The 71681-nt window shown below is 32.6% G+C and overlaps 6 protein-coding genes and 1 long non-coding RNA gene across 12 annotated transcripts in view; 5 read left to right on the top strand and 2 right to left on the bottom strand.

Annotated features, from left to right (window-relative positions):
* The window catches only part of LOC107026384, a 15246-nt gene extending 5158 nt beyond the window's left edge, over positions 1 to 10088 (bottom strand). For 2 of the 4 annotated variants that reach the window (XM_015227334.2, XM_015227335.2), the window contains exons 1-6: positions 8239 to 10088; positions 6486 to 6632; positions 5835 to 5999; positions 5398 to 5424; positions 2859 to 2976; positions 1545 to 1641 (exon numbers count right to left, since the gene is read on the bottom strand). In XM_015227334.2, coding sequence (XP_015082820.1) covers positions 1545 to 1641; positions 2859 to 2976; positions 5398 to 5424; positions 5835 to 5999; positions 6486 to 6632; positions 8239 to 9933 — 2249 coding nt within the window. In that variant the 5' untranslated portion in view covers positions 9934 to 10088. The remainder of the gene's footprint in view (positions 1 to 1544; positions 1642 to 2858; positions 2977 to 5397; positions 5425 to 5834; positions 6000 to 6485; positions 6633 to 8238) is intronic. The other 2 variants (XM_015227337.2, XM_027918595.1) reach the window with 2 other exon arrangements.
* Positions 10089 to 14986: 4898 nt separating this feature from the next.
* LOC107025442 lies at positions 14987 to 15899 on the top strand. The gene is made up of 2 exons (XR_001457406.2): positions 14987 to 15255; positions 15751 to 15899. It is a non-coding gene; the product is annotated as an uncharacterized LOC107025442 (long non-coding RNA).
* A 6107-nt stretch (positions 15900 to 22006) lies between these two features.
* On the top strand, positions 22007 to 36663 carry LOC107025359 (protein TSS). Of its 2 annotated transcripts, none has more exons than XM_015226150.2 (23): positions 22007 to 22076; positions 23023 to 23084; positions 23593 to 23685; positions 25124 to 25196; positions 26241 to 26594; positions 27571 to 27635; positions 28066 to 28197; positions 28321 to 28362; positions 28454 to 28960; positions 29064 to 29221; positions 29334 to 29826; positions 29966 to 30028; positions 30115 to 30216; positions 30472 to 30780; positions 30867 to 30959; positions 31051 to 31152; positions 31229 to 31333; positions 31667 to 31800; positions 33033 to 33216; positions 33313 to 33444; positions 33515 to 33639; positions 33734 to 33815; positions 33909 to 36663. In XM_015226150.2, the coding sequence occupies exons 1-23, from the start codon at positions 22007 to 22009 to the stop codon at positions 36024 to 36026; spliced, it is 5598 nt and encodes a 1865-aa protein (XP_015081636.1). In that variant the 3' UTR covers positions 36027 to 36663. The 2 variants fall into 2 exon arrangements, with proteins under 2 accessions (XP_015081636.1, XP_015081637.1); XM_015226151.2 differs by having other exon boundaries at positions 33527 to 33639; positions 33909 to 36026.
* A 471-nt stretch (positions 36664 to 37134) lies between these two features.
* On the bottom strand, positions 37135 to 40237 carry LOC107024173 (heptahelical transmembrane protein 2-like). Of its 2 annotated transcripts, none has more exons than XM_015225085.2 (4): positions 39828 to 40237; positions 39643 to 39738; positions 39504 to 39561; positions 37135 to 37964 (listed from the first exon to the last, which is right to left on the bottom strand). In XM_015225085.2, exons 1-4 carry the CDS (start codon positions 40079 to 40081, stop codon positions 37299 to 37301), a joined length of 1074 nt encoding a protein of 357 aa, XP_015080571.1. In that variant the 5' UTR covers positions 40082 to 40237; the 3' UTR covers positions 37135 to 37298. The 2 variants fall into 2 exon arrangements, with proteins under 2 accessions (XP_015080571.1, XP_015080570.1); XM_015225084.2 differs by having other exon boundaries at positions 39504 to 39576; positions 39828 to 40236.
* A 6134-nt stretch (positions 40238 to 46371) lies between these two features.
* On the top strand, positions 46372 to 50403 carry LOC107024389 (nuclear pore complex protein NUP43). The gene is made up of 5 exons (XM_015225365.2): positions 46372 to 47094; positions 47734 to 47803; positions 48842 to 49079; positions 49172 to 49245; positions 50133 to 50403. Exons 1-5 carry the CDS (start codon positions 46454 to 46456, stop codon positions 50184 to 50186), a joined length of 1077 nt encoding a protein of 358 aa, XP_015080851.1. The 5' UTR covers positions 46372 to 46453; the 3' UTR covers positions 50187 to 50403.
* An 826-nt stretch (positions 50404 to 51229) lies between these two features.
* On the top strand, positions 51230 to 55284 carry LOC107026300 (50S ribosomal protein L35, chloroplastic). The gene is made up of 3 exons (XM_015227207.2): positions 51230 to 51573; positions 52411 to 52527; positions 54926 to 55284. The coding sequence occupies exons 1-3, from the start codon at positions 51298 to 51300 to the stop codon at positions 54998 to 55000; spliced, it is 468 nt and encodes a 155-aa protein (XP_015082693.1). The 5' UTR covers positions 51230 to 51297; the 3' UTR covers positions 55001 to 55284.
* A 1835-nt stretch (positions 55285 to 57119) lies between these two features.
* LOC107026242 lies at positions 57120 to 63644 on the top strand. The gene is made up of 6 exons (XM_015227146.2): positions 57120 to 57461; positions 59122 to 59394; positions 59477 to 59650; positions 60190 to 60296; positions 61715 to 62049; positions 62738 to 63644. Exons 1-6 carry the CDS (start codon positions 57327 to 57329, stop codon positions 63313 to 63315), a joined length of 1602 nt encoding a protein of 533 aa, XP_015082632.1. The 5' UTR covers positions 57120 to 57326; the 3' UTR covers positions 63316 to 63644.
* The last annotated feature ends 8037 nt before the right edge of the window (positions 63645 to 71681 follow it).

The following is a 71681-nucleotide window of genomic DNA, read 5'->3' as shown; positions in this document are numbered from 1 at the left end:
AGCTTCAAATGGGAACACTAATATACTTCATTCAGATTGGCAAACGTGTTTAGATAAACCTTCATTGCTGCTACTGGAACCCCATTCCAGTAAAAAATATCTAACATGCTGGACAAGGAGAAGAAATTATATAAAGAACAAATTTCTAGAAGATCAATGAGACAATGGACCACACAGTAGAAAAAACAGCAGTAAACTGAGAATTACTCCCTAGTCCCTCCAAGGCTTCAACTATTCTCTAACAAAAATAATTGAGCGCAAGATCAACAAATTAGTTTGACACTTTGACTTGCCTATTATATTTATGGAGATGACAGAAGATGGTGGTGTTGTTATTGGAGTTGGTGCAATATTGCTAGTCAAAGACAACAATGACATATCCTGTACAGTGACACTTAAAAATGGGGCCTAGGGAGGGTGGTGTGTACGCATACGGCATACCTTATCCCTACCTTTGTGGGGTAGAGAGATTGTTTCTGAGACCCTAGGCTCAAGAAAATATTGCTAGACAAGTATGCCGAAGAATCATGATTTCAATTTAAATCATTTAATGAAATAGGGTTTTTTTCTTGAAACTGAAATGTATAACATATAAAAGTTCATAGTGCTCTCCAATAAAGATCTACCGTTGACAGAAGTAAGTCCAATATTTTGGTGAATATCACTATAAGAAGCATTTATAGGTGCATTAGCTGTCTGCATGTCCATAGTGATTGATACAAGTAAAGTATGAATATTCGAGGCTGGGAAACCTGAGAATTCAGAAGACTCTAATACGAAAAGCAAGAAAGGTGGGAATTTTCATCAGATCATCTATGAAGTTCTGCTGAAGGATTGAAGCATAATAGTTGTTGTGTCATCCCAATGAAGTTCTTGAACAAGAATCAAATGCAGCAAGGAAATGTCCTTGGGAAGCAAAAGTGACAGGTTTTGTATGGCTTCAACTCATGAAGCTTGCACTAAGATAATTTAGAGAAGATAGGGTTTCAGTGGCAAACAATAGTTACTTAAGTTCACCTTATTTCATCAAAAAACAGTAGTTACTTAAGTTCACCTTATTTCATCAAAAAACAGTAGTTACTTAAGTAATTCTAGTAGAGAGACAACTGTACACCTACTTCTGCACTGCACTTTTAGCTGGAAAGTATGGAATTTATATATTTGTATATTTTTGGTGTACAATGGGATACTCTTGGAACAGTTAAAGGAATGTTGAAGACATGGAAACTGAAAAATATTCCAATTTGTCAACCAAATGTCACTAGAAAAAGAGAGTACTCCAGAAAGCTTGTCTATACAGGACCTTATCCTAAAACTGAGACACTAATGCACAAATAATATCATAACATAGGCTTAACATTTTTGTCTAAAAAAACGTAGGCTTAACTTTCTCAAAGTTGCATTATAATATAAATCTCCAAAGACTTCCCTAGGATTCACATCAGGAATGATAACACCAAATCATTGCATATTTTGACAATTAGCAAGAGCAGATTCCAGACTGAAAAGAACAGAATACAAAACCACGCAACCATTGGCATTACCTGCAAACACAATTGTCCGAGCATTCTGTGGATTTGCAGTGTGTGCACCCAATATCAGCAATAACGCCATCACGCTTTTTCTTAATGAGGTAAGCATCTAATTCAGTTAAGGGTTTTCCGCATCGTACTACTTTTCATGTTGACAAACTAACATAGTGAATTATGATTTATGTGCTTCTGTGCTGCAATTTGAGCTTTTTGTTTTTCTACACATTCTGAACTTTCAAACACCAAAAGAAAGATATCTTATTGCTAGCAAGACCAAGTGTATGTAGCAAAGGTTTGATGGGCAAGTTTTCTGCTTACTTTAACCGGGGAAAATGAACAACGCCAGGGAATCCAAGAGATACTTATGTCCATTGGACTATGGCCCAAACCAAATTTGGAAATCGAAGCATATTTTTTCAAGTAATTGATTAGGCCTTTTGCTTCTTCATTTCATATACAAAATAAATCTAAACATTGAAATTCTTTTTTATAAAGGTTATAAATGAACTAAATTCATATTATGAAGATCAGTGAGTGTTTTCAAGTGGTATAGACTTAGAATAAGCAAACTCAGACCCAAGTTGCACAAGCTTATGATGAAATTTGTTTGGTTCTTTTAAAGATTGAGAAGATTATCAGTTTGTTATACTGCAACACCTTTTTCTATATAATAAACTCACTCCAAGAACCCCTTATCCAGGAGTCGACAGTGGTTCATTCCCTCATCTTTCTTAATGACTTGAACCACCAACCTACAGGATCGTTTCCACTAGGCTATTCCTCACTTCTCTACAATAAACCCATCTATTTATTTATATTTATAATAGAAAAAGATTTTTAGTCTACTACATATTGTTCCCTTATTATGCTTTCTTAGCTACTACTAACTATTCTCGCAAGTTGTATCATTGAGTTAGAAGTTTATCAAACATATAAATAGAAAAGCCATGGAGCTTATGCCTAGCTTGTTAAAACTTATGTGTTGCCTTATTCTTATCTTTTAGATCACTAGAACTTAGTATAAGTCAACATCTCCCTTATGTGTCTTTCTGACTACAGCAGCATATAGAACTGGTTTAGCAAGAGTTAAGTATGTAATCACAAAGAAAAATGATAGGTTCAGTTCTCATGAAAAGGATTAAACAAGAGAAAAGAAAAAAGAAAAACGATACACATTGAGGACTCAACACCATTAACTTACGAAGATAAATATAGGCAACCTCGAAAAAATTAGATTGATATCAGTTGTTCATTTATTGATGTGCTTACAACTACAATACAAATTCTAAATTTAAGTACACTTGGCAATGAATTTTCAAAGGATACTTCTCTTGATATGCACGTATGGAGGTGGTTCAGATCTGTTGTCAATCATGTCTTTCCAATTTATGTCAATCTTGAACTCCTCCTCCACATATGGTACAGGCAAATTAGCTAGTATCTCCTGTAATAATATAAGTAAACCAGATATTGATTCCAAGCTAAAGAAAAGGAAACGCTACTCAGAATCTTCTCGAAATTATTAACCCCAAAGTTTTTAAAACCGCGAAATCTTTAACGTTTATGAGGAATAAGTGACAATCTATCCGTCAATAATTAGAGAATCCAAGATTCTGAGTATCTAAAGAACCAAATGCCCACACAAGTTCGTACTATTTGCTTCAAAGTTCAAACATTGAATGATATAGATATTTCGAGAAAGTCAAGATAGATGGTAATGTAACTTAATGGGGGAATAGAAAATACTATAGTATGATCCTATTACCAACTATATAATAACGAAAAGAACGGTGGATTGGTGTTAGTTGGAAATGACGTAAAACAGTGCAGTGAAGGTGACCAAACAGATTCACTTTTTGACACTCTTTGATTCATGTGATGGATTACCTTAATTGTTTCCTAAGTTGCTCGGACTCTTCACTTTTGGTGCCCCACCTGTGTCGACATGACATGGGTGCGAGTGGGGTGTGGGGGGGTGTGGGGGAACTGTCCGATCCAGTCAACTAAAATCGATGGAAAAATTGCAGACAGATTCAATGATTTTTGTGATTAAAACAACAGTTAAGGTCAAATTGAAGAAAGTGGAGTACCTTGTATGTCAAAATTTATCTGTCACTGGATTTCCTTTGTCTCATTCTAGAATTCTCTTTTTGACCATTATTCTCTTTAAGTTCTCCAGATAATCTCATAAGTTAGGTTTTATTAACTCTATTATAGATATTTGAATTATTTTTAGCCGAACTTCTACACCATAAACATACATGCATCCATGTTAGCACCGTACCGGACACCCACACCCGAGTCTGAGCAACATAGATTATTCTACCATGTGGGCTCCTTCGAAGAGAGTTATAACGCTTCTTTTGTAGTGCTTATGCCAATGAAGAGTTGTGCTAAGGTACACAGGATTTAGACCGACTGATCTGACAGGTAATTTAATAATGCACGTGCTCATAAGCATTATAATAGGTGTGATGGATGCACTTAATTTCACAATCATTATTTATACATATGGACAGAAGCAAATTCTTGATGTAGTTCTAATAACAAATGAGTTGTGGATACAAGGTCAAGAAGAAGCATGCATTTTTTCGCAAACTCAATATTAAAAGAGTTTATGATTTATAGAACATGAACTCCTAAGTATGTATGTGTGTGCGCGCACGCGTGTTTGTAGATTTAGGTTTGGACATGGTGCTTAAATTCTTGATTCTGAAAAAAGCACTACTTTTGAATTACTTAGGACTTCAAGGATAAGAACTATGCACCTTTCTGTTATTTGATGAAGGTCCTCAGTGGACTAATATAGAAAACTGAGGTAGGGACAACCTTGAAGGATGCGTACTATTAGTTGTTTAGTTTGACGAAGGATAAAGAGGATTTTGTAGCCGATTATTTAAGAAGGAATGACTATCATGTGAGATATAAGCTTGAGGAAAGCCATCTTAGTGTATGATGCAATCTTAACATGGAATAACTTAATGAACCTAGGGAAAATTGTCGTAAGATGCAGTTTTGTCAAATATGTGCCTTAAGCATGCTTGAGCCTTGAAGCAAGGTATAAAATATGTTGAGTGCTTCGCCTCACTTAGTGGGCGCTTCAATGTCGTCATCAAGACTTTATTTTCCTTGCCAATAAGCACATTCATGAAAAGGTAACTCTAAACAGCTGACATGTTAATAGATTGTAAGCTTGTTTCAATTTCTTTATCAATATATATATATATATATATTTGTATTTTTTACTCCATTTGCATCTTTTTTCATTAAATCCCATGTTTTTTTGCACCTACAGACTAAATAGACCTTACAGCTTTTTTGCTTTTTTCGTCTTTGATAACACTGGTAAGATGGTGTTGTTCGTTTAAAGGGTATGAAAATAAGATTAGTCAGATCACACATAAGAACCCTTGTACTTCTTTTTTGATTGTTATATATGAACCCTTGAATTTTTGTTGCTCAGTTGTTCATTAAACATTACAATAGATGATGGATGAAGTAGTGCCGAGTTGGAGGCTATAGAAGATTGATATCAAGAAGAAAAGTTAACTCGGAGACCAACGTTGTGTGTGTATCTTTACTTTTGACTTATATGGTAGTATACAGATAGAAAGTTGTTAGAATAGCAACAGATATAAGAAGTATAAAACAACTTTTATTGAAATTATAATAAAAGTTTACAGAGAATCCCTTTTTGTATGGAAACTTGGGTTAACTTGGTGAAAACAACTATTGTTGAGCCATATTATGAATGATTACATACACTTGACGACGTCTTACTATAAAGGGTTTTTGTAATTAAAAAAAAAATGAAAGGCTTTCATCAAGAATCACATGCAACAACATGGTTTAATGAATGTCTAACCTCCAAATTACTTGTAGGGGCTTCATGCTGCTTATGAAACAAGATACGTCAGTCCTGTCATGTCAGCCAGCCTAATCAATCAAAAATAAAGATCCAGTGATAGAAACTACTGTATATTGAATTACTTTTGCTTTTATTTCATCACTTCGTTCAAATACCAATAGCATCACAGAGAGATCAAATCATGAATAACATCATGATTTGATTATTGCTCAATGTGCAAACAATGCAAAATCATAGCAAACTCTGTCAAATTTTGCAGGCTCAAAAATAACAAAGTAACATATACAGCAAAATATCTAAGAGTGTGGTTCCTTCAAATGTGTATTCTGCATTATGAATTATGATCATTTTATTATTATTATACAAAAGACGTCTCTTGGAAAACTTATCTAATAGAAATAGAACTGTGTTGATGAACAAATGAAGAGATTGACCTTCTCCATACGCCAATCGGATGGATGCTTCCAACAAATAACTCGCCCTGGCTGATCATTCAAATGAACCACGTGCTCCGGAAATGCTGCACACTTATCATGTGATGCTAGTGGACATCTGATGCACCGCCAGAGATGTATCTTTTTATTACAAACATAACATACCTATTCAGGAAAAAAACATCATATGCACACCAGTTATAATGATCATCCCAAGACAAGGGCATGGTAGTTAACTAATTGATTTTATGCAACATTTTCCTAGACAAAACTGGAGCCATGAAGATGGGAAAACGCACAAAGGGAAGGAAGAGAAATGATATCTATCCTTTCCTCAAACAGATAGTTCATAGTTTAGAGAAAGTACCCCCAATTTAGGATTAGAGTTTTGGTTCTACTGCCAAAATTGAAGCAGCAGATATAAGTGGTATACTACCTTGGTGAAGGTAAGATCCTAGCATGTTGTTAAAAGTGGGACAGGAAATCGACAAGCTTTAAGAAACTAAATATGCACTGCTAAAGCTATTGTACAAATCAAAGTGAGTAGAATTAACTGTGCTGATCAAATTCAAATAAAAAATTAAGTAGGAAATCTGTTTTTTTTTTTTATCATTCAGTCAAGAATCAAGATGTATACTAAATCCAACTTACATGTTGAGGGCACTTAAACATTTTGGGAGAAGATAACCCAAGTCTTTCTTTAGCACATTCTAAGTGGAAAACTCCCATACAATCTCGAACAGAGCATTCTACCTCATCACCTGGAAAAATTAATCCTTGGCAAACAGAGCACTCAACCTGACACAAATTTCAAAACATTGGAAAAGGTTGTTATCAATTGATCAAATAAAACATCTAATACGTGTTTGTCTCCTAAAATAGTAATTAGGAAAGAGTTAGTAAAAATCTAACTCAATGTATGAATTTAACACCCTCTTCCTTTTTGGTGCACCCATGGTTTCCTACATGTATAGATGAGTGGGTATTATTGTAGAAAACATGTCCTCTTGCAAGGTTTTCTACTTTTGGTATACTTCTTGTATATGGGCAAGCTTTTGCCCTTTTCTTAATGGAATATTACTTTATCAAAAAAAAGTCTTAGCACCCTCCTCCCCAGCACACTCATGAGAATGGACAAACATAACACGGAGTCCAACATCAAGTAACTATGTATAAGAATGGCTGTCTCTGATACCATGTTAAAGAGAATGGACATTGAGCCTAATATAAACCCAAAAGCTAGTTCATGAAGTGAATAAGTGAAGATTACTCAAAATTATACAAGGATAAAACCCATTTCATCAACAATGTGGAACACTTGATAACTAAAAACACAAATAACAATTACAAGGACAAACTATAATTAAGTAATAATTAAATATTACTCTTTATCAAAAAAAATAATTAAATATTACTATTGCAACCCTTCAGGATAGAGCCTACAAGGAATGACATGCACATCTTACTCCTTGGTCCTAAATTGAACCCCTCTCTAAGCAACGTGAAATGCTCATCAACCTATCTCAGACCTAACTTCAAGAACTTGGGGACTTGCTAATGAAACACTCTCACTATTTGACAACACTATTGGTTTCGAGCATAACTAAGATATAAGATAAAATTCAAAGATGAGCTCAAGCTAAACCTACACAAAATCTAGTAAAACTCGAGGTCAATATAGAGCTTACTTAATCTGCTATTTGTTAACAGACATAATTGATTGGCTTCCAAGCTCTCTCTACCTATGTCAATCTGCTATTTGTTAGCAGACAGAATTGATTGACTTCGAAGCTCTCTCCACCTATATCTCAGGAAAGAGCAAATAAGCCAAAGCTACACAGTTTCAGCTGCTTAGAGTGTACCTCCAAAATTCAAGAAATGTACTCGAACTTGATTGAGACAATTATAGGTGTACATGAACCGATTTCCCTAGTTAAACACTTCTCTGATGCACGCAAACAGAAACGTCAGTTTTCATTGTGGACACCGAACATTTTTTTCTACATTTCCTTAGAAGGGCAGATACAAGATAATATGAATACCTTATATCTCATGGCAAATCCCAAATGGTAATAGCAGAGACCAAATAGCTACATTTTCTACTGACATACTTCAAATTCATCATCAACAACAACATACCAAGTGTGATCCCCAAGTGAGGTTTGGGAAGAGTAGAGCATGCGTAGACCTTACCCCTACCTTGGGAGGTAGAGAGGTTGTTTCCATATACCATGTTGTCACACCCAAAATAGGATCATGATAGAACCTAACAATAAGTAAGGCTAACAAGTGGGGTTGGGGAGGGTGGAGTGTATGCAGCCCTTACCCCTAACTCAGCTGTCTCGGGCATAATTCAAATTCATCAACGATAGCCACTAAAAAGGAAATAGAAGAATAAGTTTACCAATTTTGGAGCATGAATAAGGAATGGCAATACACAATTGCGTTTATCTACACCAGCATTGACCTTCCTCTCAACCCAATCTTTAACAAACTCATCCAAACTCTTTTTCGCCACCGACCCACCACCACTTGACCTCAAACCCCTGATTCCCAAATCACCAGAACCATTATTTTCCAGTTTCAACTGGTCTTCTTTCTGTTCCAACTCAATACAGCCATTGTTATCCGGTTTCAACTCGTCTTCTATTTGCAAATTAGGGAACCCCAGCTGGGGATTTCGGTCAGAAACTAGTTCCTGCATTTGGGTATCAGATTCACTGGATTTGGTTATCAAAACACTGATTCCCAATACACCACAACCATTATTTTCCAGTTTCAACTTGTCATCTTTCTGTTCCAACTCAACGCAACCATTGTTATCCGGTTTCAACTCTTCTTTCTGCAAAAAGGAGAACCCCAACTGGGAATTTTGGTCGGAAACTAGTTCCTGCATTTGGGTATCAGATTGACTGGATTTGGATATCAAATCCCTTATTCCCAACTCACCATAACCATTATTTTCCAGTTTCAACTCGTCTTCTTTCGGCAAAATAGGGAACCCCCGCTGGGAATTTGGGTCAGAAACTAGTTCCTCAATTTGGGTAATAGATTGACTCGATTTGGGTATTAATACCCTGATTCCCAACTCACCACAACCATTATTTTCCAGTTTCAACTCATCTTTCTGTTCCAACTCAACACACCCATTGTTTTCCGGTTTCAACTCGTCTTCCTTCAGCAAAATAGGTAACGCCAGCTGAGATTCTCGGTCAGAAACTAGTACCTGGATTTGGGTATCAGAATCACTGGATTTGGATATCAATAGTTTCAACTCCTCCCCTTTTTGTTCCAACTCAACACACTCATTGTTTTCCGGGTTCAACTCGTCTTCTTTCAGCAAAATAGGGAACCCCAGCTGGGAATTTCCGTCAGAAACTAGTACCTGCATTTGGGTATCAGCTTCACTGGATTTGGATATCAATAGTTTCGACTCGTCTTCCTTCTGTTCCAACTCAACACACCCATTGTTTTCCAGTTTCAACTCGTCTTCTTTCAGCAAAATAGGGAACCCTAGCTGGGAATTTCGGTCAGAAACCATTTCCTGCATTTGGGTATCAGATTCACTGGATTTGGGTGTCAATAGTTTCAACTCGTCCTCTTTCTGTTCCAACTCAACACACTCATTATTTTCCGGCTTCAACTCGTCTTCTTTCAGCAAAATAGGGAAACCCAGCTGGGAATTTCGGTCAAAGACTAGTTCCTGCATTTGGGTATCAGATTCACTGGATTTGGGTGTCAATAGTTTCAACTCGTCTTCTTTCAGCAAACTAGGGAACCCCAGCTGGGAATTTCGGTCAGAAACTATTTCCTGCATTTGGATATCAGAATCACTCGATTTGGGTGTCAATTGTTTCAGCTCGTCCTCCTTTTGTACCAACTCAACACACCCATTGTTTTCCGGCTTCAACTCATCTTCTTTCATCAAAATAGGGAACCCCAGCTGGGAATTTCGGTCAGAAACTAGTTCCTGCATTTGGGTATCAGATTCACAGGAAACTTCTAGATTTGGGCAAGAAATCAAAGCTAAAGACGAAGACAATGATTCTTCTGGTGCTGATGGCAATGGAGGATCCAAAAGAATGCCAAAATCAGGCATTTTTGGCTCAATGGGTACCCCCTAAACTGCTAGATATTGATACAAAGAGGATTTGGCTGCATCTACACTGTGTGTGAGTGAGAGAGAGAGAAGAAATTTGGGAGGAAAATTCAGTGGGCGGGAAAGCTGAAATTTTTATAAGGAAAAAAAGGGGGTAAAAATGCTAAATTCAAGATTTTGGGGGAATTATTTTGAAATATATACACATGTTGTTTGACTTGGGTCGTTTGCTACGAGGGATAATAAGTTCGAGATAAAATTTTAAAATTATTTCAACTTGTGTTTGGCTTATGAGTAAGGATATAAGTTAGTTTCGACATTATTTATTTGGATCACTTCTATCTCGAACGTTGTTACTGCTTTATGTCGTCCGCGAGAAGGCAGTGGAATCATCAGGTCGAATAAAAGGAAAGAGTGTACTTGTTTCGCTTGACGATCGAATGCGTCATCTTCTAGCTTCGGGGCCTTGATTAGGATTTGAGGATGCTCCTTGGCTCTTTTGCTTCTTTCGATGATCATATCGAAACGTTCTCTCATAGTCCTCATAAATTAGCCCTGGTATCACAGAGGTCACCGCCACAAATGAGGGCGGGTTCCAATTTGCTTCATTATCTTCTTCTTGTATTTTATTATAATAAGCTATCTTACATACTCTATTTTTAATATGTATGCAATAATCATTAGAAACTTGCATATATAGTAACAAATAATACATTCAATTAAGATCACAAACGTCGTGTGATGATATATATATCTTTTCAATTAGTAAATGTTAAACAATTCACATATCAAATATTGCATTGATTTGTATTTAATTTATTTAGCATAATATCTCTCTTTAAATAAGAAAATCTGTAAGTAAATTTATTTAAATAATTTTACTAATACAGATATAAAACATAAAATCAAGAAAATGAATAAATGTTTAAAATGATTTGAGAAATACTTTTATCTTTACATAAAATATTAAATCTTATATATTATTAATATCGCAAAATAAAAAATATTAATAATATCGATAATAAAAATTTTATAAGACCCGATATTTATGTTTCCTTATTAAAATATAGAAATAAAGGATCTTTAGAGATTCATAAAATATTATTAATATTTGATCTACTTAAATCAAGGAATAAGAAATATAACTAGCTACCTCATTTATAGGGGAAATGCCATATCTAAAGTATTTTTTTTATTACTCATTTATAAAAACAAGTATACATTATAATTTAAAATATAATTCAAGATTATGATAAATGATGGAATTTTAAATATATTTGATCGAAATTCATATCAAAATAATTAAACTTCAGACATATAGAAATTTAGATAAAGTATATTTAAAATTGTCTGAAGCAGTATATTCATCAAATCAAAAAAAAAAAAAGATATGCACAAGTCAAACGATGGCATCAAAACCGGGATCCATACATATTGCCTTGTTTTACTTCACAGTCGTACTTTCATATTACAAATTCAAATCAATCATACTCTAAATTAACGGACACTGAATACAAACTTAACCCTTTATTTAAGGGATTACTTTGATCTTTTCTTAATCCAATGTAAATTTTCTCCTTTATTTAAGACATTATTTTGATTATTTAGTTTCCTCATCAAGTTTAATTTTCAACAATATGAAGATATCATCATTAATAGAATCTTGTGACAATAATAATCATATTGTGGCCTTTAATGAAGAACAAATCAAGAAGCCATCCAAAGTTGAAATTTCTAACAAATTATATAGTCAACTACTACCCTTTGTTTTAATATTTCTCTTCACATGTTTTGTTAATTTATTAATTTGTTGCTTAGTTCCAAATCATCCCCAAATTTCAATTGAAGAAATCACAGCTTCAAAAATTGATATTTCCTCATCACCATTGACTCATTATACATCCCTTTCTGCTCATAACTTGACTATCAGTTTCGTCATCGAAAATCTCGATCGTCGTGAAGTTGAATACGAAAGTATACTGGTTTTGATTTCCTATAAAGGAAATATTCTATGGGCGAATACATTAGGTCTTTATCATCAACAGAAAGGAGAACGTACTCCAGTACAGATACATTTCGATAATTCGCCAATCGAGATAAAGGGCAATGATGTGGCTAAGGAGATGAATACAACAAATGGTTATGGAGTTTTTATGGTGGAAATACACAACACTTACAAATGGTATAAATCAAGAGTTCGTTGCTACGATGTAAAGATTCATCAATTTTCATCATCATTTACACAAGAGATAACACCAAGATTTCCAAAGAAATGTAGCAAGATTTGACACCTAGCAATTTCTTATTTTTTTAAAAAAAATTATCATGGATTTCGAGGATGTCCACCTAGCAATTTTTCATTTTTTTTAAAAAAAATCGTGAATTCGAAGATATCCACCTAGAAGTTTTTCATTTTTTTAAAAAAATCTTGTGGATTGTGAAGATATCCATCTAGAAGTTTCTCATTCTTTTAAAAAACAATTGTCGTGGATTTCAAAGATATCAATCTAGCAATTTCTCATTATTTTATTTATCGTGAATGCGAATACAACAGAAATTATGAACTATTTTTGTTTGATATATTTCGATTTATAATATTAATGGTTAGCGTAGTATGAAACAACAATTAATTTGATTCAAAGAGACCTTATATTTTGTTATGATGCATAATATATATTAATGTTATGTGAGATAGCTAAAATCTTTTAACAAAATTGAGGTTGTAGTTTAGATGAGAATGTTTATTATTTTTCACAACAATTGCTCTTGTAAAGTTGTTATTTAGCTAACTTACTTACATATAAATCGGATAACTTATCAGAATCGAATTTAAATTAATTAGATTAGTAGATTTTAAATAAAAACTTACAAGTGCATATCAACTCAAACATATTATCGAACTTTTAAAGACTTATTTATGTTATTTGTTAATATTTGACTTATTAATGTCATTTGTTAAAAGTTTGGTTAATTTATGTTTTTTTCATTTGAGAATATGTTCAATTATGTCATTATTTGTTAACTAAAATGGTATAGATGAGACTAGTTTTTAATTGATAACGTAGATGAGCCTTTTCTCAAAATTAAATGACATATTTAAGCATTTTTTCTTTTTTAAAAAATAAGTTTATTAATTATTTGGCCGAATCATAATTGACTACATGTAAAAAATGATTTTGCAAAATTGAAATTATTTTTTGTTAGTAAATAATGGTATGGATGAGTCTTTTCTCAAAGTTAGATGGCACATTTAAGCATTTTTCCTATTAAAAATAATTTAATTAACTACTTGGCTGAATCATAATTGACCACATGAAAAAATGCTTTTATAAAATTGAAATTGTTTTTTGTTAGTAAATAATGGTATGGATGAGTCTTTTCTCAAACGAAAAGAGCATATATGAGCTAAAATTTTAACAATCGATATAGGTAAGTTTCTTCCAAAGTTATATGAAAATATGAAGAATTTTTCCAATTACCTTCCTAAGAATTTAGTAATTAGTAAAAACAATGTTATCTTTGTCCACTTTTAATTGTTATGTTACGTTTTTGGTAAGTCAATTTGACTAATTTCCAAAGTTAAATTAGATTACATTAATTTGATATTTTAAGCAAAAATTTAGATATTCAAAAATTATAAGAAAAGTACTATAAATTATAATTTTTTGCATATCAATATGATGAAAAAAATATAATCATAAAATAATAGTCAAAGTTCTTATAGTTTGATTCTAAAAAATAAAAAAATTATAACAATTAAAAGTGGATGGATGGAGTACTCATTTAACAGTAAAAAGGATTTACAATTGCATATATATCGTGAATTAAAATAATATACAATAATTTAATGTCCTAGGTAAATATAAATAAAAACAAATTGATTCTATTGGAGGACTATTTTATGGGGAAAAAATTATACTTATTATCATTTTAGATGAAATTACATAGCTATAATAATGAAGTAATTTAAAATATAATTGTAGTCCATAGATTATTATAAATAATTGAATTTTAAATGTGGTTGAAATATACTTAAAAATGATTAAACTTTCGACATGCAAAAATTTAGATAATGTATATTTAAAGTTGTCCAAAATAGTATATATGTATAAAAAAAAAAGGCATACGCAAGTTAAACGATGGCATCAAAATCGGGATCCGTACACATTGCCTTGTTTTACTTCAAAGTCATATTACTTGATATGAATCCAAATTAATCAGGTTTTAAATTAGCATATACTAAATAATCGATGAAATAACCTAGAAATTAAAGGTGACTTAACCCTTTATTTAAGGAATTAATTTGATCTTTTCCTTACTCAAACTAACTTTTTTCCTTTATTTAAGACACTATTTTGATTATTTATTTTCCTAATTAATCATATTAAAGTTTAACATTATGAATCATGATCACAAAACTAATAAAAATCAGTAAAAAGAAAATTATACTAGTGAGATACTAAAATGAAAACAAAATGATGACAAAATAAATATGTGGGGTTTAGTTTAGATATTGTGATAAAAAAATGTACCAAATACTTTGTGGTATTAAATTTTTTTTAAAAAACAATATTTTTATTTACTAGAAGAGACTATTTTAGTAAGACAAAAAATGAAAGTTGGAAAAGTGCATGTTTATAAAGCCATTTTGAGCCTTGAGGCCACAAAAATGTTGTTAAAATGAGTGTATCATAATAAATCTCTAGAAAAATACTACTATACTTGTATATTTTGAAAAATATTTGAAATATTGATTTCAAGATAATTTTTTTAAAAAAAATAATTAAGTGAACCAAAAATTCCATCGAAATTTTATTATAGAAAACATATAATAATGTATCACATGACTTTAAGTAAATTAAAAAAAAAACTAATCGTCATAATAAAATATTGTTATAGAGCGTGACTGTTATAATAAAATTTTAAAAATAATTAAAATTATTTTTATCTAGTGAGAATGATTAAATTTATCTTTTTGTTTTTCCTCTAAATAACAACCACACATATACTAAGATGTAGATAGATAGATAACATAACTTGTTTCAATTTATTTATTTTTTATTTTGCATTGAGATAAGAAATGTTGATCACACTAAATTTTATCAATTACTATTCTTCATCTAACAATTTTTCTTATATTTTTTTGAAATATAGAAAAAGAAGATTGAGTACTAAACATTCAACAATTTCATTAGCAAAAAAGAAAGAATTTTCTGAGAATTCAAAAGTTGAAAAAAACTCAATTTCATCATTGAAAATTCCAAGAAATTTTCTTATTCAAGCTGTTGTTGGAGTTTTTGCTTTGGGGTTCATTGATGCAGGGTAAATTTTCCTAATTTATAATTTTTCTTTATTTATATATATATATATATATTCTCATTTTATTATACGTTTTATCACGCTTACGTAAACTAGAAATTTTGAGTACGAGTTTGGGAATGGAGATCGGAGAAATTCTTACTACAAAGGGGTTTCCCTAAACCCTATTAAGAAAATCAGGAATTAACGACTGGCAAATTCTACGGTTAATCAATAAAATTCGTTATTAACTCTACTTAGATAGATTAGCAACGAAATTTATAGATAATTGCATTTTGTTGTAATTTTTTTATAAGGAAAATTGGCATTGATAATTGTTCACTCGAAAAAATAATTAGATATATAAAATATGCATATAATATATGTAAATACTAAATATTATGTATATTATCTAGAAATTACAAAAATATTTTTTATCAAGCGATTAATTGTGTAACTTTTCCTCTTTTTTATTTTTTTATAATTTATTTTCATATTTTTAACTTAATAATATTTCAGGTATAGTGGAGATTGGTCAAGAATTGGAGTGATCACAAAGGATAATGAAGATTTATTGAAAATTGCAGCATTTTTTATAGTACCATTATGTCTCTTTGTGATATTTTCTTTCAATAAGAAAATTGAAGAATGAAAGTTTTTTATATTTTTATCCCTTTTTTAGAAAAGCACAATTTTTTAAAAAAAAATTCAATAAAATTATTACGATATCCTTTTAAGTTGATATATTATTACTATCAGTTATTATCATCAACTACTTAATAACTCGTTTTCTTAGCAAATCATGATTGAGTAAAAGACCATGTAGAGTTCAATACTATATCTACAGAGCCTCTACGAATTAAGGAGGAGGGAGGAATATGCGAAACAAGAGAATTTTTGTGTTTTCTTTCAGTTTACATATCATGACCACGATTCTTGAATCGTGACATAAATATCATTTATAATCTCAATCCATCATAATAAATAAAGGCACCCTAAAGAGTTTACCTTTTATTCTACCATTCAAACTTTGTCGGATCATATCGGATTGGATCGACCCCTTTTTGACGCTCTTGAATTTTCTTGTAGATCTAACGATTTTTAGAGGATTTTGGTTTTTAGGACTTAGGACTGGCATTAGATATTTATCGTACTTTTTATTTTCGTGCTCTTTAAAAAATATTGATTAAGAGAAATGTTTAACCATTTTATTCTTGTTTATATCTTAAGTTATAATCTCTGTGTTTGTAATTTTCAAGAATAATCACTACTAGTTCTCTGTTCAATTTTTGTAGGATAGTTTGGATTTCGAAAGTTAAACAGTTTTAGTTTGATCGTGAATTTGGATATTAAATTTTTGAATTTTTTGAAATGAAATTTAAATATTTGGAAACTAAATAAGTAATATCATAAGTCACAACAATTGATAACTGAATCTGTCTCTCTCTCTATATATATACACACGCATCAAAGATAGATCTATTTAAATATCAAAATTTAATACCATATAAATTACGATAAAATTCTAAAATAACAATTATTTTGAGACAAATATTTTTAATAAAAAACGATAAATATTTTTAGACTAAAGAAAATATAACCATAGAAGTTCGTTAAGTGTATCACTATATTTGGAGTTTGGATTATAACATATGATTACTAGTCACATCTTGACATTATATTATGCAAAAAATGGGAGAACATTTTTGGTAACATCTTTTTGAATTTTCTACCATATTATAAAATAGAATATTAAACACCAAAAATAACATATGTAATAGTAGTAATGAAATTCATACCACGTTCGAATTTTCAGTAATTGTTCAATTAAATTAAGTTTGAATTTGAACGGGACCAAATAAATTTATCTATAAATAACTTATCAAAAAATTAAATTCGAAAAGGAATAAATTGAATTAAGATGAGTAAAAAATCAGACATAACCATGCACTACCAACTCTAACAAAAGCAAAATTATTGATTTTATGGATTTATTTTTCTTTATTATGATTATTTGTGATATGTTAATTAAATAAATTAATGATTTTAACGAGTTTTCTAATAAATGAATATGAGTTATATATTTAACATAAGTCAACTCAAGTTTAGTCGAACAAATTGTAAAACGAACTGATTTCTCATTCTCTATTACCAATGAGCCTTTTAGTAAAGTTCTTTGGTAATCGATTGACAATCAAATGAAGTGATTTTGATCAGTTTACTAATCGATTTTTCGTTTGTAATTTCTGTTTGACTGAATAAATTTCTTTCATTATTGAATGTTTTTGTTCATCAAGATATGTTACATGACACAAAATTAATTTTCATGGATATTTTTATCTTCACATTTGAAATATTTATTATAATTATCTTTTACACATTTTATAAATAAAAAATTAATTAAGAGAGACGCTTAACTATTACTAATCATAATTGAAATATTTCTAGTTTTTAAAAATATTCCTAATAAAGGTAAATTAATTAATTTTATTTTGAATATTTAAAATATGATAAATAATTAAAACTAAGTATTTTAAAACCACTCAAATAATTTGAGATAAAGTTAGTAAGAAAAATACTAATTGGATAGTTGTAATCGTAAAAATATTTAATTTGTTTAAACTTTAAACTAAATGCTTTATCTCGAGATTCGTACCATTGTAGTTAAATTATTAGTGAATATCTTTCTATTTTAAATTATCGGTCGTATTTTTATTTTATAGTATTTTTTATAAAAATATTAAATACCAAAAAATTTTAATTATTTTATCATTATTTCTTCATTAAATATTCATTCTATTTGGGTGTTTGTAACCTTCAAAAACAATTACTAATATTAAGAATAAAATAGATTTTTTTTTAATATTTAACTTCTAAAATGATAATAATTTGAGACGGAAGAGATAGTTCGAAAGCCCTTTGATTACGAAATCACCTTTATTTTAGACGTTTTATTCTTCAATGTAATTTTTTTTAATCATAATTTTAAATTTATTCAAATTTTAATAAATTTATCAAATGTCGAATGAAAAATATTTTTCGAAAAAAGGTGATGAAGGAAAACAATTATAGTATGATTTTTCATGCCAAGAGCATAAAAACAAAAAATATCAATTTAATTTTGTCTGTTTGTACTTTGGTGCTTGTACTTGGGTCACATATTTTATTTTCTTATTTTAGTAGTCAAATCATAATTATAAGAGTAGTATATATAAAAAGAAAAATTATTTAAAAATATTCCACACAAGTTAGAAATAATAATATTTATCGCTTTTTGACCTTGTCTTTGAAATAATTATTATTATCGTAAAGTTTTAAATTCTTTAATATTATCGAAAAATAACGATCTATGAAATTTACACCACGAAAAAAATGAGAAATTTAGAGAACATCAGGTGAGTTAAACCAAATTTAGAGTTTGTCGATAAAATTTAGTCATTTCATCTTGACTTTTAGAAACTCAATCTATATAAAAGCTAAAATATTTAAATCAAGTGTATAGCTCAAATGTATTCATGAAAAATATTATCTAAATATTTCAATAAACAACTTTTTAAGATTAATATATTATACACAATAATTACAAAAAAAGAAAAAAAACTTTATTAGTTTTGTTTGATTATTAAATAAATTATAATTATAACTAAATCGAGTTGAACAGACCGATTATAATTCATTATTTAGCCATTTTCATTCGACTTATTTCGGTTCAACTAACTTTTAAGTATGGTGCAATGGATAAAACTATTCCTCTTTTAATTATGTAACCTGATTTCGACATCTAATATAAAAACATCCTTAATAAGAAAAGTTACTTTCGAATAGGTCTAATTCAATATAAATATAAATTAATCGATCTCTAGTGAAAATATCAGACACGAAATAAAAAGTCGAAAACTTAAAATGTTTTAAGGAAATAGTACTAGCCCTTTAAAGTCATGACTCTAGAGTGACATTACATGAAGCCCTAAAAAATCACACCATTCAATAGCCAAAATTCTACACCTCCTAGTTTCTAAATAGAGGTTAGAAATTAAAGAGATATTAATTTGAAATTTTATATGATTGAATTAAGTTATATTTACCTAAATTTAAATTAATTTTTTTTTGTTTGAAGTTCATATACACTATGATTGAAATTCATACATATATAATTAAAGTTCAACTACTTTTACTTAATTGGTTAGATTCGAGTCGTATAAATAAAAAGAAATCGATATACAAGTTTTATTATGAGAAAATAAATTTATTCAATATGCATATTTAAATTAATTGAACTCGTATATCAATCGATGAAAATAATAATTTGAAAAAAAAATCTAATAAAAAGACATATTGGTGCTAACTTGTTAATGCATCTTCAAAACTATATAATAATTATTTTTATAGACGTGGCAATAAATTAAACCTTAAAATTAAATCTACTTATCCTCTAAACCAAATCCAAAATGAACTTTTTTGCTTTTTCTTTCTTATTTTGGGAATATAAATTTAAAAAAAAAAAGGTCAAATAGTTTGAACATGATAACAAGCTATTTTAACTTTTTCTTGAATCTAGCTCCTTCTAGACTCCTCTAATGACAAAAAATAAATTCCTAAAAAATATCAAAAAAAAAAAAAACTATTGAATTCTATTAAATTTGTAAATTTTATTGTGGTTCAACAATTATGTAAAATACTTTTACTAAAACCTTTTTATTTTAAAGGTTCAAACTTGATATTTTGATTGAAAATAGATCAATCTAAGCCACTCATCACTCATCTACTTTGCTTAACTTTGGTTTAATCATTTGGTATATGTAGTTTATTTGTTGATTAACTTAAATTTATGTTAGATAAGCTGGTTAAGTGGATAAAGTTTTTGTTTCTTATAATAAAAAATTAAGTTATTTTTGCTACTCGTTTGATTAATTTAGATTCGTAGAAGATCAGTTGTCAAAAGAAAATATACAATCTCCCTGAATTAGTAATTGTTTTTAAAACGAATTCATAAATGACATGTAAAATTCACGTGTAACTTTTATTATAGCTTCGACGTCGTAGAGTAAATTTAAGATTTAGATTCAATACTTTTATTTAAAATGGACTAATGTGATTCATCCACCATTCTCTTAATTAACTTTGTTTATTGATTGTATGATATTCACAATCTATTCATCCAACTAATTCAAATTTGTGTTGAACAGATTCACTAAGATGATATAAATTTAAATTTGAAATATCTGAGACGGAGGCTCAAACCATTTTACATGTCCCTATTAACTGAACCATCCACCACCCTAATTAACTTTATTCGTTAATTGTTTTATATTCACAATTCCTGTTTAACTTAAATTTGTGCTCGATGGACTCGCTAAGGTGAAAAAATATTTCTCAACGTTTAAATCTGAAATATCAAAAGTGAAGGTACCTAAACCATTTTATCCGTCCTTATTAACTCAACCATCCACCACTCCCATAATTAACTCTGTTTATTAACTTATTTATCTAATTAAAATTTGTGCTAGAGAGACTCACTAAGGCGGTAAAACATTTCTCAATGTTTAAATCTGAAATATTAAGAGTGGGAGTACCCAATCTATCCTACTCCTCTCTAATTAATTGAACCATTCATCACTCCCCTAATTAACTTTGTTTAATAATTGTTCGATATTCACTATCTACTTATCCAACTAATTCAAACGTTGAACAAACTTACAAGACGGTAAAACATTTTTCAATATCTAAACATGAAATATTAAGAGTGGAGGTACCTAAACCCTCGTATTCCATTCCTAATTAATTGAACCATTCACCACTCCCCTAATTAACTTTGTTTATTAATTGTTCGATATTCACAATCTACTCATCCAATTAATTCAAATTTACGTTGAACAAACTTACAAGGCGGTAAAACATTTTTCAATATCTAAACATGAAATATTAAGAGTGGAGGTACCCAAACCATCGTATTCCATCCCTAATTAACAACCATCCACCACTCTCGAATTAACTCTGTATATTAATTGTCCAATATTCACAATCCACAACTAATTCGAAATTACGCTGAACAAACTTACAAGACGATAAAATACTTCTCAATATTCAAACCTGATATATTAAGAGCTGAGGTATCCAAACCATCCTATTTTTAACTTTTTTAAAAAAATTTTTTTATTAAAAATAAAACAAAAGACTAGTGAATGGCAAGATGGAAGATAAATGAGAGGTCTAAAATTGCCAGCCTTACATTCTTTCTGATATACAAACAACAAAAGATCTCTTAGGCTACTATGGCTTGGAGATTGTATTACCTTATCCTATCTCCAACAACAACAACAAAAATAAAAAAAATGAAAAAAAATAATAAAAAATAAAATATAAATCCTCTCTTATATTTATATATATTTTTTTCCACTCTATATCTCTTCTCTTTTCATATTTCCTCTTAGATAATAATATACTCACAAGAACTACTACAAAAAAATAAAAAAATTAATTTATAAAAAATTTAAACTCTTATTATATATTGTTTAATTCCCCTTATCTTCCTTTGTCTCATTTCATAACATTTTTACATCTTATCTTTGCTTCATTCAAGTTCTCTCTTATTTCTTCTTCTACTTCAACAAAAAATATTGAAATAAAGTTCACATTTTCTTGATACATATGAATTTTCATTAATCTTTTTATTCATGTGAATTATATGGGAATTTGAAATTCTTTTAAGTTTTTTTTTTTTTTTTGGAAAAAATTAAAATATATATTCATTGAAGTTTGATTGAAGGGAGAAAAAATGGCTCCCAAAACAGGAAAAGCTAAGCCACACAAAGCAAAGGGAGAGAAGAAGAAAAAAGAAGAGAAAGGTATTTGTGCTATATCTACTTTATTATTATTTTTTTAAAAAATATATAATTATATTCAATTTTAAATAAATTATCATGGATTTTTCCTATTGTTTTTTTTTTATGATAATAATTATGAAAATTTTATTTTAAGTAAGTCAAATTGATAATTGTTATGATATGGTCTAAAGTTTCTAAATGTTTTTACTATGCATATTTGTCAATTCCAATGTAATTTCTTTATATATTGTATTTGATAATATTTATCAAAATTTTATTCAAGGGAGTTAAATTGCTAATTGTTATGCTCATAAGTCTAAAAAGGTTCTAAATATTTTTCAATTTCAAAGTAATTTCTATCAGAATTTCTTTATATATATTAATAATAATTATCAAAATTATGTTCAAATAGTCAAATAAGTTTATAATAAGTCATGTTTTTATTAATTTCAACATAATTTTTTTATATGAATGATCGAAATATGATAGAGTTATTTTTATTTGATATAATTTCTTTCTATATCTATGAATTTTTTTTTTAAAATCACAATATTTTTTATTTCGTAATGAATTTCTTGATGTAATTACAATTAAATTAATATTCTACTAAATTAAGGTTATATCATCCAATTATAATAGCAATGTTTATTCAATTAGACTTGAATTGTTAATGTATATAGTAAAATTTATTTGAAATTATTTAAGTTATATTATCATAACAAAGATTATCAACTTCTCAATAGTGTTTTCTTGAAAATATATATTTTCATTTTATAATAATTTTATGAGATGATAAAGTCTACACACTAATAGTTTACACAATTTGATAATAATTATTAAGATAATTTCTGTGTATAACTAAATCTCAAATATAAATAATTGGTTAGCAATAAGATATATCTTTTAATTTTTATTTATTTTATTTAATTTTACATTTTTCTAATCTTAACAATTTTTTGAATTACAGTTCTGCCAAATGTTATAGAGATAACGGTAGAAACACCCAACGACTCACAAGTGATGCTTAAGGTAAAGCTAACAATGACAATTAATTTATTAACAATAGAGGTCGTTTGGTGCGTGGTACGAGGTAAATTGTACAAGATAAGATTTATATCATGTTTGATTAACGATATAAAATTATCTTTACATTGTCAATCAAAAATATATAAATTCTATCTCAATCTTAATCCTGAAATCTCATCTTATCCAATCAAACTTGGAGTTGTACTATTCCTCCTCCAAAGCGGATAAATTCGTCCAAAAGATACAACTTCATACGATCAATGGTTTGATACGTGGAATAAGGTGAGATATTTTTCAGATTAAGATTGAGGTAAATGGACACTCTATTTAGTTGAAGAGAGATTTTCGACCCCACATATTATGAATTTCATCTCAAATTCGAGATTGTTATATCTCAACTACTATGTGGGAAAACAAATAAAAATATTTAATTTTGAAATAATTTAATCCGCAAACTAAACGATTTCGTAAAATAATTCATTTTGGTCAATTGCAATGGTTGACATTTTAGGGGATATCAACGGACAAGATTTTAGATGTGAGAAAGCTCTTAGCCGTCAATGTAGAGACATGTCACGTGACCAATTACTCCTTGTCACATGAGGTAATATTTTGTATTTATTTATTTACCTATTTTATTATTATTATTATTATTATTATTTTGCATATTTTTCTCTTTTAATGTCATAATAATGGCCTTTTCCCTACATTTCAAATATATATATATATATTTGTGAAAGAAGTTCGAAAGAAAAATGCTAAAAAAAAACAATAAGAAAAGTTTAATGTGTGTGGAGCTTAGCTATTTAATTTTGAACCAAAGTTAGTTAGAGTTGTTCGAGTGAGTTTGTATACGCCTCAATTAATATTAAGGATATTATTATATTTTCGTATTTTAGATAAAATTTGTTTACTTGTTTTATATTTTTTTATTTTGTTTCAATACTCGCATTTATTATTGATTAAATCAGAATTGGCGTTGAGAATAAGTTTTGTATTTGGAGAGTGAAGTGCTCCCAAACAAAGACTCAAACTCAAAATATTAAGTTGATTTTTTCCAAAAAAAAATCATCATTTTATTATATTAAATTTATTAGAGTTAAATTTCAAAATTTTTGTAGTGTAATTTACTTTAATTGATTGCTAGTTAATACTCCTTTTGAGAAAAAAAATGTTTCATGTAATTAACATTATATTCTTAAAAATAAGTTTAATGTAATTGTATTTCACTAATAATGTTGTTATAAATATTGGCTACACTATTGATTTAACTAGTAAGAAAATACATACTCCCTCTTTTTTTTTTTATGTATTTAGGAAATTATTATTTGAAGAGACAAGTGTTTTTTTCCAAATATATTAAATATTCAAAAATTAATTTGTAATTGTATTTTTCTCAAACAGGTTAATCATATTTTCTCATTTAAATTATATTATAAATAAAAATAATCTATACTTATGTGAAATTTCAAACTTATTTTGATATTCTTTATTTGAATTGACGGTCTTTCAGAAACAATACAAAAATATTTGTATGTTCACAAGATAAAGTAAATTATGCATGCATACTATACGTGTGGATGACATTATATATCTTATTATACTATAAGTTATAATAGTTTCATACATGCTTTATTTAAATCGAAACATTTCGAAAACAGTTTTTCTACTTTCACGAGATAGAGATATACAGAAGGAGATTCTATTTGTAGAGTTACACTGAGTATATCGTCATTGTATAATTAATACTTTCAAACATGTTCTGATTCTTTTTATTTGAAACGATAGTCCTCACAAGGTCGAGCCCCTTATAGATATGATTGCTGTTGTATAAGTAATAATCGTTCCAAACCTATTTTGATACACTAATTTACTTAGGTTGAGATTTTTTTGAAATAATTTCTTTATCTTCATACGATGAATAAAATCTCGATATTACATCGAGCATATATTATCGTATAAATAATAATAATAATTTTTTATTATATATATATATATATATATATATAAAATCAAAAAAATAAATTTTTGGAATGGGACAGGTGAGAGGAACAAAGCTAAAAGAAACGGTGGAAATTGTGTCGCTAAAACCGTGCCACCTCAGCTTAGTCGAAGGTACTTTTCTTTATGCTCATGGTCCCACTTATTTATGCACTATTATTAACCACATATTTTCCCACTATTATCGATATCGAAAATTTCGATTCGATATTTATAATTTCAAAATATTATATTATAATCATCGTAAATTATTAGTGTGATTTAGAATCTAAAGAATTGATGATTGACTATTGAGTATTTCATCGCCACACTTTTTTACATTTATTTAAAGACGACAAATTTACTATTAATAAATTACGAATATTTAGCATCCACGAATAGTTATTACTAACATTTATATAGTATTGCTAGCTATTTTTTCTATATAAAAATATGATAGTCGTCAATTGTTATTATCATATCATCAACTATCATTATTCATCGTCATAACTATTAGTACTAGCCATTATTTTCAATTATTATTATTGATAATCAACTATCATTAAAATAAGTACGATCAATTACTATTAGTATCAACCACACCATGTATCATCAACCGTCATAATCAATTGATACGATTTTTACCAACCACCATTTACAATTATTACTATCGCGAATAATCAACTGTTATTACCAATACAATCATTAATCACACTATATATCACTAGCTATCATTATCGACATTAAATCTGTTCATCGTTAAGACATTAATTATACCTTTCTACCACATTATCACTATTAATCAATAATACATACGATCATCACCATTACTCATTATTGTCTAATACTAAATATTACTTTTTTTAAAAAAAATATATTTTAATTGTAATTTTTTTTATTGTTACGACTTTCATCAACCGCCATTTACAATTATTACTATCGCCAACAATCAACTGTTATTACTAATACAATCATTAATCACACTATATATCACTAGCTATTATTATCGCCATTAATCGTCCATCGCTAAGACATTAACCATAACTTTCTACCACGTTATCACTATTCATCAATAATACATACGATCATCACCATTAATCATTATTGTCTAATACTAAATATTATTTTTTTTTTTAAAAATAATATTTTAATTATAATTTTCTTTTTTTTTGGGTGCAGAGGATTATACAGAAGAACAGTCAGTGGCGCATATTAGAAGACTTCTCGACATAGTTGCATGCACCACTTCATTCGCCGGTTCATCTTCTTCAACCAAAACCACCGGTCGAACCGGTACTGAACCCGGTTCAGAAAATGCACTCTCCGAACCTAAATCAGGCAAGACCAAACCTCAGGAACCGAGAAAGGCCGGCGCTAAACCGTCAAAGCCAGATGGCGTCGCCGCCGTATGTGACGGCGTCGATGCCGGTGAAGCGGCGGAGAAAGGTGATCCCGCGATGATGTGTCCTCCGCCGCGACTAGGACAGTTCTATGATTTCTTCTCGTTTGCTCATCTCACTCCTCCGATCCAATGTGAGTTTTTTTTCTCTCTCTAGTAATTAAGTTTATTATTGTATCCTATTGTATTGTTTTAACGAATACAGTATTTGAATAGATTGTATCGTTCTGCATATTGTTTCATAATGTATCGTATTGTATTATATTGTGTTGTTTCTCTTATTATCATATTATTTGTTGGTGTTACTATTTTCTCTATTGTATTCACTTTTCTTTCTTGTTTTGTTATGATTTATTTGAGTTGCGAGTGTATCAGAAACAACATTTCTAACTTCGTAATAAGGTTAGGTAGGAGTAAGGTTGTGTACGCACTATCCTCTCCAGATCCCCCACTATGAAATTGCACTTCGTAATACACTATCCTCTCCAGATCCCCCACTATGAAATTGCACTTCGTAATAAGGTTAGGTAGGGGTAAGGTTGTGTATGCACTACCCTCTCCAGACTCCCACTATGGAATTGCACTTCGTAATCAGGTTAGGTAGGGGTGTAGGGGTAAGGTTGTGTGTGCATTACCCTCTCGAGACCCCCACTATGGAATTGCATTGGGTATGTTATTGTTGTTGTATTTTTTACTCTCACTCATATAACTTCAATTTTAGAGTAGAAGGTTAGTAGACAGTCACGCTGTCTAGCTTTCCACATCAGTGGTATTAGTATGTTTATTTTGTCCTATTTTCTTATACTACTTCTTATTGTTTCATGTTGTTTCTTAGCTTCTGTTATCGTATTATTTGTTGGTGGTACTAGTATTCTCTTATGTATTCTGTTTTTCTTCTTGTTTTGTTATACTTTACTTGAGTTGAGAGTCTATTGAAAACAACCTCTCTACCCGCATAAGGTAGGGGTAAAGTTGCGTTAGTGAATGCACCACCCTCACTAGACCCCACTATGGGATTGCACGGGGTATGTTGTTGTTGTATTTTTTGTTCTTAGTCAGAGCTGCAATTTTATTTAAATCTATAAAAAATCTTTTGTTTGTATTTTGCAGATATTAGGAGATCAAGTCGACCATTCCTTGAGGATAAAACAGAAGATGATTTTTTCCAAATAGATGTGAGTTTTAATATTTATTTGTGACGAAGAAACCAGAGCAAGCTGATTAAAAATAGCTGATAAGTATCAACTGCAAAGTGCTGGAACTTGTTTTTTATAAATAAACAACTAAACCGTATGTGTAGAAGTGCTGAAACTAATGTTCCCCGTTTATTTAAGTAAAAGAAGACTTCTGAATCTTGTGGTGTTAAACTAAAGATATATGGAATGTACCAAAATGTCCTTAAATCTTGTGGTCTTAAACTTATTACGTGGAAAATTGAAATTAAAGAGTAACCACAAAAGGAACAAAACAGTTCTATAGAAATAGACTCAAAACGAAAGTAAGATAAACAAATTGAAATGGAGGGGAGTATTAACAAATAGTTAATGTTTTTGGGAGTGATAAAGATAAGGTAATTTGAATATGGTTTTTGAATTCACATTACAGGTCCGAATCTGCAGTGGCAAGCCAACAACAATTGTTGCTTCTAGGACAGGTTTCTATCCTGCTGGAAAACGCGCTCTTTCAAGTCACTCTTTGGTTGGATTGTTGCAACAATTAAGTCGAGTTTTTGATGCTGTGAGTAAGAATGCATTTTGTTAAAGCTTATATCGTCTATCTGACCATAAATATTCACTCTGTAGTGACATTGACTATATATGCCGTTTCTTTGTTAATTGTTTGTTTGTTTGTTTGTTCTAGGCATACAAGGCTCTCATGAAAGGATTCACTGAGCATAATAAGGTTAGTAATATTCATCAATTTGAAAGTAGTTGTCTTGAGTTCGAGAATAAGCAAACAATGAATGCTCAAAAATGGTCACTTTTGCTTACAGTTTGGGAATCTTCCTTATGGTTTTCGAGCAAACACATGGGTTGTCCCTCCTTTTGTTGCTGACAATCCAGCTACTTTTCCTCCACTTCCCATGGAAGATGAGAATTGGGGAGGAAACGGAGGTGGACAGGGAAGAGATGGTAAGCATGATCATAGGCCGTGGGCAAAGGAATTTGCGATCCTGGCTGCAATGCCTTGTAAAACAGCGGAAGAAAGGCAAATTAGAGATAGGAAAGCGTTTCTACTGCACAGTCTATTTGTCGATGTATCAGTTCTCAAAGCAGTTGCTTCCATAAAGCATCTAGTGGACAACAGCTCTAGTTCTACAATTCCATACGAGGAAAAAATTGGTGATCTTCTTATCAGTGTGACAAAAGACCTTCCCGATGCGAGCAATAAGTTGGACAACAAAAACGATGGCATTCAGGTGCTAGGCATGTCGCCTGAGGATCTTGCAAAGAGAAACTTACTAAAAGGCATAACTGCAGATGAGAGTGCAACTGTTCATGTCAGTTTGCATATAAATATGTTTGAATTCATCATTTATCTACAAGTTGATTTTGTTATTTGGTGAAGCATTCATATCTTATGATCGTTATGTGTTGTTGCAGGATACTTCTACCTTGGGTGTAGTGGTGGTTAGGCATTGTGGCTACACAGCTATCGTAAAAGTTGCAGCTGAGGTGAACTGGGGGACAAATCCCATTCCTCTGGATATTGAAATAGATGACCAGGCAGAGGGAGGTGCAAATGCATTGAATGTTAACAGGTCAGTAGAGTTGGCCAGAATCAGATGCCAATAAGATCAATATATGTACGCCAGCGAATTGTGTTTGATTTTCATGAACTATTCTACTAACGGCATTCTTCATCTTATGCAGCTTGAGAATGCTATTGCACAAGTCATCAACTCCTCAGCCATCTAGCCAAGTACATAAATTACAAGGCGCAGATGTCGAAGACGTTCTAGCTACTAAGTCTTTAGTTAGACAAGTGCTCGACGATAGCTTGCAGAAGTTACAGGAAGAAGACAGTAAACAAGTGAAATCTATTAGATGGGAGCTGGGTGCATGTTGGGTGCAACATCTGCAAAATCAAGCCTCCGGGAAAGTTGAGTCTAAGAAAACTGATGAAGCTAAAGTAGAGCCAGCGGTTAAGGGTCTTGGAAAGCATGGTGGTCTGCTGAAGGAAATCAAGAAGAAGTCAGATGACAAGAGCAGCAAAGCCAGTTCAGGCAACGAAGTTTCTTCAGGTGATGCTAACAATAAAGAGCTAGAGAAACTAGACGAGGAAATGGAAATTCTTTGGAAAAAGGTGCTACCTGAAGCAGCATATTTGCGCCTAAAGGAATCAGAAACTGGTCTTCACCTTAAGGTGTGTTGCTGTCTTTTATACCCATACCCTTCCTTGCATGTTTAGTTTCAAAACTGCAATGTATGAAACAATAGATCTGTCATGCTCCATCATCATGTCCAGTTCTTAAACTATATTCTGGTTCTGTTTATTTTGGCAGTCACCCGACGAGTTGATCAGTATGGCACATAAATACTATGCTGATACTGCCCTTCCAAAACTGGTCAGTGCCTCTATATACTTGCATGTCCATCCTGCTTCTTGAAATTGAACTAACTCTCGCTGGCTACAAATTTGAACTTTTAAAAGGTTGCTGATTTTGGGTCACTGGAGCTTTCACCCGTCGATGGAAGGACACTGACAGATTTCATGCACACCAGGGGTTTGCAAATGTGCTCCTTGGGGCGCGTGGTAATTGCTTCAGGCCTTAAAATCTCAATAAATCTATGCAGTCATTTCTAACTTTATTAGTGCAGTGCCTAGCCCCTAATTTCCCTATACTTTGAGTAAAGGGAAGCATAGATTTCTAATCAGCTCTAAAAGCACTTATAGGGAATGGAATATAATATTTGAATAGCAATAGTTTTGTCTGCAAGTTCAACTTCTTATTTTTGTTTTAATTTCTTAACTTAATATTTAACTTTGAACTTTTGCTTCTGATGTCAGGTGGAACTTGCAGACAAACTTCCTCACGTTCAATCTCTTTGTATTCACGAGATGGTTGTTCGAGCTTACAAACACATACTGCAGGCTGTTGTGGCAGCAGTTGATAATATTGCTAATGTGGCTGCATCAATAGCTTCTTGTTTAAATGTATTGCTCGGGACTCCGTCTGCAGAAAATGGTGATTCAGATGATGACTTGAAATGGAAGTGGGTAGAAACTTTTCTTTTGAAGAGGTTCGGGTGGCAGTGGAAGGATGAAAGTCGGGAGGATCTTAGAAAATTTGCCATTCTTCGAGGTCTTTGTCACAAGGTATACAAATTCGAATACTAAAATTTTGGTGTCTGGTCCTTGGTAAATCTTACCCACCTCATCCATACTAACAAATAATATTTCAGGTAGGACTTGAGCTTGTTCCCAAAGACTATGATATAGACTCTCCATTTCCTTTCAAGAAGTCGGATATCATAAGCATGGTCCCCGTGTACAAGGTACGCAAACTAGTTTCCAATGTCAGATGCAGAATGTGAATAATTAGGAGGAACCTCAGGAAGTTTTGACAATTGTGGTTGTTCTCAACAGCATGTTGCATGCTCATCAGCGGATGGGCGTACGCTGCTGGAATCATCGAAAACTTCTCTGGATAAAGGCAAACTGGAGGATGCTGTAACTTTTGGAACTAAGGTAACATTTTGTGGTTCAATGGTTTGTCTTGATAATCATTCAAGGTCTCGAACTGAGATTTGTTTTAATTTTGAAGGCACTCTCGAAACTCGTTTCTGTATGTGGTCCTTACCATCGAATGACAGCAGGTGCATACAGTCTCTTAGCTGTGGTACTCTACCACACTGGGGATTTTAATCAGGTATAAATTTATATTTTACATTCTGAAATATGGCATCACAACTTTGATAAATGCTGGCATTTTTTCGAACTGGCTAGATAACTGAAATACTAGTCTGTTTATGTTGTGTGTGCATCCTCTTCCATGCATTGGACAGGGAAAACAGTAATCATTTGCTACTTGTGTTATGTGAGATGTAGGACATATTTTAGTCGGTAGAACTTTCAAAGCAGAGTGTTCTATTTCACGAAAAAAAACTTTTATGTAAATTCAGCATGCTGCGTTTTCTGATCATAATTGCTTCATTGGTTACAACACTAATTCTCTTATATATGTAATGATTCACCCTATCAGGCTACTATCTATCAACAAAAAGCTTTGGATATTAATGAAAGAGAACTTGGACTTGACCACCCAGATACAATGAAGAGTTATGGAGATTTAGCAGTTTTCTACTACCGACTTCAACACACAGAGTTGGCATTAAAGTATGTTTACCTCCCTCTTTCTCATGGAAATCTCTGGCATGCAAAGTTGTGATTATTTGTTTTTTCATTGCTCGCCTTCAACTCTAGTGTGATGGAAACTTACAGCATAGATCCCTATTGATTAATCTGATGGTACATCCCTTCATATTTATCTGGTTTTTGAATAGCTTCTCGTATTCATCAACTTAAAAAGAATAAATCAACTGCTGAGCTGGCTGTCAGACTTATAGTTATTTGGCCAAGCTGCCGAAATTAACTTATTTTGATAAGTACTTATCAAAAGTGCTTTTTGAAAAAAAAAAGTGTTTTGGTCGAGTAGCAGTTGTGTTGCCTAAATAATTTGAGAAGTGCTTTTATCAGTAATTTGTGTTTGGCTACTATTTTCAAAAAGTGCTTTGAAGTGTCAAATTACGAAAAAGGAAGTTAATGCTAATTTTTATTTGGTAAGCATGAATTTCTAATAGGGTAATTTTGTCCCAAAAAAGAAAATCTAAAGCGCTTATTTTTTGGAGAAGCTACTTTTTCAGCTTCTTCTACTGTCCAAAAGCGCTTATTTCTTCACCAGAAGCTTGGCCAAACACCTTCATTCTCTAAGTAAGACTTTTCAAAAAGAAGATTAGCTTTGCAGAATCTTATCTAAATGGGCTATTACTATTCGGCATTGCTTCTTGCAGACTTCCTTCCCAGAAGAAACTCCTCTTGCAGATCTTCTTCCATTCCTCGTTTTTTTTCTTTTTTTACCCCTCTCTAGGTGCTCCCACCTTTTTGCTCCCTTGGTGTCTCGAACCCACAATCTTAGGGTTTGAGTTGGAGGGTGCTTACCACCTGAGCAACCCCCTCTTGTCCCTTGTGACTTCTACATCACAAAATAGAAGATATAACAATGGCTCTGTTATGGAAATAAGTTGTTTATGTACGGGACCAGATCTTGTGTAATTATCCTTGTGCCCCAGGGAAAGGCTACATAGCTTATGGTTTGAGTTTTGCCTTCCCAATTCTATTTAATGCCACTTATTAGAAGATATTTGTAGCTTTATTGATTGAGCATGATGCAGCCTGAAACATGTCGTGAAAGGAAGGGACTGAAACTGGTAGTATTAGATAAATAATGGCATAACCATGCCAACTTCTTTGTGTTTATGTAACTTTCATGATTCTTTCCTTGCATCATCTTGTATGAGAACACTTAGTAATGTTTAATGACAAACTGATTGTTGTTTTTCTTTATTCAGGTATGTCAATCGTGCCCTCTATCTTTTGCATCTTACATGTGGACCTTCTCATCCAAATACTGCTGCAACATATATAAATGTTGCAATGATGGAGGAAGGTCTCGGAAATGTCCATGTTGCACTCAGGTACCTTCACGAGGCTCTTAAGTGTAACCAGAGACTTCTTGGAGCTGATCATATTCAAGTAATGTCTCTCGTCTATATCTATTATGTTTGTGTCCAGAAGATCAGCCCGTTGACATTTTAAATTTTTCTTAACCCAAATGTTTGTTCCCTCCAGACTGCTGCCAGCTATCATGCTATTGCAATTGCTCTTTCTTTAATGGAAGCATACTCCTTGAGTGTTCAACATGAGCAAACTACACTTCAGATACTGCAAGCTAAACTTGGACCCGATGATTTACGTACTCAGGTATAAATCAGTTTGAAGTCTGGTTATTCAGTTTGTTCTCGGTGATGAACCTCGTGGCAATCTTATTCAGAATTTTCTGCAGGATGCTGCGGCATGGCTTGAGTATTTTGAATCTAAAGCACTTGAGCAGCAAGAAGCTGCACGAAATGGTACCCCGAAGCCTGATGCTTCTATCTCTAGCAAAGGCCATCTAAGGTAGTAATATTCTTTTTGATTCAGTAGTTTCTTTTTCCTGTTTCATACTTGCATAAGCTAATCAAAATTTTGTTTTCCTATTTGGTATGCGTAGTGTCTCGGATTTGTTGGATTACATAGCTCCAGATGCTGAGATGAAAGCTAGAGAAGCGCAAAAGAAGCAAGCTCGTGCAAAGGTTGAGTTTCTTTCTCCTAATATACACGACCATTTTTTTTTTGTTCACTTTACTGAAGTATCCTGTTTAAATTTCCTCATTTATCATATATAGGTTAAAGGCAAAGCAGGACCAAATGGGGGAATAGCTACCGATGAATTTGAGAAGGATGAGCTTCTTTCTCCAACTAGTCCTGTTGTGGAGAACTCCAGTGATAAAGAGAACAAGTCAGAATTAGACAACAAATCAGAATTGAAGATTGCAGAACCCACACCTAAGGAATCTGAACACATTTTGATAGAGCAGACACTACTGGAGAAAAATGACGATGTGATATTAGAGGATACCTCTGAGGAAGGATGGCAAGAGGCTTTACCCAAAGGTCGTTCAACAATGGGGCGTAAGATTTCTAGTTCTAGGAGACCTAACCTTGCAAAACTTAACACCAACTTCACGAATGCTTCCCATTTACCAAGAGCTCGAGGTAAAACCACTAATTTTCCTTCTCCAAGATTGACTCCAAATGAATCTGCGGCATCATCTGGGCTATCTCCTGCTTCAAAGAAGTTTGTGAAGAGTGCTAGTTTCAGCCCTAAGTTAAACAGCGCTGCTTCACCATCTGGTGGTACTGAGAGATCTTCTAAGCCCAAATCGGCACCGCTCACCCCTGCTCAAGCTGAACAAGTTGTCAAAACTAATTCAATTGTCAGCTCAATCAGTGTTCAGGCAGCTGGAAAACTGTTTTCTTACAAAGAAGTTGCTTTAGCTCCACCTGGTACCATTGTGAAAGCAGTGGCAGAGCAATTGCCAAAGGATAGTAATTCAGAACAAAACAAGGAGACTGTGGCAACTGATTCAACTCTACCGACAACAGCGAGGACCAATGATGGAGAAAAGGCTCAGAAAGTCGGTGAAGAGAAGCAACATGATGATTCCGGTGAGAAAACCAATCAAGCAGTCAATGAAGCTCAACAAAGTAAAGAGAAAGCACCTGTATCATCCGAATCTTCTGAGGGGACAAAAGCTGACACTTCTGGGGAGATGGATGGAGTTGTCACAGCTTCTACAAATAGCTCTGTTCCGGGTATCCAAAATAATGGTTCCAGTGATTCAAATGCTACTTCCAAAGTCAATATTCTGGAAAGCAAAGCTGCTACTGATTTAGTGACAGAGAAGGATGCTTGTCTTACAAATGAAGGAGCTGCAGTTAAGGAAAAGAATGATGATGAACCTGGTGATCTAGGAAGTGTCACATTGCCAACTGGAGTAGATAAAGATATTACTAGCAATGCTAGTACCGTGCCTACTGAATCAGACCAGCAAGGTGATTCTGAGACTGTAAAAGAAGCATCCAAGAAACTTTCGGCAGCTGCACCACCATTTAATCCATCACCCATTCCAGTTTTTGGCACTATCCCAGCACCAGGTTTCAAGGAGCACGGAGGAATATTGCCCCCTCCTGTGAATATCCCTCCTTTGCTTCCTCTGAGTCCTGTTCGTAGATCACCACATCAGTCAGCAACAGCACGAGTTCCGTATGGTCCACGCTTGTCAGGTGGCTATGGTAGGTCTGGAAATCGAGTTCCACGAAACAAGCCTGCTTTTCTCAATGCTGAACCTAATGGGGATGCCAACCATTTCGCTATTCCTAGAATCATGAACCCACATGCAGCTGAGTTTGTCCCTGGACAACCATGGGTTCCAAATGGCTTTCCGGTTGCTCCAAATGGTTACATGGCTTCACCAAATGGTATGCCTGTCTCACCAAATGGATACCCGATATCACCAAATAGCATACCAGTATCTCCAGATGGTTCTCCAGCATCCTTGAACAGTACACCAGTGACTGAAGACGGAATTTCAATATCTCCAGTTGAAGCAGGAGAATCCCCTTTAGCTGTGACTGTGGAAGAAGCTGCTGAAAATCACGATAAAGCGGTGGCTGGTGGGACTGAAGTGGAAACCTCCAGTAGTTTGGTAACTGATGAGACAGAAAGTCAGCAGATCATGCAGGATCAGGAAGAAGATGTAGAAAAACTACATGACATTCCTAACGATGATGAGAAATCACCGTGTGAAAATGGAGAAATGTCTGTAGATACTCCTGCACTATCTGATGAGATTACTGCTTCAAAAGAAACGTGTAATACTGTCGTTCTTGAGGAGAAAGGAACCAAGCGTTGGGGAGATTATAGTGACGGTGAAAATGAGGTTGTTGAGGTAGCAAGTTGAAGAGATACTACTTTCATGTTAAAAGCGTTGACCTGCTCTTCGTCAATTGGTTTTTTGTGTCTTTTACTTTACAGCTGACCGGGTATCTCTGAAGGCTAGAAACTGAACCACAGAGCTGTTTTCCTGCTTAGATGTCCGGTGAAGATCAAAACCAAGTACTGCGCTGACTTCCTGGTACAGTTTGACTTGGTTGAAGCAAACTCATTGGAATTTTTATTAGCACGACCACAGGTTGCTGCACAGAGAAAAAATAATTGTATCGAATCCTAAAGGAACTGAGTCGTATTTGTTTATTTCACTTCTCTCTTCAATTTTGTGCACTCGAACAGAAGATGCAAAAGATTGCAACTCTTTCGAGTTTGTCAGATGATACGATTTGAGATTAACACCAGTGCATGGGAAGCAAATCATCTTCTGAAATCGAGTTCAAGATTGATTGTTTTCTCGTCGCATACCCTTGCAATAACCAGGTTTGGATGCTGATTACTTCTCAATCTAATAAGTGATGCTTCATAGTTTTAGTGTAGAACTTTTTGTATAGAGTAAAGACAAATTCATGGATTTTGTAATTTTATCTTACCATTTTGTTTAAGTGCAACTCTATGGTTTCTTGAAATCTAGTAATCTACTCTTCTAACTTGCTTTCCCATTTTTACCATATGCTGATTTATTTTGTACTATTTATTAAACTTACCCCGTTTAATCCCACAAATGGGGTCATAAATGTGCTCTGGGAGGTTGGTGTGACGCCTACCTTGTGAAGATAGAGAGGATGTTCCCTATGGATCATGGGGAAATAAAAGAGCCATTTTAGAGGTAATTTCTCTTTGTTGCTTCACTCAAGCTAAGTTATTTTTATGAGTTTTGTGATAATCACTAGTTTACATATTCAGAAGTATGGATTTCATAATCCAATCGTTCTTGAGCTTATAATCTTTCACGCGGAGTCCGTGAAAGGGGGTGTGAATTTAGACGGTCTATTTCAATGTAGTGAATTATTGACCTATAGGTCAAATAGAGACAACTTTACCGTTGCTCTAAGATTTCCTTTTTAGAGTAAACGATAAATTTGTAAACTTGTACACTTCCATGTCATGGATATAAGCACTTCAAGAGAATCAATGTGATGGTGGATTAATTGAAACTTCCATGTAACATTACGAAGTACAAAAAAAATAAGTTATGTACAAAATGCAGGAGTACATGCATTAACCTAACTCCTAATTGTGTGAAAAAGAATGTTGAAGTTTCAATCCCCCTTTGTAGCCATGTCTACCCCAATCCCATTCCTCGTCGCCAGTCCATAATAACGAGGGATGCTACACAATGTGCTAGTGCTGCTGCAACGACGAACACATGAAAGATCTGATGGCTATGTCCTACAAGATCAAATGCACCAGGTTTGCATCTTTCTGGAAATCTTGTCATGTAAAATACTGCCCCAGTAGCATACAAAATGCCCATGATTATCTCATAACCTAGAGCCAATAGTACTTGTGGATGACCATAGTGAAGGAATAATGCATGTGTAGCTGGGATCAATCCTGAGAAACCCATAGCTAGAAACAGAGTAGCCCTAAAGGATCTGAAACGACCGGAGAAGAGGGCCGGGGAGAGGAGGGTGATGATGGCAAGTATACCAAATATAGTAATGGTGGTTAGGTAAAAGATACACCAGTGTGGTTGATCACAGAAGATATAGTAAATTGGGCAAAAGAAAGAACAGACTATCATGAGTGAAATGCCAGCATAATCTAATCTCCAGAAGAAGAGGTTATATCTAAGTGAGTGACAAGCAAATAAATGGGAAAGAGTGCTGGCTATTAAACAACCCATAGCTCCTCCTAAGAAAACAAACCAAGGCCATATGGCTACTTCATAACCATCTCTATTTATGTCTAGAAATGATGGATTTGTTATTTGTCTGGCATAAGAGTCCTGCATTCAAAAAAATTAAACTATATGATGCCTTTGTTTTTGTTTTGCACGTCAAAATCTACACATAAGTGAAACAAAAGGCGGATTCTGTTTGTTTAACTGAATCCAGTATTTCGACGTGGAAAACAAACATATGTCATAAATCACTAAAATTTCAACAAATATTAAAGTTTGAACTCATAACCCCAAAAGTACAATTAATTCAATACTAAGAACCTTAAAAATTGAACCCGTCAAGTTTAAATTTTTGATCCGCTTATGTTCAAAACAAGCCGCCCCGGAGAAAGGGGTTGCATTCACTTTATTTGGAGCATAAGTCGAGGGTCTATCAGGAATAATTTGACAATCTTAGTAGCTTAGTTGATTGACTATCTAAACTTTTACCTTGTTGAAGAGAATCTGATTCTCCGTCTAGTAATTCTCTAACCCATCTAGTCTCCCTATCTCAATTTATGCATCTAACACATACCACGTGGATGGATATAAATAAGCATTTCGATTTTTTCTTTATTTACCAAAAAAAAAAAGTCAATTTTTTCCTCCACTATTCACGGAAGATAAAGACAGGAAAAAAACAAAAAGAATAACAAAAGCACCAAAATTAGGAAAATATAGAAAAACAAACCAAATGCATGTGATATACAGCTAAAATAACACCTAAACAACTCAAGCTCTAATCAATTCAAAATTGCAAATTTTAAAGCACATTAAAATCTAATCTAAATTAAGCAATAAAAGGTACTAGATTATTTTTTTGTGTGTGTTTGACTATATGAAATATAAGGAAAATTTTGGAATTTATGACATAAAGCAGATATTTATGTGTATAAAATATTTAATATAAGAAATTTAAAATTAATTTTTCAATAAAAAGTTATGGAAATATGTTTTCTGTGTTCCTATTAATTGTTATTAGTAAAAGTTTGGTTCTTTCTTTTTTTATTGACAAGATTAAATATTATATTATTTTCGTCGTTAAAAATCTATCTTGAAATATTTGGTATTTTAAAATGAATTATGTTTTCGTTATTTTATTCGTACTAGTAATTATATTTTTAAAAATTACAAACACCTTAATTCTGAAAAAATATATCTTAAGACATTTTAATTTATTTGTTTGATTTTGTTTCATGAGCAAGTATATAAATTTTTTAAATCTAAATATATTTGATCTTATGGTTTTAAACATGTCATATGAAAAATTAAAATTAAAAAAAATAAAATAAATAAATTGAAACAAATAAGTATTATTTTTATAAGAGAAATAAAAAAGATAACTTGATGCACCAGTACGGATTCGAAAAGGACCGAACCATCACAAAAATTTATTATACGAAATTTTAAAATTATATCATGAAATAACTCAAACTCATATCCTTTTGATTACGTGATAACTTTATCGGATACGTTAATATTTCTCTTACGAAGGACGTGTAAATGAAAAACATGAGTAGTCAAAAGATCCTAATACAACGTGTTACCTACAATACCCCTAACATTTCGCGCCAATATATGCAAAAAGTTGATCGGAAAACTCACCGGAAAAGAATCGCCGGAGCCATTATTCTTCATATTCATCCATTCATCACCCGTTCCTCTGTTCATCATCATCCTATTTCAGTTAAAAAATGACCAAATTAGACACAAAACACGTCGAAATTAATTTAAAAAATCGAACCTGAAAACTCCGGCGAACAAATTCTCCACCGTCGTTGTCTTCTCCGTCAAACTCATCACCGTCAATGTCACAAACACAACAAATCCTCCCAAATGCCTAATCAAAAAACACAAAATCCCCCAAAAAAAATACATCAGAAAAAAATTTCAAATCTCAAATCGGCGAAAATTAATTCTCCTCCTTACGTCCATATATTTAGCGTTTCATTATGCCATGAAAATAAGCTGAGAGCAATATCCTTCAAAGGCCATTCACATCGATAATAATCTCTGATGAATTCGTTATCCTGAAGATATTCAGGTAATGCTTCGTATTTTACCAATTTTTTTCTCCGATCTAATTTCTGATCGTTTTTTCTAATTGTTTTATCGATTCGATCTGCTGAGTCGACTCGTTCGCCATCTCTGAGTTTTGAAATCTTCTTTCCTCTTCGTTTCATTTTAGTGAACGAGCGAATTTTAGCTCCGACGAGTCGACCTCAGCTCCCGGCGAATTTTCGCCGGAAAACTTTGAATTTTTCGCCGGAAAACTTTGAATGAATGTGTTTAAGAAAATGCTAATTTTGTATCAAATGTGAAAGCGAATTGAAAGTTGGCAAAGACATACAAATATTTATAGTAAGCAAATGACGTGCAGCCACTAATTATTATTATTATTATTTTAAATAATATAAAATAATAATTAAAAAATTGGATTAATTTTTTTTTTTAATTTTTCCAGGGTGTTTTTTTGTTTTAATTAATAAGAGAGGAACACCGATAAACATGGTGTTTAAGTTTTATGTACGGACATACGATCGTAGAGTAGATTACACTCACAAATAAATCATTGTAATAAATATTTATTTATAATATGATAAAAAGTTATAATGATAATCGATTGTAATAAATGAAATCACACTGATCGTTCAAATATTTTCCTAATTTACATAACTTGGTAGATTTACTTCCCATATGTTATGAATATAAGATTATAAATATGTGTTTTTCTCCTTTCTATAGTAATTTTCCTTAATTAGTGTATCTTTCAATTTATTAAACTAAATTATCAATATTTATAATTCAATAAAGAAACATAGTTTACATGCATAGTGTCATTCAATATTATAATATATCTATCAATAAATCGATTTGAAAAGATAAGGTGTACGTTTATTTTATACCTAATTTCGTAAGAAAAATAGACTATTTCCGATATATTGATATTCTTTCGGTGAGATATAAAGCTAAAGCGTATTCAGATATTATCTTTATTTTTAAAAGATAAATAAACTATTTCCAATACATTCTCAAGAGTATTTTATATGTGAGATATAAAGATAGAGTGTACGCACATCTTATCTCTATTTTTATAGCTATTTATTTTCGATACAATTCTCGAGAATATCCTATGGATGAGATATAGAGATGGTGTGTACTATGTCGCAAAGTTTATCTCTATTTTTACAGAGAGATTATTTTCGATAAAACCTAAAATTAAAAAAATCAAAATAGATTTGACATCTTTCATCATTTTACTTTTTAAGTAAAGATTTTCTTTTTTATTTTTTATTTTAAAGAAATGGCATTCCATTTTAGTGTGAGTTAAATTAAAAAAAGGAAATGAAATTTTTAAGATGAGGGAAGGTGAGAAATGTTATTTGAGTGATATGTTTAATTTTTAAATATTCTTCATAAAATGAAGTTGGTGGATTCACGTGCTATTATATTATCTATGGCTAAATCTTAAAAGATTGTTAACACGTGAGGAGATGTTATACGTTTTTTGGGATAACACTTTTAATATAATTTCTCTTAATTATTAGAATTTCAAATTTAAGATTTCTAATTAACGAAAGAGAGATTTTAGTCATTCCATCACAACCTGTATTGCTAATTAAGACCCTTTCAACATCATTCAAGATGTGTTTAATGTGATAAAAGTTTTTTCTTTTACGAAATATACTTTTGTTGAAATAAGATCAAGAAAATATTTTCAAAATTTTTGATTTGTTGCGAAAGAATATTTTCTAACACAATATCTATATCAAAATTAATAATAATATCAACAAATTGGAGTGTTTTGATGAAACTTTTACATACTACTATAATTAATTTAATGTGTAATTATTCGTCGAAGTAAATAATATGAAGTAGTTACTATTAAAATAAAACGTAAAGTAAAATAATTTTTGCCTATAAATAAAGAGAAAATGACTTTTATCATGTCAAATACTGAAAAAATAAATAAATTAAATTAGATATTTTGAATATCGAATGGTTAAATCAAAGGGTCTCAACCACCAAAGACTTCCACGTAAATATATTTTTCTTAAATCATTTTCCTTTCGAACCAAGCACACACAAAAATTATAATTATATTCGTATCGAAAATATAGAATTTTCGTAGATAAGAAGTGTTCAACTCTTTGAGTGACCCTCATTCCTAATTTATACAAATCTGACTAAGCATTTTAAATATCGAATAATTAAATAAAAAATGAAAAATATAAAAAGCAAAATATATATATATTTTATTTTCTTGAATTTTTTATTTTTTTTGTGTTTGACTATTAATTTAGAAAAGAAAAGTGCTCTGCTGGCTTTTGCCTAAGATTCGTTGGAGCATATCATAAGATTCCTTAAAAGCATCATTGGAAGTAAATAATCTTTATATTTTTATTGATCACAAAATACTTATCACGTTTGATCGCTTTTTAAGTGTTAATAATCTTTACAATTAAATTTAAATAGATTTAAATTAAATCAATGTATATGAAAATTATATAAAATATACTAATATATATATATTTAACCAAAAAAAAAGGATGCAACTCAACAAAGGATCAATCCAAAGAAAATAAAACAAAGAACAGTAAATAAAATAAAAATAAAAGACAACAAAATACAAATGGACAAAAGCTCATTCATCAAACAAAAAAAGGAAGTTTCAAAGGAACCTTCCAATACTTTCTAATTATAGTTAGATCGTTCTAATATTTATTTCGTTATTATCATCTAAAGTTTCTTTTCAATCAAGTTTTGATAATCTATTATATTATATGTTCTGCAATATTATTTTAGCGTTACGATCTTAAAAAATCCGGATAAATAAATAATATCATCATGAAGTTCTTTTTAATCATTTTGTTTCAATATTTTTAAAACAAATATTCTAGTCTTGTTTCTAGTTATTAGGAGAAGATTAATTTTATGATTAGAAGTAATGTTTAAAAAAACCAAATATTTTCTAAGAGAAGCAAAACATTTTGTAATTTAGAAGTGACTAATCAAAATTATGTTGCTTTGTTATTTCAAACAATACAACTAGCTTAGCCTAGCATTTAAGCCACCAATAGTCAATTTTTTTTAAATAAAATAAATTATGATAAATATTACACCACAAAGGCAAATTGGTTATGGTAAAAGTAAATATAGTAAGAAAAATGTAAAATTGATTCAGAAGAAAAAGATTGGCTCATATGGGTGTTGAATCCTAATTAATTAAAGTCAAAGGTAAGTTTTATAGAAGAATTATAGAAAACGATAATATTACCTAACAACAGGTTTTGGACGATTAAAGTTTGATATATCCATAAAAAAATGAGTGTGGTAGATATGTGCGATATGAGTTAATTTCAAGATAGATATATAATTTGACATAATATCAGAATCAGACCTATTAAGTTTGATCATGTGAGACTCCCTGCCTGTGTGACATTACGAGTATGGTAATTCTGATCCCTAATGTCTCGCTCCGGAACTCCAAATAGAGAATGTCTAGTTTGAGTGTGAAAAAGGAAGGGGTATTCATAATAAGAATGATCCCACATCGAATCGAGATAAGAACTTTAAGCTCTTTAGAAGTCGTAGATAATCCTCCTATTAAATTAGCTTTTGGGGTGACTTAGATCGACACAGGGGAGGACTCACATGTTGTCCGTCGGGTGCTCGAGCACCCATTAACTTCGTTACGAAATATGTATATATCTATGTAGAAATTGATAGGTATTTGTATAAAATTAACATAGAACACCCAATGAATAGATGATTTAGTTGGCCCAATGGCTCTTAAGTGGGTACTTAAGATTCTTTTGGCCTTGTTGTACCAAGGTTCGAATCTCATTAATATTTTTATTTTTCACTTCAGAGCACCCACAACCTTAAAATTCTAGATCCGCCACTGGATCGACAAAATACAAATAAGACCTAAATACAATAAAAAAAAATCATATATATGATGCTTGATGTATTTATTAGTTAACAATATACTTTAGTCTTGTCAAATAACTTTTAATAATATATTCATATTGTCAAGTTCATTTATTAAGAACTAACACTAATTTAAATCATCTTTTTTAACATAAAAGAGAACTTCTATATCTATTGCAAATATGGATCAAAATTTGTTTATTTTTGTTCTTATTTATGAATTAAGATATAATTTTCTTCATTGAATATCTAATTTATATATTATATTTGAGTGTAGTTTTCAAGGACATTTATGATTAAATTAAAATATAAATAAAGTTTATGTTGAACTTTTAGAATGAAAAATAATTAAAAATATTTAGTTTTAAAATTCATTAACAAATAATTTAAAACAAAGAAGTAGATACTACTATTTTTCTGAATTAACAGTGATTATCAATGAGATTCCAAAGATCAAATCAAATAATATAATATTTAAGACTGAGGAAGTATAATTAAATTAATTAAAAGGCTGCAAAGATTCCCAAAATGATAAATTGATAAGAGATAAACAAAGAGAAAAATCAGAAAATCTCTAAGATTATTATATTAGATATTTACAAAGCTCAACTACCAATTCATCTGGTTATAGTTGGCAAATCCCAATAAAATTATCTTCCTTTATATCCGATATTAAATTTATCGATTCGATTAATTTAAATTCCTCACACAAATTCAAATGTAAAGCTTTGAATAAGCTGAGGCGAGAAATATATTAGTTAAGTGGACCCCCTTTTAGAAATTAATTGGTAATTATTTGATAATAATGCAAAAAGCCTTTTCACATTTACATAATAAATAAAGAAGAATAATAGTAGTAGTAATTTTATTTTTATTTTTTTAAAATAAGACCTTAGATTGAAAGAATCTAGGGTAATCACAAAAATATGGAGACCATAAACATACAATAAAATTGGTGGAATGGAGAAAAAAGGTGGAGCATTTTTTAATTATTTGTATATTTTTTCGTATTAATATTTTCTGTATCGTTTCAATTTTATATGATATTCTCAATGGAATGAACATATATAAAGGCTTTATTTAGTTGAACTTTTAAAAGCCCATTGGGAAATGGGCTGCTTGCAAAAAATTGGGCTTTCATCAGTAAAAGCAATTTGAGGGAGAACTATTTTATTAGAGATATATTCATGTCATGGATATTAATTTTGTTTTTACTTTCAAATAATTATATATCTTATAATCAATTAATAATTTTCTATCTGAAACATATACATTTAGATATATGTATTTTGGCTATCAAATACCTTAAAATAGGAAAAGAGGAAAGCGAGATGAAGAGAGATAGTCATGTATTCTCGATACGCGTGAATCACACTAGACACATGTATCTATGTGTATCCGGTATGATTTACATATATTTGGAATACCATATACTATGAAAGAGAGTGACACGCAAGATGAGAGGGAGGTGAGCGAGAGTTGTCGATGTATCCCATATACATGTGAACTCACTTGATAATATGTATCTAGAATAAATTATATCTAATTTTGACCGTATGTATCCTGAGATATATATATTTGGATGTACTGTGTTCCAAATCTGATAAAATTCCTAATTACAAATTAGAGTGTATCTATATAATTAACTCCTAAACTTATGAGATTTCAGTAAGTTTCCCTTATTTTAATCATCATATTGGATCATCATTTCATCACTATGTTTTTTTAATTGACATGTATTGTAAATTATGGTGGAAGCTTACAATATGTGGATTTCAAAAAGCATAACAATAACACTAATATATTGGTGTAATTTATATATTGGTGTAATTTTTAAGTGGCATTTGTGCATAATCTTACTTTTATTTTATGAAGCTAGAGCAATTATTTCCGATATACCATCCAATCAATTAAGATATAGAAAAAAAAATTTAGAATATAAAGTAAATACAGAAGGGAAGAAGCAAAATTGAAGAGTAAGATCGTAGGAGAGCAACAATAACAATACCAAAAAAAAAACTAGGCAACGCTTGACTGCTTACTAACTTTCTACCCTAGTTTTCGACCTCCATATCTTTCTATTTAAAATCGTGTATTCAGTAAGCTGCAAGTATGTCATATCTTACCTAATAACCTTCCTCTTAAACTTCTTCCGTCTACGTATAGTTCTTCTTATACCCACTATAGTCAGCCTCTCACACATTTTTGCCGAAAATTCGTGCATCTTTTTTTTTCCACATACTCGAATAATCCCAGCTTCACCTTTCCTTATCATATCTAATTTAGAAGTCACTTTTATCTTGTCTCAAATATCACACGTATGATTCATCTCAATGTTCTTATTTTTACTATTCTCATCTTAATGTGTGAATTCTCGATGATCAACATTTCACCCCATATAATAGAACCGTGTAACTTTTATTTTATAAATCTTATAGTAAGGAGACATATTCTTATCACACGAGATTTCACCCCGTATTAATACAACTATATAACTATCACTTTATAAAACTTATATTTACGACTTGACGACACATTCTTATCACACGAGACCTCAAAATGTATACTATATAGTCCCAAACTCTGCTAAAACCCTCAAAGCAAAAACCCCTCACACAACAATGGCAGTACTCACTTCTTCTTCACAAAATCTCCAAGTGCACCGGTTTCCTCAAGATTACTACATTGACTCCCTCCGTTGGCTCCCTCAGCTCTCTGCTTTCCACCGTCACATCATCCTTGCAGCTTTCGATTCCGAATCCTCAACTTCTTCACTCCAAATCTTGAACAGCTCAAATTCAAGCTCAAACCCACCAGAACTCACATTTCAATCTTCACTCACAACCCCATCAAGGATCACTTCATTGACAACTTCGCATAACCCCAATAAACCCCTTATAGCTGCTTCCACGTTTTCGGGTTCATTGTTGCTTTATACAGCTGATTTGGTTAATGGGTCGTTGGAATTTGTCGATTCGGTGGCTGAAAAGGGGTTTCATTTGGGTAGGATTAATGGGATTGATGTGAGTGAAAATGGGTCGGAGTTTGTTAGTGTTGGGGAAGATGGGAGGATTAATTGGGTGAGTTTTGTTGGAGGGGGGTTGAGTACTAGGAAGGTTTTTGATAGTAATGGGTTGGTTTCGTATGGCGCGGTGAAGTGGGCGTCTCCGGTGGAGTTTGTGAGTGGTGGATTGGGGTTTGGTCTGCAATGGTGGGATCAACGACGCCCCGGTGGACCTGTTTCGCAGTTTAAAGCTAATTGGTAATGGGATTTTAGCTGCATTGCTATTCATTTCTTGTGTGTTTTGATATATGAGCTTTATGATTGAATGTTCATGAATGTATGTCCATGGTGTATCGTTTGTGGTTTATTTTCACATTTGTTTGATTGGTTCCGATAGACCTCTTACTCGTGGAATATTTGATAACAAAGTACTGAAGTGAACTGAAGTTGATGTTAAGTGAAGATGCTTACTTTTTATTGCAAAATTATCGTGGCGTCTCAGCTATCACCTATAGGGCTAAATCTTAGTTAAAGTAGATAAGAGGGAGCCTGTTTGGAATGAGGGAATTGAGCCATTATATATTTGAACAGATGATATGATTCAGCTTAGAGCTATGCTACTATCGTGATATTAGGCTGTTGAAAGGAAACACTAAAGGAGGAGAAAAAAGTAATCTTTTACCCATCTCTATAGCATGGACTTGCAATTTGGATTCATCTCGTTCCATCAAATATAGAAGATAAATTTTCTGTTGATTTTCAACCCCTGAGTTGTAGCATGAATTACTCTTCCTTTGTGATTTTATGACATACATCTTATACCTGGCGAGACTGTTGTTTTGTATTTAGGCAAACTTCTTTTTTCGTTTTCTGAAAATGTGTTTGACTACATCGCAGGACGCGTGGAACTACTTCTGGAATTGTACATTCAATTGATATTCATCCATCAAGAAAGCATACTTGTCTTGTAAGCTGATATTCCTGTCTTCACTCTAACTCTTGACTAAAATGTTTGTCACCCCTTGTTCCTTTACTGTTTTTTCCTTTTTGATAACGGTGGTATTTGAGTGAGCTTGTGTATACAATGTGCCTAATATAATCCACCGGATATCTATTACCTTTTATCAACTGAGCTACCAGGAAGTTTTACCTATCAAAACTTAGGCAAATGGAGAAGAATTTACCTAGTTTGCTTTTTTGTGAATCTTTGACTACTAGTTCACCCCTCATTCCCTACCTTGACAAGCTGAAACATAAAACTTCAATTACAGTTTTATTAGCTAGTAGGAGGTGAACTTATGGTTAAGATAGAACATTATTATGAGAGGTGATAACTAAGAGAAGAAAGCTTGTGACTACCTTGACTTTCAGCTGCTGATAACATTGAAATATCATACCACTTCAATGTGGTTGAAACATGTCTAGATATTATCTGTACCCAATCTTTTTTCTCTAGGTGCTCATTTTGTCTGGGCCGGCCCTCCTCAATATAACCTGGGAATAGGCCATTGATTTGAATAGAAAATTTAGGAAGAATTAGGTTCGAATAAAAAGTAGCGAGGGAATTATAAGTTGCAATGCTGACAAGGAGTGCATCAGTGCCATTCAACGCCATAACAAGACTAACATATTATTTTTCACATAAAAAAACTCAAAAACTGTAGCTAATAGCATATCTATACAGATGCCTCAAACTGGTATGTTATTTATATCTAACCCATGAGATCTGATGACCTTCCCTTCAACAAATTTTTAAATGGAAGTTCAAATTCCAAGAAATCAGCTGAAGTTCAGAACTCATGGGACCAACGAATTGAAGTATCTTTGTATTTCTCTTATTTTCTTTATCCTTTATTGGAGGTGTGGAGGGGAATGAAGTGAAGATTATTAAGGTCTATTATTTTCTAGGTTATGAGTAATGACTGAGAATGCCTGGATGTTTTGCTTGTTTGGCTTGCAAGGTTGTTTCAAGTTTTACGTCTATAATTCTACTGTGTTTTTGAAGGCAGGAGGTTCGTCTGGTACTGTGTTTGCATGGGATCTTCGCTGGCAACAGCAACCTATAATGCTTTCTGGTGTTGGAACCAGTGATTTGTCTGCTCTTTCACCATCGGAAAGTGATGTTTGGGAGGTCCAGTATGACAACTATACTACTTCATCCAATTACCGGAACATGTCAGAATCACGTGTTCTTCCTGCCATGATTTGCTCAGAGGATGGTATTCTTGCCGTAATTGAACAAGGTATGGAACATAGACCTTTCTTTTCCGTGTTTTTTGTGTATGAGTTGTTTCTGATGGTCTCCACTGGTTTGGTTTGTCTTGGTTTGTCCCAGGTGAAGAACCTGTCGAGCTTCTTGCTGAACCTTGTGCCATCAACAGCTTTGACATCGATCGACAAAACCCATCAGTATGTGAAACCTTATCCAATGATAACCTCAATTTGCTTACACTCTTTAAGAGCATCATTTCAAGATGTTTGGTCGCAGATAGTATTATTTCATTATCTGCAATTATTGAAGTTCAGTATTTGAAATAATGTTAGAAAGAATACTGGAAAGCTTGTTTGAGAGTATTTCAAGTAAAATAATGGTTCTCACTAGCAAAACTACACTTTTTTTTGAGTGAAGTTCATGTTCAAACACCATATTTGAACTTACGGTATACTTCTTTCCGACTTTAACATTAAATACTCTTTTCCCCCTATTTTCAACTTCAACCAAAACAAAATTAGAAAATCACCATCAATACCTCTAGGTCTGAGATAATCCTTTGTTCCATAGCCCTTGAGCTCTTTACAGCTATCCAATTAAAAAGTCTTAGATGCACATCCATAGGCAAATAGAGTAGCATATCTAAATCCGGAAGCAGGAATGAGAGGATCATCTGATCTTTGTTTGATCCTCTATTGGACCTAGTTGATAGAGAAGGTTGGACCAATCAAGGGAGGGGATGAGGCTTGTGATGGGACGAGGGGGAGGGGAGTCGGGTAGAGCTGTATTTACCGAGCCAAGCAGCACCAACAACAAACCTAATGTAATCTCACAGGTGGGGTCTGGGGAGGGGTTGAATGTCCTTACCCCTTACCTTTGAGAAGGTAGAGAAAATTACCCTTTCCGAGCCTAGGTTGTGCTAAAATCAACATAGATTGGTGTTGTGAGAGCGAAGAAGAAATTACTCTGTGACGTGTGTCCAAACGTCTTCGAAATTCATCTTTGTATTTTGCTTTACATTTCATTTTCTTTATCAACCTATTAATGATATGCATTTAACATCAAGAACATTGTTACCTTGCAGGAAATTGTTTGTAGTTTGGAGTGGGAGTCCATAGCCATCTTGACAAGGTCTTGACTGCTTCTTCTGGAGCTGAGAACTTTGGCTATGCAACAGCATATTTTGTTGTATTTTGAATTTGCTATATGGTTGAATTCTTTTGTCAAATTATAAATATTATGAGCATGTGTGTTTTTGTAAAGGAAAAATGTTGGCAAACTTGAAGGATTTACAGTGTTTCTTTAGTAATTTTTGTAGCATATATATTGGTAATGTTGACCAACTTTAGTGTATACATATGGAGTTATTTTTTAGGTAATTTGATTAATCTCTTTTACATCAAATATTAACTTAAAGACTTTAATGCAACACTATATGCTTCAACTAGAAAGTCAATCCAACACTCGATAGTCGCTAGAATGATAAGTATTTCTTTATTTCTATTTCGAGGTTTTGAGTTGGAACTTTAATTATGAAGTCGTTTATTAGATCTCCAATTTTGAATTTGTATCAATGTAAAGGGTTAGTATTCTCTTAAGACGAGAGTAGAACAAATTATTGAAAATCTCAAATTCTATTCGTGGAGATTTTAATTTCCAAAGGTATTTAACTTCTAGGGTCATCATCAATCACGAGGAGAGAAGAATGAAATACTTAAAATCTCGATTTCTATTCGCTCAAGTGGAGAGTTCAACTCAAATCTAATAATCCCAAACTATGTTATTTAATTGAAGTCATATTGGTTTGAAAAAGTTTCTAAAGCTACTAATTAAATCCTCTTGACTCATAAAAAAAATAACACATTAAATCAAGTATTTATTATAAAACTACTAAGTAAATCCTCTCGACTCATAAAAAACATAACACATTAAATCAAGTGATTCATCATAAAGCTACTAAGTAAATCCTCTCGACTCATAAAAAACATAACACATTAAATCAATTGATTCGTCGTGACAGTGCTTAAAATTTTTTTTAAATGAGTAATGAGAGATAATATTACATTATTACTAGTCATATGAGTGTATCAAAGTGTAATTTCACAAACAATAAGGGTACTTTACTATATTTCCATAAAATTAAATTGAGGTCTATAAAATTTTTAGAAAAAAATACCTCAAAAGGATAGAAAAAGAGCCATTTTCAATCCTCACATTATCCATATATCAAAGAAAAAAACAAAGCTTCAATGACTCTAACAATGGCTTCTTCATCTTCAACTTCACTATTCTCCACAGTTCTAAACTTTTCCCCTCGAAAATCAACAGGTTTTACTTGCCGCACCTCTGTTAACATTCCATCAATTGCTAAGAAAACATCACTCAGTCTCAGCTCTTCAAGCAACATATCAAGTTTTGCCCCAATTGTCTTCGAGAAAGTTTCGATTGCTGCAACACCAACTAATGGAAATTCAAAGACATTGACTGTAGAGTGCCATAAAGGGTATAAAATGAAGACCCACAAGGTAAAGATTCTATTTTTATCACTGGTTTTGATGTTTGTGTCTGTGTGTGTTTTGAGTTTTGGTTTGTGTGGAGGTTTTCTGTTGGAATTGTTGATTTGGGTGTTTGAATTTGTGATAATCCACATTCTTTAACTGTAGTGTGTGGCAAAGGGTACAAAAGTTTCTATTTTTCTCACTGTTATTGGTCTCTGTGTGTGTGTTTGAGTTAGGTTTGTTGTGGAGGTTTCATGTGGGAATTGTGATTGAAGTGTTAGGATGTGCGCCAAAGGGTACAAAATGAAGACCTACAAAGTAAAGTTTGCTTCTTTTTTGCCCACTAGGGGTTTTGGTATGTGTGGAGGTTCCTATGGGAATTGTAACTGGTTGTTTAAATTTAAGGAGAATCTTAGTAGCTAAGTTGGTTGACTATCTGAACTTTCACATTGTTGGTGAGGGTCAGTTCCCAAATCCATTTCCCCCAATTTTGGAAGAAAAAAAAGTGTTTGAACTGTCCCTAAGGAGACAGAATGAAGAATAGGGGTGTGCAGTGGTAGGTTCGGTTTTATGTATTATCGGTTCACAAGTATTGGTTTATTGGTCGGTTAGGTTCTCACTGTATTTGATGTGTGTATATGCATATGTGGAGATTCTCTGTGGAGAGAAAATGACTTGTAAAGGGGATATAGATGCTCGGACGCTCACTTTTTCTATGTCTTTCACCTAAACTGTGAAAATGAAGACCCCCAAAGTAAAGTTTGCATTTTTTTTTGTGTGTGTGTTTGGATATTAAAGTGTGGAGGTTTTCTGTGGGGATTGTGAATTGGGTGTTTGAATTTGTGATAATCTTGGAATTTTCAGGCTTCAGCAAAGAGGTTTAAGGTGTCTGGTAGTGGGAAGATAATGAGGAGGAGAGCTGGGAAGCAGCACTTGCTTAGGAAGAAGAATACCAAAAGGAAAAACAGACTCTCGAAAACGGTTTGACTTCATTCTCTCAGAACTCATACATTCTATTGTGAAAACTTAATTTAAATTATTTGCTTGTTATCAGTCTGGAATATCAGTTTCTTGTCAAACCTACTCCGAACGCCTGAATAGATTTTAGAATTGTATCTTATCCTGTTTATGTCCCATGATGTTATATGTCATAGGGAATGCAACTTTTAATTCATTCGTTGAAGTAGAAATCAGGCGATGATCTTCAGAACATTGTTTTAACGACAATGCATTTTGCAAGAGTTCTAGTTTACGTGCATTTTTCCAACAAAGTTGTGCAACTTTTGCATATCAAGTGATCGGAACATAGAATGAACAATCCCTACTCTATATTTGAGGAATTATAGAGTCATAAAAAAGTGTTAATTGTTGTAATGTAATGGGGATGAGTGGATTTAGGAAGAGACTCAGATTTTATATTGTATTGATAAGACAATGAAAAGAGACGCTGACACTTGTGAAGCATTCCATGGGAAATCATCCTTTTTGTGTGCAAATATCTAGTGCTGGTTTGTAGTTCCAAACGAAGCGAAAGAACTATGTACTCCCTAGTTTTTGGTTATATATAGAACTCATTTTTGTGTCAAAAAATTATTATGTAGCACATGGTATGACTAGCGTTCATGTTCTATTAATATTCATATGCAAATTTGAGATGTTGTGAAGAGAAAATATACTTAATTTAATCTCCATTTGCAATTGCCATTAGCTGGTTCATTTGGATAAAAGGGTCTGGTTTCTTTACCCATATGTTACTTCATAGAGTGTGCAGGTTGAAAAGCCTTCAGTCTCTTTACCCGTTAACCTTTTCTATTCTTCCTGGCCGTGTAGTGTGCCACACATTAGAAACGCCAAAGAAGTTATCTTCACTTACTTGTACAAGCTTCATGTGATCCAATGATCCTTATTAACAATCAAGAGGCTGAAGCGCCATTCCACGGTCCACCTACCGAAGGAACATGCTACTGATTGCTAACTCAAAGGACTGCATACTTTCAATTCCATATAGCTAACCCCAAGCTCTTCCATTGCCTGAATTAACAGTTAATAGTACCACTTCTGTAAATGACTGTTGAATTGGGTTTAGGACTATGCCTATGTACCAAATAAGGCTTGCTTTCTGAGAGTGATGCAGAATCCTAGGTATTTGGCTAGCCATAAGCTGACATGATTTGTTCACTAATTTTTGTGGATACAATAACAGCAACAACTATGCTCAAAATCCCAATCTAGTTGGGGTCGCCTATATGATCTTCGTGATCCATTTTACTTTATTTGGACCTGTTTCAACTAATTAATTTGGATTATGTAAAACAAAAATGTCATTGTCGTACCCAGTAGGAGCAGGAACTTTTCTTCTTAGCAAATTGAGGAATTACATATGGTTTTAGTACTAATCAGGAGAGTTAGAATGTCATTTACGCATTTGTGAGATACTTGTTTTCAATATAGTTCTGAACAGTTCATATGATGATTCCATGATTGCCCAATAATTTGTCCAGCAGGTCCTGTAAGTGTGCTGTCAAGTACAAGTTAATTACTTATAACAGCCCAACGGCCAAGAAAATGATGTTTATTTCTTGTCATAGTCATACTGAGTCTAGCTCTAGTTTTTGGCATCTTTGATGCAATGTAAATGGTTGTATTTTCTTCCACCATGCATTTTGGGATTGTGTAATTTTGTTGCATGTCACTTTCTAGAAATGGCAAAGAAACCCCTGTTGGCACCCCTTTTTAGAAAGGTAAACCACTTGTTTTCGATAAAGATGTTCTCAAATGGTGTTCGATTCATCCATATCTGCAGGTTCTCCCTGTACCTAACCTATGCATTGCCTTTTCCTTCATAGTTTCATCGAAATTTGCACCACTTATCTGCTCATACTTATGATACCACCGGCCAAATCTCGTTCATGCCTTGTCACTTGTTGGCTACAGTTTTGCTTGCCCACCTGAAAAAGTTATTACCCTTGTCAATTCAGTCAATCCTTTCCAGCTGCATTATGATTATGTGATTCACCAAAATGTCCTGCAACAAACCAAGAAGTCTATTACTACTTTAACGGTACGCTGTGGAATTAGTCAAGGTGTGGGCAAGCTAGCCCAAACACCACGATTATCCAAAAATAAAAGTTTGTTGCTACTTTGCTACCAACTATCAGACCTTACCTTCCTAAGATCAATGCGTAGGCTATTCTTATTGCAGTATAGAGTGATGGTTTAAGGGATACAAGATAAAACAGATGTAACTTGAAGCCAAAAACCTCGAGGATGAATGTGTGTGTACTTTCTGGCGAATGAACTCTCTAGTTTTTGGCGTAAGATTTGTACTACTCTTTCTTCAACGATACATGACTCATCAGATGATGTTTGTGTTACACAGGTACAAGTTGACCGCAGTGATTACAACAATGTAATCGGTGCATTGCCTTACTTGAAGGTAAACCGAGCCAAGTAGGTCGAGCTGCAGTTAGAAACATACTCTTCATCAAGTTGCTAGAACCCGACGGGATTCTCTCTTTTTGTGTAGAGGATGAAGAAACACCATTGCTTGATACACTTCTCCAACTTTAATCCATCTGAAGTTCTTTGCACTAATGATTTTTCATATCATTTAGACTTGTTAAGCACCAGTAAATTCTGTTTCTTTTTTCCCTTGTAAGTTTTACTATAAACTCTTCAACATCAACTTATAATTGATCAATTTGTAAGTTTTTTGTGCAAGTGAGTTATTTTCTTTAACTTGCCTTGTATGGTAATTATTTTCGTAGTTATTTCTCCTTTTTCGGTGTCTGATACCTGCATTAGTAGACTATTCTTTGCGTTCATAGATTGTGATTATGATTTATGTTTACGCAAGATTACTATAAATATAAGGATTCATATTTGTGCCATTAGGCTCACATCATGAGTTTCGAACCATACATTGTTGGCCTTCAGAGATTTCTCGATTATCAATAAGAAGTTTAGTTTCTTTGATAGTGTGAAGTTATTAACTTGTCTCCTCTTGTTAATTGTTTATCTAGGTGTCCTATGAGTTTGAACCTTTCGAGTTTCGAAATATGTGTCACTAATTTTCAGAAATATTTCAATTATTATTAAATAAAAAATTTATTTTCGATAAACTCTGAACATAATGTGAAAATCAATGCTACATCATCTTCCAAATTATCCAAATGTTTACTTTGGATGTTGCCTTTTAAATAATTGTGACTCTTTGTATATTTTTTATCTTTATATATATAAAAAAATATTATTATTAAAAAAGTTAGGAGAATCTAATTATAAAACCTCTAAATATGAAATTAAATTTTATTTTACGACTCTAACTTAAAATATTTTTCAATAAAGGCTGATTATCATAAGCTAAAAAGAGAGAAAAAACGTAATCTAACAGATATTCTTAATTTATATGAAACTATAATTATGTTTCTCAATTAATATAATAATTTCAATACGATACGTGCATCAACTTTATGTTATGATTTCATTAAGGATCAAAAATGAATATATTCTTTTCTTAAAAGAAGAAATAAAACAAATAATAATAATAAAAGTAAATTTACTCAATATTAAATATTAATATGGTGAAATTTCTTTATAACAATATTATTTATTCTCGTGTTTTACCTATTATAATGAGATGTCATTATAGAAAATATATTTAACACGAAAAATTTTATTTTTTTTTCTAATTAACGAAAAAATAATAATTAAAAACGTGTAAAGCAATGACACGTAAGGTCCAACAACCACGAATGTGGACCCCATTTCTATGCCCACCTGTCACGTGCATATATATATATATATATATATATATATATATATGGTGAATTTACAAGAATGTCCATTATTTGAATTTTACTCTAATTTTTATCATTTGATACTCGGATAAAGATAATAATTTCGATATAAAATTTTGAATCGATCCAATTGAATATTATATTCCATTTGATATCTTTATTTATGTCAATTCAATTCTCAATTATTAAAAGATCTGCAGGTTCTTAATATTGAACGCATTGTATGTTCAAAATTATGAATTCATTACGATTAATTTTTTTAATAAAAAGTATAAAACACACGTGAAAAATAAGAAAAAACATCAATATATATATTATAAATATTTTTATACTTTTAATTTTTGACATAACTAAACAACATTCTTTTTCGAGAAAATATAATGTGGCTTCGTCAATTACTAGTGTCGTATTTTTTTATTTTAGTATTCTTCTTTTTATTTTTTATATTTCTATTATTATCGATTATTCTTTAGCTTCGACACTTACTTGTTTATTGTTTCTGTTTACTCTTTTCATCATTTGTTTCGTCAGAATTTATCGAAAATAACCTCTTAATCTTCTCGATAATAAGAATAGAAGTTACGTACACTAACACTCTAACGTCTTAAGACTCAGTTGTAGAAAACCTAAAAATAGTTAAAACTCGAAAAATATGACCCGATTTTACGATTCTGAGTGCATATCGAATCCTCCAAGGGCATAATAGTCATTTCCTCTCAGGTGTGAGTCAATTATTGGACTTCGCTTTCTTTGCTTATATATATTTTCGCCATTTTTCTATTATCCATTTTTTATAGCCGCATTAAGAAAAAGAAAAATCCCCAAATTCTCTGAATCCTAGGGTTTTTGGATTCTCCAATTTTACAATACAAATTCAAATCCAAAAAATCCTAGGCCTCGATTCGAATTCTCTGAATCTCAATTTCGTGTTCAAGCAAAATCGATTTTTTTGGGATTTTTTTGGATTTTTTTGGGATTTTAATGGTTGAGTTGATGATGTCGTCGGGAATGGCGTCGTTTCCGGTGAAATATGAGGTTGAGGATCCTCTTGAAGATGAACATGGTCCTCTCACTAAACGATCAAAGTCATCTTCGGCTTCTTCAAGCTTTAATCAGGTTTTTTTTGAATTTTTTTTACTGGATCGGAAGTATTTGTAGTTTAGCTTATTGATGTTTTTGAGCCATGTTAAGGTCTGCGTTGACTCTATTATCTCTGGATTACTTGTGGGATTACAGTGGGTATGTTGTTGTTTATTGGTGTTTGGTGTTATTGTGTATTCTTGTTATTATGACTTGGAAATGTGGCTTGGAAGAGAGTGATTTTAGATGAGGAAATAGTTCAGATTGTTTTGTGAAGTTATGAGAGTTGATAAAATTTGTTGGGTGTTTTCTAGTTGATCTGTTTAGACTGCATGGCGAATTAGTAGTATTTTGATCTTTTTTTATCTCGATAACTGTGATGATCGGGTCAGATTGCGCCAAGACTAGGACAAATGGTTCTCTGCCCAACCAATAGGCCGCGTCCTTGGATTTATTAGTAGTAATTTAATTTGAAGTTCAACTATTGAATGTAGGATGAGTCTGTTTGGTTTTGGGTATAGGATATTGCTATTTCATATTAGTATGACCTGTTTAACATTCTTTTAGTGATAGATTCTTGTAAGAAATAATGAACAGGATAATTGTGCAACTGTTTGTGTTTGTGGTGGCTGCACATTTCTTAGCTATATATGCATTGCCCGAACAGCAGAAAAAAAAAAAAAAAGAAAAAAAGAGGAGACTCTATTATTGACCATCATGTTTTGGTATTTCACCAAGTTAAAAAGGAGATCTTTTGGCAAAGAGCAATTTGGAAGTACTCCCTCCATATACTAGTATAGATTGGACTTTGCACTAGGATAAACAGTGATTGATATGGATATTTTACTATAATACCCATATTAGTTGATATTTAGTCTTAGGTATGGGGAAATGATTAACAAATTGTAAATGCCAAGGGTAAAACATGAAAAGAAGATGTTTCGCTCTTGATATGCTAACTAGAAGTGACAAGTAAAAGTGAAATTATATTTTTAGTATAGTGGACAAGTAAAAGTAAAAGTGAATGGAGTGAGTACTTTATTTGAGTTCCAGCAAAGACGCGACTTCAATATTGAATTTTGGAAGACATTAATTTTAGAGGGTGGCTCATAGGTTTTTGGTTAAGAATTTAGCTATTATTCCCTCATTATTTTTGGAGTTTTTATGTTTCAGATGGGGAAGAATATGATTTCATGCTTTACTGTTAAATATGCCTGATCAATGACTTTTTGGTTTGGGAAAGAGTCTCCTCCATTATCCAATATGTTAAGCGACTGTTAATTAAATAAGCAAGTGGTCATATCGGTACTGACATATTTGCATTACTGGACCTGTTCTGCTATTAATGTCTTGTTGAGATACTTAAGTTCTTGCTTGTTAGATGGTGAAAACTCATATTGATGACCATACTCCACTCTTTCAGGATGTCTGGTATTTGAATTGAGAATAAGATCTTAGCTACTTTATAGTAAATGCAACAGGATTTATCCCTATAGTGCTACAGACCTGGGGTTGGGGTGGGTGGGGTTTTTTATGAAGTTGTTATCCAAGTTTCCATGATCTTTTAAGCTTGTTTGCAGATTTTGCTAAGTTGGTCTCCCGGTTATTATTTTGTTCTTGTTTTTTATTTGTGTTGACTTGTGACTGTGGGACTCAATTTTCAGCTACTTATCTTCATCTCCTGCTTTTTTAACAGTGGGATGCTGGAAATGATGAATTGCCAGTTCCTCCCCCAGAATACAATCCACTTGATGAGCCAAGTCCTTTAGGTCTGAGATTGAGAAAGAGTCCATCTTTGCTAGATTTAATCACGATGAGGCTGTCACAAAACAATGCTTCCTCCACTGCACCTGAAAACCCTACTTCAGTAAGCAATACGGGAACAAAGGGTGCTTCTACTTCAGTAGCAACTGACAAGCTGAAGGCGTCAAATTTTTCGGGATCACTTCTAAGGATAGGGACTTGGGAAGTAATTGCCTTGAACTTTGTGCCTTGTTATTAGATTATCTGTGAATAATTTTCTTTTGGCTAATTTTTCTATTTTGTTTTAGTATGCATCTAGATATGAAGGTGATTTGGTGGCAAAGTGTTACTTTGCTAAGCATAAGCTTGTTTGGGAAATTCTTGAAGGTGGGCTCAAGAGTAAAATTGAGATTCAATGGTCAGATATCATGGGGCTGAAGGCGAGCTGTCCAGAGAATGGTCCAGGCAGTTTGACTCTTGTGGTAAGGCATAAATTTCCAACCTATTTTTTTTAATGACAGTGGTGTCCAGGGCCAGCTTGGGTGCACCTAGACTAAATCTACGAACTCCTACAAGCACAATTATTGGACAACTCTGCCCCAAGACTTTGGGCATATGGGAAGCAATCACCTAGTGTTTTTGTCTCCTTGGGGATTTGAAAGGACCTCATGACTACCCCACTTCATTGACCACTAGGCCATGCTTTTGGGGGGCTCTCTCTAAACTAATTTCTTAAGTGCATTAGTATAAGTTTTTTTTATTAGCAGCACCAAACAGATAGGTATAAGGTCAACTCTCACCATATTGAATACTTCTTTTTCCTTAGCAAGAAGTTATTGATGAAGTCCTATAAAAGAACCTCCCAAAGCAAAAATACTTCATCCTGTGAATTGAAACACCGTAAATGTTTGAAAGAACAATTATACTGATACTCTAGTTTTACTGGCGCTATAGTTCTTTTGTTTTGTAAGAAATTGTAGTGCTATCTTCAGTTTGTAGTTTATGGTTTTCTGTGATTCAGTTGGCTCGTCAGCCCCTTTTCTTCAAGGAGACAAATCCACAACCCAGAAAACATACTCTATGGCAAGCGACTTCAGATTTCACTGGCGGACAGGCTAGCTTGAACAGGTAAATAATCTTTACTTCTGTTAAGAAATGACCAATAATATTTTGTATTATCTCGACTGTAGGACACTATTTAGTCCCTAACTAAATGTTGTTTTATTCACATGCTGGATACTTGTGTACTAACCACCACCTTTAAGATTATTTTCATCATGTCTCCCTTCCCTTTTTGGTTAATTTTTTTTTGAGAAGGTAACAGTTGTGTTTATTGACAAGTCAGTTCATGGGTTGCACTGAAACCATATTTACATCAAAATCAAAAAGACATCTAACTGACTCTACTTCTAACAAGATCCTAGGATGTCTATAATTGAGTCAGTGTCCTCTAAGTATATTTGTTTACACCAGAAACAAAAAAGTCTAACGCAATTTAGTTTGATCATCTGTAGATCACAATTTTTGCTCTCAAAACATCTTGAATTCCTTTCCTTCCATATTGTCCACCAGATACAAGCCGGAACAATCCTCCAGCTGTCTTTGTCAGCAGCTCCTACTCCTGCTTCCTCCCAACTATATAGCAAATGAGTTATTTGGTAGGCATGGCCCAACTAATACCCCTAAGGCTAACAAAGATTCTCCACAACTGAGTAGTTGTCCTGCACTGTAGAAATAGATGGCTAACTGTCTCAACCTGTTCACCACAAAGGTAACATCTGGAACACAAGGAAAATTTCCTCTTCTTGAGGTTCTCTTGTGTCAAAACAGCCTCTCTTGTCAATAACCAAGTAGAACAGACAACTTTGAAGGGGATTTTGATCTTCCATATATGTTTCCACAACCAATGTTGTCTTTGTAGATTTCCTTGGTTCAAAAACTTGTATGCAGAGTTCACCTTGAAACTGCCTTTCTATCCAATTTCCACCAAAGTCTGTCTTAAAATGATTTTTTCTCTATTTAGTAACAATTTAACATTAGAACACCCATCTTACCCTCTATGAGATGATTTAGAGCGAGACTAATATCTATGACTTATTTTAGACCACAAATTTCAATAGTCATTTATTTATGTAACTTTATACCCAGACAAACAACATCACATAAATTGGGATGGACGGAGTATGTCCTTAACATTATTTACAAAAAATGTGAACTCAAAAAGTATCAATTACGAAGAGGGAGTTGTGAGTTAAATTTCTTAAAAGAGAAAATTGAGTATTAGGTATTAGATAGTAAAATACTTGGTCTAATTGAAAGTGCTTATAAGCTGAAAAGCAATAAGTTAGGGGTCATCAACTTGTGAATTTTGGCTCCTAAGTATTTGAATGTTACCAATATATCGAGGAACCAGATCAGCAGTGGGGTGTGATTCCCACCTTAAAAATGCACCTAATATTGAATTACTGAATCACCTTATGTATTCCATAGTTCAGTAGTTTAGCTTCTAATACTGTTGTGATAAATAACTCTTTTGATCTGTATAGGCAACACTTTCTACAGTGTCCAGTTGGTGTCTTGAATAAGCATTATGAAAAATTGATCCAATGTGATGTGCGACTCAATTCTCTGAGCAAACAGCCTGAATTGGCCTTGGAATCTCCATATTTTGATACTAAAGCTACTGTATTTGAAAATCTTGACGAATTGAACGACCATGGCTTAGATCCAGTCGGTTCTGGTAAGGGTTCCCCACTATCAAGCATCCAAGATGCAGCATCACCTGCTGCAGCGCAGTCATCTTCAGTGTCTTTTGAACAACCTGATCTCCTTGGTGCAGCCCCTGAACATTTGTCTAGGGATGCCCCTTCTCCAAGCTCAGGTAGTAGTTCTTCCTGTCTGCTCTTAATATTCCGTGCTTAGGTTGTCTATTCTAAGCTCTACAACCGTGATAGGCATCTTTCTATGGAAAATGTACAGCAATCGAGGAAGATTGTGGGAGAAGAATGCTAAAGCTAACAAAAGGGATTTTATATTAGTGATTCTGTGCTGCATTTGTCAGAATCATGCTTGAAGTCGTTACTATAGTTTAAGCTTCGTGCAATGCACATCTACTATTGCCTCTTATCTGGTATATATGTTCTATATACTGGCTATTTTACATGCATACATTCGATAATTAGTTGTGAGCTTGGACTTTCATTACTCTTTTCCTCCACCCCTACCATGTTTAGTGCCATCATTCCATTTCCATCTTCAGACCCTTTTCTCACCTCTTCTCTATGTAGTTTTTCTTCGTGGACTACTTGTGCCATCTTCTTTTCCTCTGTTTATATTTGTCTAATTTCTGCTCCTGATCTGAGAGATGAGCAAGACAATAAATGAAATTAGATAGCTAGCATTTCATGTTATGCCCTTTCCACATCTGTTGAAGTTGATGATGTTCGAATACTAAAAGTATTTTTATACTGAGTTTGTATTTACCCTTAACATTCAGTAGTAGATTACTTCTCTATGATGGAAGCTGTTATGCCAAAGTTTGTCTCTGATTTTTTTCTTCTGATCTTCAGTGATGGATACACATGCTGTTAGGGACAATGCAAACAGCATAGGGTATGATTCTAACAGGATGCGAAACTTGGAGCAATTGAAGGTGCCAGGACTCCGGCCATCAATGTCTATGACAGATCTTGTTAGCCACTTTGAAATCTGCATTTCACAACAGATTAATTCTGGAAGTTTGCAGTCTGATGAGGCCTTAGAATGCAAGGGCATGCTGGAGGACATTGCACAGATGTGGCTCAGCGACACCCAATGTACACCAGCTTCAGACGAGAAATCTCTCATGAAGAAAGTCAACTCTCTGTGCTGCCTCTTGCAGGATCCTATCGCATCTCACGAGCCTCATTTAAATGGAGAAAATCATCTGCAAAAACCTGTTCAATCTAACGATGCTTGTAGCTCTTCTGCATGTGAGAACGATGGAAACAACAAAGAGAACACCAAGGATTCTGTTGGTAGTAAGCCGACACCAAGTATTCCAAGGATAGACTCCTTTGGCGACTTGCTCCTTCATCTTCCTCGTATTGCATCCCTTCCAAAGTTCCTATTCAACATTGTTGAAGATGATGAAAACCAATCCAGGTAGCCGTTCTTACCTTGAGAATGTACTGAAGTTTTAGGCTATAGTCCCCCAGGAAACCATTTGGGTTTTGCCTATTTGTTGGGGTCCTGATGCAAGCACACCTCGGGATTCGGAGGACGTTATACATGAGAAAAACTGGGATTTGAAGATTCTTTGGTAATTGGTGAAATTTATGTCTGTAGAACTATGTTTGTAGTAGTAAGATTAATGTTTTTCACCTCTGGCTGAAGAGCATAACATTATATTGTTTGTACAGGGGTTAGGTCAATTAATATAAATCAATGTTAAGTTCCCATTGGGATTATTGTTCCTAGAAGTTTTTATTAGTTGAATTTGATTTGATTAGATTAACAACACATTGGATTAGTTGATTAAAAGTAATTGATGAAGCATCATGTGTTTAAAACTATTTCTTGAAGTGTTGAACTTAATTTCGTAGAATAGAAGTGTTGAAACTGATAATAAGTATTTTAATGACAAGTCATTTTCGCGATGAAACGCAAATTTATGATGATCATTTTTTTTTGTGTGTATTAGTATATGTCGATTTTTTGAAATTTGGTTGATGGATTAAGATTGGTGTATATGTCCAAGTATGTTTTGAAATATGTGTGATCGACTCTTGTTGAGCTTAAATCTTGTGGGTCAATTGGTGACACTAAATTAGAATTTTTGAATAATTTCGATTTTCGTGTGTATTATTAGTTCATAATTTATTTTGGAATATATGTGATCGGTTTTGTTTGAACTCTAGTTTTGTGGGTGTATTGATGATGATATATTAAATGATACTTATTATTTGTGAAAGGAATACATCACTTTATAGATTTTATATGTAAAAAAAAGAATTTATGATTATCTTAGTTTTTTTTATATGTATTAGTCCATGATTTTGTAAAAAATACGTGAGTTATTAAATAATACTTGTTATTTTTGGTAGGCGTATGCCATTTTCTTTTATAGTTTATATAGCACGAAATTAGAATTCTAGATCATCTACGATTTTCTTATTTATTAGTCAATAATTTTTCAAAATATGTAATCTAACTTTTTTTGAGCTTCAAGTTTTGTGGGTCCATTGGTGGCTACCAATTAAATGATACTCATTATTTTTAAAATTTATTCCTTTTTTTTATGGAGTTTATGTGTTGACTAGGTACTAAAAATTATCTCAACTTTTTATTTATATTAATCCATGAATTTTTTGGAATATATTGACCGGTTCGCTTTGAGATTAAATTTTTGGGTCTATAGGTGACAACTAATTAAATAATACTCCATGTACTTGTAAGTCATTTTTTGTAGTATGTATAACAAAATAAAAATTTAGGATAATCTAAATTTTTATGTGTATTAGTTCATGATTTGTCTATGATATGTGTGATCGATTTCGTCTGAGTCCAAATTCTGTGGGATCATTGTCGACGATCTATTGAATGATACTCATTAGTTTCTAAAGGCGGACGCCATTTTTTCTTTTTTGTAAGTTAAAATGAAATAGAATAGATTTAAAATTGTATCAATTTTTCGTATGTATTAGTTCATGAATTTTTTGAATTTGCGTAGGCAATTCTGTTTGAGCTCAAATTTAGTTGGTTCATTCGTGACGACCTATTAGATCATATTTATTATTTTGGAAAGGCAAACACTGTTTTTTTGAATTTTATGTGACATGGAACATTAATTCAAGATTATCTCAAATTTTTCGTATGTATCGGTCCATGATTTTATAAAATATGTATAATCAATTTCTTTTGAGGTCAAATTTTATAGGTCCATTGACTAAGACATATTAAATGACACTTCTTAGTTTTGAAAGGTGCATATTATTTTATTTTTGGAGTTTATTTCCCAAAGCAAAAATTATGATTATCTCAATTTTTTGTGTATATTATAGTCTGTGAATTTTTTGAAATATATGTGACTGTCATCATTTGAGCTAAAATTTTATGGGTCCTTTGGTGACGACCTTTTAAATGTTATTCATTATCTTCAAAAGATGTACGTCGATATTTTGAAGTTTATCTTAATTTTTTGTGTGTATTAATCTATGAATTTTTTAGAATATGTGACTCCGTTTGAGCTAAATTTTATGGGCCGTTTAGCTTCTATCTTTTAAATGATACTCATTTTTTAAAAAAGATAAATGTTTCTTTTTGGTATTTATCTATCACAAAATAGGAGTCCACGATTATCTCAATTTTCATGTGTATTGAATTCGTTTGAGTTCAAATCATGTGGGCTCATTGAGAATGGCCTATTATATGATTCTAATTATTTAGTCACTTTCTTAAAGTTAATGTTTACGAACTTTACGAGATAGGATTTTTCGATTATCTCAATTTTTTTGTGTGTTAGTTTATGAATTTTCTGAATTATATGTAAATATGCCCATTTGAGCTCAAATTTGTGGGTTCATTGATAAAGACCTATTAAATGATACATATTAATTACAAAAGGTGTAGATCGTTTTTCATGGAGTTTATATGTCAGAAAATAGAAATTCACGATTATTTCAGTTTCGGTGGGTATAGTTCATTAACTTTATGGAATATGTATGACCGTTCCTCTTTATTCTCAAATTTTGCGGGTCGAATAGTGACAACATATTAAATAATACTCGTTATTTTTTAATGGTGTAAGTCGATCTTTTAGGAGATTGTGTCACGACATAGAAATTCACGACAATTTATATTTGTGTGTATAAATTCATGAATTCTCAGTAATACATACGACTGACTCTGTTTAAGCTCAACTTTTATGAGTTCATTCATGACGACCTATTAAAATTATAACACATTATTTTTGAAAGACGTGTATTGTTGTTTCACGAAACAGAAATTTAGGATTATCTCAAGCTTTATGAATTTCCAAAATATGTACGAATGACTTCAGTTGAGTTCAAATTGGGTCCATTGACGACAACCTATTAAATGATATACAATTTTTGTGTGTATTACTTCATGAATTTTCGAAATATGCGTGACCGACTTTGTTTAAGCTTAAATTTGTGCATTCATTAGTAACGAAATATATTAAATGATACTTATTATTTTCGAAAGGCATACATCATTTTTAAGAATTTATGTTACAAGATTAAAAATTTGAGGTTCTCTAGGTTTTTTGTGTGCATTGATTATTCCATGATTTTTGTAGAATACGTGTGACTGACTCCGCTTGAACTTAAATTTTATGGATCCATTGGCGACAACTTAATAAATGATACTCATTATTTTGAAAAGGCAAATATCACTTATTTTGGTCTTAATGTGTCATTATAGAAATTTTGGATTATCTCAATTTTCATATATATCACTCAATTAATTTTATGAAATATGTGTGATCGAGTCCATTTGAGCTCAAATTTTGTTGATCCATTTGTGACAACCTATTAAGTAATTCATTGATTTTGAAAGGCTAAAATCACTTTCTTTTGAAGTTTATATGTTACGAAATACAAATTCAGAATTGTCAAGATTTTGTATGTCCATTGACGAAGACCTATTAAATGATACACATATTACTGTTGAAAGGTAAATTCCAATTTTTTTAAAGTTTATTAGTCCTGATGCATGAATTTCACAATTATGACAATTTTTGTGTGAATAAGTTCATGAATTTTAAAAATATGTGTAATAGACTTCGTTAAAGCTCAAATATTGTGGCTCCACTGGCAACAATATATTAAATGATACTCATTTTTTCGAAGACATGAATCATTTTATAAGAATCTATGTTTCAACATTAGATATTCGGGATTATCAGTTTTTTTGTGTGCATTAATTAGTCCATAAAATTTTTAAAATATGTGTGACTGACTATGCTTGAGCTTAAACTTTATAGATCCATTAGCGACAACCTATGAAATGATACTCATTGTTTTCAAAAGGTAAACATCGCTTATTTTGGAGTTTATATGTTACGAAATAGAAATTCTAGATTATCTCAATTTTTATGTGTTATAGTCCATGAAATTTTTGTGATTCGGAATTTTCAAAACGAAATGACCGAAATTTTTCATGGACGTCATTAAGACTTTGGCGATGTATCTAGTTCGACCCGCAGAGATAACAAGCGCATTTTAAAGTTCAAACGATTCCCAGAGCAGGTAAACGTTGATTTTACCGATTTTCGTGTGCTATAGTTCATGGAATTTTTGTGATTCGGAATTCGAAAAACGAAATGACCAAAATTTTCATGGACGTCCGTTAAGACGTTGGCAATGTATCTAGTTTTGTCCCGCGGAAAAAACGGGCGCATTTTCAAGTTTTAACGAGCCCCATAGTTGGTAAACGCAGATTTTATTGATTTTCATGTGCTATAGTCCATGTAATTTTTGTGATCCGGCATTCCCAAAACAAAATGGCCAACAATTTTCATGGACGTCCGTTAAGACGTTGGCAATGTTTCTAGTTTGTCCCGCTGGAGAAACGGACGCATTTTAAAGTTTTAACGAGCCCCATAGTTGGTAAACGCATATTTTGTTGATTTTCATGTGCTATAGTCCATGTAATTTTTGTGATCTGGCATTCCCGAAATAAAATGGCCAAAAATTTTCATGGATGTCCGTTAAGACGATGTCAATGTATCAAGGTTGTTCCGCGGGAAAAACGAATGCATTTTTAAGTTCAAAAGAGCCCCAAAGCAGGTAAACGCAGATATTCTTGATATTCATGTGCTATAGTCCATGTAATTTTTGTGATACGGCATTTCCGAAATAAAATGGCCAAAAATTTTCATGGACGTTCGCTAAGACGTTGGCAATGTACCTAGCTTGTCCCGCGGGAAAAACGGGCGCATTTTCAAGTTTAAACGAGCCCCATAGTTGTTAAGCGCAAATTTTGTTGATTTTCATGTGCTATAGTCCATGTAATTTTTATGATCCGGCATTCTCAAAACAAAATGGCCAAAAATTTTCATGGACGTCCGTTAAAACGTTAACAATGTATCTAGTTTGTCCCGCGGGAAAACCGGACGCATTTTCAAGTTTTAACGAGTCCCATAGTTGGTAAACGCAGATTTTGTTGATTTACATTTGCTATAGTCCATGTAATTTTTGTGATCCGACATTCCCGAAATAAAATGGCCAAAAATTTTCATGGACGTCCGTTAAGACGTTGGCAATGTATCTAGTTTGTCCCGCGGGAAAAACAGGCGCATTTTAAAGTTTTAACGAGCCCCATAGTTGGTAAACGCAGATTTTGTTGATTTTCATGTGCTATAGTCCATGTAATTTTTGTGATCCGGCATTCCTGAAACAAAATGGCCAAAAATTTTCATGGACGTCCGTTAAGACGTTGCAATGTATCTAGTTTATCCCGCGGGTAAAAAGGGGGCATTTTCAAGTTTTAACGAGCCCCATAGTTGATAAACGCATATTTTGTTGATTTTCATGTGCTATAGTCCATGTAATTTTTGAGATCCAGCATTCTCGAAACAAAATGACCAAAAAATTTCATGGACGTCCGTTAAGACGTTGGCAATGTATCTAGTTTGTCCCGCGGAAAAAACGGGTGCATTTTCAAGTTTTAACGAGCCCATAGTTGGTAAACGCAGATTTTATTGATTTTCATATGCTATAGTCCATGTAATTTTTGTGATCCGGCATTCCCAATTTAAAATGGCCAAAAATTTTCATGGACGTCTGTTAAGATGTTGGCAGTGTATCTAGTTTGTCCCACGAGAAAAACGGGTGCATTTTCAAGTTTTAACGAGCCCCATAGTTGGTAAACGCAGATTTTGTTGATTTTCATGTGCTATAGTCAATGTAATTTTTGTGATCCGACATTCACGAAACAAAATGGCCAAAAAAATTCGTGGACGTCCGTTAAGACGTTGGCAATGTTTCTAGTTTGTGCCGCGGGAAAAACGGGCGCATTTTCAAGTTTTAACGAGCCCCGTTGTTGATAAACGCAGATTTTCTTGATTTTTCATGTGCTGTAGTCCATGTAATTTTTGTGATCCGGCATTCCCAAAATAAAATGGCCAAAAATTTTCATGTACGTCCGTTATGACGTTGGCAATGTATCTAGTTTGTCCCGCAGGAAAAACGAACGCATTTTCAAGTTCAAACGAGCCCCAAAGCAGGTAAACATAGATTTGCCGATTTTCATGTGCTATAGTCCATGTAATTTTTGTGATCCGGCATTCTCGAAATAAAATGGCCAAAATTTTCATGGACGTCCGTTAAGACGTTGGCAATGTATCTAGTTTGTCCCGCGGGAAAAACGGGCGCATTTTCAAGTTTTAACGAGACCCATAGTTGGTAAACGCAAATTTTGTTGATTTTCATGTGCTATAGTCCATCTAATTTTTGTGATCCAGCATTCCCGAAATAAAATGGCCAAAAAATTTCAGGGATGTCCGTTAAAACGTTGGCAATGTATCTAATTTGTTCCGCGGGAGAAACGGACGCATTTTCAAGTTTTAACGAGCCCCATAGTTGGTAAACGCAAATTTTGTTGATTTTCATGTGCTATAGTACATGTAAGTTTTGTGATCCGGCATTCCCGAAATAAAATGGCCAAAAAATTTCATGGACGTCCATTAAGACGTTGGCAATGTATCTAGTTTGTCCCGCGGGGAAAACGGGCGCATTTTCAGGTTTTAATGAGCCCCAAAGTTGGTAAAAGCAGATTTTGTTGATTTTCATGTGCTATAGTCCATGTAATTTTTGTGATCCGGCATTCCCGAAACAAAATGGCCAAAAATTTTCATGGACGTCCGTTAAGACGTTGGCAATGTATCTAGTTGTTCCCGCGGGAAAAATGGACGTATTTTCAAGTTTTAACGAGCCCCATAGTTCGTAAACGCAGATTTTGTTGATTTTCATGTGTTATAGTCCATGTAATTTTTGTGATACGGCAATCCCGAAATAAAATGGCCAAAAATTTTCATAAACGTCCGTTAAGATGTTGGCAATGTATCTAGTGTGTCCAATGGAAAAAACGGGCGCATTTTTAAGTTATAACGAGCCCCATTGTTGATAAACGCAGATTTTCTTGATTTTCATGTGCTATAGTCCATGTAATTTTTGTGATCCGGCATTCCCAAAATAAAATGGCCAAAGATTTTCATGTACGTCCGTTAAGACGTTGACAATGTATCTAGTTTGTCCCACAGGAAAAACGAATGCATTTTCAAGTTCAAACGAGCCCAAAGAAGGTAAACATAGATTTGCCGATTTTCATTTGCTAAGTCCATGTAATTTTTGTGATCCGGGATTCTCGAAAAAAATGGCCAAAAATTTTCAGGGACGTCCGTTAAGACGTTGGCAATGTATCTAGTGTGTCCCACGGGAAAAATGGGCGCATTTTCAAATTTTAACGAGCCCCATAGTTGGTAAACGCAGATTTTGTTGATTTCATGTGCTATAGTCCATGTAATTTTTGTGGTCCGGCATTCCTGAAACAAAATAGCCAAAAAATTTCATGGACGTCCGTTAAGACGTTGGCAATGTATCTAGTTTGTCCCGCGGGAAAAACGGGCGCATTTTCAAGTTTTAACGAGCCCCATAGTTGGTAAACGCAGATTTTGTTGATTTTCATGTGCTATAGTCCATGTAATTTTTGTGATCCGACATTCCCGAAACAAAATGGCCAAAAAATTTCATGGACGTCCGTTAAGACGTTGGCAATGTATCTAGTTTGTCCCGCGGGAAAAACGAGTCATTTTCAAGTTTAAACGAGCCCCATAGTTGGTAAACGCAGATTTTCTTGATTTTCATGTGCTATAGTCCATGTAATTTTGTGATCTGACATTTTCAAAACAAAATGGCCAAAAAATTTCATGGACGTCCGTTAAGACGTTGGCAATGTATCTAGTTTGTCCCGCAGGAAAAACGGGTGCATTTTCATGTTTTAACGAGCCTCAAAGTTAGTAAACGCAGATTTTGTTGATTTTTATGTGCTATAGTCCATGTAATTTTTGTGATCCGGCATTCCCGAAACAAAATGACCAAAAAATTTCATGGACGTCCATTAAGACGTTGGCAATGTATCTAGTTTGTCCCGCGAGAAAAAAGGGCCATTTTCAAATTTTAACGAGCCCATAGTTGGTAAACGCAGATTTTCTTGATTTTCATGTGCTATAGTCCATGTAATTTTTGTGATCCGGCATTCCCAAAATAAAATGACCAAAAATTTTCATGGACGTCCGTTAAGACGTTGGCAATGTATCTAGTTTGTCCCGCAGGAAAAACGAACGCATTTTCAAGTTCAAACGAGCCCCAAAGCAGGTAAACGTAGATTTGCCGATTTTAATGTGCTATAGTCCATGTAATTTTGTGATCTGACATTCTCAAAACAAAATGGCCAAAAAAATTCATGGACGTCCGTTAAGACGTTGGCAATGTATCTAGTTTGTCCCGC

The sequence above is a fragment of the Solanum pennellii genome, chromosome 7 (assembly GCF_001406875.1).
Source record: "Solanum pennellii chromosome 7, SPENNV200".
NCBI classification, from domain to species: Eukaryota; Viridiplantae; Streptophyta; class Magnoliopsida; order Solanales; family Solanaceae; genus Solanum; species Solanum pennellii.
This window is presented reverse-complemented; position numbering and strand designations above follow the sequence as displayed.

Excerpts from the sequence above, each read along its gene's own strand:
- LOC107025359 (XM_015226150.2), top strand. The coding sequence starts at position 22,007 with ATGGCTCCCAAAACAGGAAAAGCTAAGCCACACAAAGCAAAGGGAGAG. Across the intron at positions 27,636-28,065 it reads ATGATTTTTTCCAAATAGAT|GTCCGAATCTGCAGTGGCAA; the intron begins GTGAGTTTTAAT and ends TTCACATTACAG. Across the intron at positions 33,445-33,514 it reads CCGATGATTTACGTACTCAG|AATTTTCTGCAGGATGCTGC; the intron begins GTATAAATCAGT and ends AATCTTATTCAG.
- LOC107024173 (XM_015225084.2), bottom strand. The coding sequence starts at position 40,081 with ATGAAACGAAGAGGAAAGAAGATTTCAAAACTCAGAGATGGCGAACGA. Across the intron at positions 39,739-39,827 it reads GAAACGCTAAATATATGGAC|GCATTTGGGAGGATTTGTTG; the intron begins GTAAGGAGGAGA and ends TTTTTTGATTAG. Across the intron at positions 37,965-39,503 it reads GCTCCGGCGATTCTTTTCCG|GACTCTTATGCCAGACAAAT; the intron begins GTGAGTTTTCCG and ends TTTTGAATGCAG.
- LOC107024389 (XM_015225365.2), top strand. The coding sequence starts at position 46,454 with ATGGCAGTACTCACTTCTTCTTCACAAAATCTCCAAGTGCACCGGTTT. Across the intron at positions 47,095-47,733 it reads TCGCAGTTTAAAGCTAATTG|GACGCGTGGAACTACTTCTG; the intron begins GTAATGGGATTT and ends ACTACATCGCAG. Across the intron at positions 49,246-50,132 it reads TCGATCGACAAAACCCATCA|GAAATTGTTTGTAGTTTGGA; the intron begins GTATGTGAAACC and ends GTTACCTTGCAG.
- LOC107026300 (XM_015227207.2), top strand. The coding sequence starts at position 51,298 with ATGACTCTAACAATGGCTTCTTCATCTTCAACTTCACTATTCTCCACA. Across the intron at positions 51,574-52,410 it reads ATAAAATGAAGACCCACAAG|GCTTCAGCAAAGAGGTTTAA; the intron begins GTAAAGATTCTA and ends TGGAATTTTCAG. Across the intron at positions 52,528-54,925 it reads AAAACAGACTCTCGAAAACG|GTACAAGTTGACCGCAGTGA; the intron begins GTTTGACTTCAT and ends TGTGTTACACAG.
- LOC107026242 (XM_015227146.2), top strand. The coding sequence starts at position 57,327 with ATGGTTGAGTTGATGATGTCGTCGGGAATGGCGTCGTTTCCGGTGAAA. Across the intron at positions 59,395-59,476 it reads TAAGGATAGGGACTTGGGAA|TATGCATCTAGATATGAAGG; the intron begins GTAATTGCCTTG and ends ATTTTGTTTTAG. Across the intron at positions 60,297-61,714 it reads GGACAGGCTAGCTTGAACAG|GCAACACTTTCTACAGTGTC; the intron begins GTAAATAATCTT and ends TGATCTGTATAG.